Source organism: Lygodium microphyllum, chromosome 24, assembly GCF_053477565.2.
Source record: "Lygodium microphyllum isolate KBCC chromosome 24, Lygodium_microphyllum_v1.1.10, whole genome shotgun sequence".
Lineage (NCBI taxonomy): Eukaryota > Viridiplantae > Streptophyta > Polypodiopsida > Schizaeales > Lygodiaceae > Lygodium > Lygodium microphyllum.
In genome coordinates, this window is record NC_141158.1 from 121,080,793 (window position 1) to 121,152,881 (window position 72,089).

The window sequence follows — 72,089 nt, forward strand, 5'->3', positions numbered from 1 at the left end:
GTGTGTGGATAGAAGGCTGCTTCATTGCAAATGCACTGATTGATAGAGGTTCATCAGTAAACATTATGACGGATGTGACAATGAAGGACCTAGGCTTACAAGGTGTGCAACCAACCCAATGTCTCATCAGACTGGCGGATCAGAGTAGAATCAAGCCTTTGGGCATTCTCCCATATGTGAAGACTACAGTGGCTGGAAAGGATTATTGGCTAACCTATTTGGTGGTGAAGCCAAACTCTTATGGTACATCCTATCCCCTGTTACTGGGCAGACCATGGCTTTTTGAAGCCCGAGCAAGGACGGATTGGTTTAAAGGAACTTTGACCTTGGGTAGAGGACCCAATAAAGTGGTGCTGAAACTGTATGGTTCTCAAAAAGGACATGGATCCACCTCCTTGGAATTATCTTCTGATTCCCCTAACGAGGCTACAAATGGAACATCAGCAGACGAAGATGCTGTCAAACAGATCCTTCCCAAGAAAACAATGGCACATTCCTTAACAGTGGATACTGTAAGCCGACTTCCAAAAGATGCAAAGCCATTATCAATGGGTGAATACTTCCTGCCTGAACCAGAAATGACTTCTGAAATCACTTCTGACAGTGAGATAGAAGCATGGATGTACTGCTCTCCCTGTTACATGGTCACAGCAGGAACAGAAGCAGAAGCAAAGACAGAGGCAGAAGAGGAAACAGAGAATCTATTCTTCTGTTACAGAGCTCCTACAGAGACAGAAGTAGCAACAGGAACAGAAGCAGAAGCAGGAACAGAAGCAGAAGCAGAAGCAGAGACAGAAGAGGTTGGATATGATATGGACGAAGAGAATGATGAAAGTGAGCCAGAAGAATCTATCCCACCTAAAGAGGATATATTTGAGGAAGAAGTTCCAGAAGCATCAGAAGCCGACGAGCTCATGCTATGGGACAGAATGGCGATGGTACCATTTGGTCTGGTAAATGGATCTTCTCATATGCAAAATCTTTATAAGAAATGGATTAAGAAGAACAGGCCATCTTTCAAGAGTGGTTCTTGCCGTCCTAACCTATCCTTGCCAAAGAAAGATGATGATGATGCACCGTGCCAACAAACACCAGTCCCACAAACCCAACAGGCATCAGAGGGTCCCTGTTATGTGACGTTCTTGGATGTGTCATCTTCAGAAGAGGAGTCTTCAAGCCAAGAGGTAATTAGTTTTGAAACCAAACCCGAAACAGCTCTAATCCCATTCCAACGTCTTAAAGAGCAACCTAAGTCTCCACCAAAAGAAGAAATCGGTTCTAGTGGGACATCAGACGAGGACACCACTCCCTTGAAGGAGTCGGATCTGTACCCAGAAGCAGTCCGTGGGATCTTCATTCGTGAAGTAGAAGGTGAAAGGCAGTTAACCTTTGTGGATTCAGAAGGCACTAAACGCCACTTGAAGGTGGGTAGCAGCCTCCCAGAAGAGGAGTTGTCAACCTTGTACAACTTGTTGAAAGAAAATTTGGACGTGTTTGCATGGTCTTACAAAGACCTAAAGGGGATTGATCCCACAATATGTCAACATCATATTGACTTGGAGCCTGATGCCAAGCCAGTACGGCAACGACAGAGGCGAATGAACCCGAATTATTCCACATTGGTGAAAGCGAAGCTGCTCAAGCTTCTGGAAGCCGAGTTCATCTATCCAATGGCAAATAGTGAATGGGTTTCACCCATCGTGGTTGTACCCAAGAAAAATGGCAAATTGCAAATATGTGTGGATTTCCGAAAGCTTAATTCCAAAACGAAGAAGGATCATTTTCCTATCCCTTTCACAGACCAACTGTTGGACACAGTGGCAGGACATGAGCTTTATTCTCTTTTGGATGGATTCAGCGGATACAACCAAGTCCAAATCGCAGAAGAAGACCAATCCAAAACAACCTTCACCACAGAATGGGGGACCTATGCTTACCGAGTGATGCCATTTGGGCTCTGCAATGCCCCTGCTACTTTCCAACGAGTCATGATGGCTGCATTTCAACATCATCTACACGACTTTATCGAAGTATATTTGGATGACTTCTGTGTCTATAGTTTGATCAGTGAACACTGAGGACATTTGGAACAATGCTTTGGCCGATGCCGGGAGTATGGGATTTCCCTCAACCCCGATAAATGCATCTTTGGGGTCTCTTCTGAAGTCCTGTTGGGCCACATTGTCTCTGCACAAGGGATATCAACAGACCCTGTAAAGATCAAAAAGATCGCAGCTCTGACAGCACCCACCAACCTCAAACAGTTGAGGGGATTCCTAGGCCATGTGGGTTACTACAGAAGGTTCATAGCCCATTTTGCGACAAAGGCAACTTCCTTGCACAAGCTCCTGAGGAAAGATGCAGAGTTTACTTGAACGGAAGAATGTGACAAAGCCTTCCACACTCTGAAGCAGTGTCTGATAGAGGCACCCATTCTGCAACCTCCTGATTGGACGAAAGAGTTCCATGTACACACGGATGCATCTATTGAAGGGTTAGGCGCAGTCCTCTGCCAAAAGGGCTCCTCGAAGTTGGATCAACCGATCTATTACGCAAGCCGAAAAGTCACTGATAGGGAACGGAACTATACAGTGACCGAGCTGGAGTGCTTGGCAATGGTGTTTGCCCTGGAAAAGTTTCGCCATTACCTCCTATCTACCCACTTTAAATTTTATGTGGATCATGAGGCCCTGTCCTTCTTGATGAACAAAGCAGATGTGAAAGGACGAATGATGAGATGGCTCCTTTTATTCCAGGAGTTCGACTTTGAGGTGATTACTAAGCCTGGTCGTTCCTATGTTCTGGCTGATCATCTGTCGCGTATCCCACAAACTGCAGATGAGGAGCAAGATGATCCAAACCTCCCTGATGCTTCCTTGTTCTTGGTAGAAACTGTAACTCCCTGGTATGCAGACATTGCCAATCTGCTGGCAACCCAACAGTACCCTCCTGGTATTTCTAGTCGGGAAAGGAAGAAGCTCATGCTAGAATCAGCCCCATACACCCTGCTAGGCGGTGCACTGTACAAGAAAGGCAAAGATGAAGTACTCAGAAGATGTGTTGCAGGAGATGAGATTGGGATTGTTCTGAAGGCTTGCCACGACGAGCCATGTGGAGGTCACTTTGCAGGAGAAGCTACAGCCAGGAAGGCTCTGCTAGCAGGTTATTGGTGGCCTACCATTCATAAAGATTCCTATGATTACTGTAAAAGATATGATGCTTGTCAAAGAATGGGGAAACCCACGAAGACAAGTGCCATGCCATTGCAACCTATCCTTCCATTGAAGCCGTTTGAGAAGTGGGGCATTGACTTCGTAGGTCCGATCGACCCTCCCACCAAAAGGAAACAGAACAGATACATCCTCGTATGTACGGATTATGTCACAAATTGGTGTGAAGCTAAAGCCCTAAAGCGGGACGATGGTAATAGCGTGGCCCTGTTCATGTACGAGAATATCATCACCCGTTTTGGCAGTCCCTTAGAGCTGGTAAGTGACAGAGGTACTCATTTCCTTAACAAAGTCATGGAAAAGTTGACAGAGTTGTATAAGATCCGCCATCGCAAGTCCACTCCCTATTACCCCAGAGCCAACGGCCAAGTCGAAGTCACCAATCGTATCCTCTGCTCGATTCTGACAAGAACAATTGCTGCACATCGTCGTGATTGGGACGATCGACTTACAGAGGCCCTCTGGGCATACAGAACCTCCCATAAAGCAGCAACGGGACAGACACCCTTCCAGTTGGTGTATGGTACAGAAGCTGTTTTTCCTGTTGAGCTAGAATTGCCCTCTTTGAGAGTGGCTATCAAGGAGCGTTTGGGGGACGATTCACTGCAACGCCGTCTCCTGCACTTGGAATGTTTGGATGAAATTCGCAGGATGGCTCTCCAGTGCATGGAAGCCACGCAAGCTCGACGCAAGGCTTACCATGATAGCTTCATCAAGCACAAGGCGTTCAAAGAAGGTGATTTGGTCCTAGGCTATGATTCATGATTTGGCAAGTTTCCTGGCAAGCTCCAGCAACGGTGGATGGGCCCCTATAAAGTACTTGCCGTCAACCCTAATGGTTCTGTTCAAGTGCAGACCGTTGATGCCTCTGATAATCCCTTTCTGATCAATGGATATCGCCTGAAGAAGTACTTCCCTCCTTGGGGATCTTGACAATTACGGACACTTGATCCTTTCCCTCGTTGGCGCGGCACTGTACTTCTTATGATGTTACTTCTGATAGCCGTTCTTTAGTCACTCCTGATGAAGTGGACGCAACCCTCTGTCCCCTCAAACCCCCCTTCCAGCCTTGATCTCTTATCCTCTATTTTCCACCAACGACAGTACAGAGGTTGGTCTTGACACATGGTCTTTCTACCATTCCCTTGCTCAATTTGGAAAAAAAAAAACAAAACAAAACAAAACAAAACATATCGGTTATGGGAGAAAAGGACTTAGGTCCCTGTCATGCCGACCTATTCTTCGAGAAAAGGTGGAAACACCCTCGGGAATAGGGGCAAATTTAATAAGAGAAAAAAAAAACAAAGAAGAAAAAAAAAAACAAAACAAATCTATTATGAGAGAAAAGGAAGCAATTCCCTGTCATAGCAGGCCTCGTTCCAAGAAAAGGTGGTAAACACCCTTGGGCGAGAAGCTGGCTGTGGAAAAGGTGGCAACACCCAGCAGTCCAGAAAGTGGATTCATTAATTGATATCCCTAGGGTTCAATTCCGAAGCTACCTCCCTTGGTACGCTGTGTCATGGGTCTCTCTGCAAAGCGTCTAACTGTCCTCTAGCAGACAACACGTTCCTATCCAATACAATAATCGATTTGATGGCTACCTCCCTGGGTACGCCTCTTCAACAACTGATGACGCGATCTTCATCGACAACCCCTTGAGTGATGTGAGCTTTCATCCTAACCGGATGGGGAAGTGAGTACGGTTGCCCTCTGTATCTATCAACAGAGCGTGAGACAGAGGGTGGGGCGAGAGACCAGTCTTTTCCCTTCAAATCGAATGAGAGGTGAGAAGTGTGAATGAAGTGTTGCACGCACGGGATGGGCCTCTCAATGCACAAAGCACAATTTGTTTCTGTGCACTACACCATAAGGCTCCCTTGCCTTCCTTCTCGCACCGTATGCCGGCACAGGGTGGGATGCACAGTTGCACCATCAAATGCGCACAAGGCATACAACCTTTGCACAAGCGACCGTGAGGATTACATCAATGGGTTTTAGGAAAAGGCTGTCCTTCTGTATCTATCAACAGAGAGTGAGACAGAGGGTGGGTTGAGTGTGACTGGAGTTTCTTCAATCAATTACCGAGAGGTGAGATTGAGGGACGTTACGACACTTGGAGTCAGGTATGTTCCACTTTCCCTATGCACCCACGGGATGGGTCTTTGTCGTCCTCACAAGACACATCACCCTGTTCTGTACACTGCACTGTAAGGCTCCCTTGCCTTCCTCCTTGCACTTATGCCAGACGGGTTAGACGCACTAATGCATCATCAACTGTGCACCCTGGCATACTCCCTTTGCACCATTTCCCCCTTGTTGATTCCTCAACCGGGTATGAGATATGGGTTTTAATCATTCTTCCGCGAGTGATATTAGTCATGGGGCGAGTGACTGCTCTTTCATTCCAATTGAGTGATTGTGAGTTGAGTGTAGTATCCCTCATCATCGACGAATTTCCTGCGATTCCTTCCATCAGCTACCTCCTTGGGTACTGTCGCGTGGTCCCTGCCATGACGAACATGCGCTGTAAAGATGCCTTGGTCCCTCCAGCGCCGACAACCACACTGGACGTGCCATCAATACTCAACCTTGATTCTTGACGAAACGGGCCAAGTTTTTCTAAACCTACACTTTGGTTTCTTCGTGCCGGTCATGTTTTCAGTGTGGGGAATTTAGTGGATGGTCTGTGGCGTGGTCCTAGGTCCCTGTTGTTCGGTTAATCCTATCCGTTAAGGTCTTAAGTGTGGGGACGCGTCCCTGCGCGTCTATGTTGCATACCCCTCTGCATTATGCCTTATCTTGCTCATGCATGAATGCGATGACTTGCTTTTACCCTCCTGGGGTCCCTTCCACCCATCCGGTTATGTTCCACCCACTCTTGGGGCTGTTCCCTTGCAGTTTTCCTTCAATCCCTGATTTTGAGGTTTTTCCATGTGAATGTATCCTACGTTTACCAAAATCCAAATCCAACCTTATAGCCCTGATCCCCCCATTGAACTGACCATTTTTCCTTTTTACCTACCCCTGTTCCGGTGCACGGTTTTTGCGTTATTAATTTTTGAAGTATTTTGCGTAATTTAGCCGGTTTTCCATGTGAACGCGCTTTTCTTGTTTCGAAACTAGGATCTGACATCCTAGCCCTACCAACACTTTTCCCCTGACATTTTTCCTTTTTATTCCGCATCATTCCGATACACGGTTTGTCCATTATTAATTTTCCGGTTTTTTAAGACTTTTTTCGTGTGTATTTTTGACATTTTTCCATGTGAACCTACCCTATTTGTATCGGAATTCCAATTTGATTTGACAGCCGTGTCCCCTGTGCCTTCCCCTACCTTTTTCCTTTTTCCTCCACCCTTTTTCGACTTCCGGATTTTTATTATTAAATTTTAAATGAGTTTTCGGGAGTATTTTTGGCGTTTTTCGCATGTGAACCCTTCCTACTTCCACCGGAACTGCGGTTTAACATGATAACCCTGTGCCACCCCTTCCTGCGGACATTTTTCCTTCTTACTGCATGTCATTCCGGTGAATGGGTTGTCCGATATTAATTTCCGATCCCATTTTCGGGTTTGTTTTTTGGGTTTTTCCCATGTGAACACGTCTTATCTCCGTCGGAATTATGTTTTGATGTGATAGGATTGTCGGGCACATCTTTCTGCACAGTTTTCCTTTTTTCTGCACCTCATTCCGATGCACGGATTTTTCGCTATTAATTTTTAATTGCGTTTTTTGGTTCGTTTTTTGTGTTTTTTGCACGTGACCGCCCTTTACCCCTCCCGGAGCCTCTGTCATATATTTTTCTTGTTTTCCCCCTGTCGTCCTGCCCACTTTTTGTTTTTACACTATGTCGTTTTGACGTCCCGATTGGGAGTTATTAATTTTTCTTTATTTTTACGTTTTTTTTCGCGCCCGTTTTGCGCGTGACCGCGCCCTTTTTCGATTTTACGAATCTCCACGCGCCCCGGTCATGTCCGCATAACCCGTACCGTCTTCCCAGTGTCATTTCAATCCCGTCACGGCAAATTTTTTTACCCCGCCCCGCGCACGAGCGCGGGACGGGGGTACGCGCCCTTGTCCCTACCCACCCCTTACCCTCTTGCCCCCTACCCTTTCCCCCACCTGCCCAACCCATGGCCCCCCCATGGGCCCCCCACCCCTTTCCCCTAACTACCCACCCCTTCCCCCCAACCGCCCATCTCTCTCTCTCTGTGCGTCTCTCTCTCTCTCTCCCTCTCTCTCTCTCTGTGCGTCTCTCTCTCTCTCTCCCTCTCCTCCTTCCCCTTCTCTTCCGCCGACCGCCTCCCCTCCTCCTCCCTCTCCTCCTCCATTCGCCTGCCCTCTCCTCCTCCCTTCGCCTGCCCTCTCCTCCTCCATTCGACCCCCCCCGTCCTGCCCCCCCCGCCGTCCTTCTGCTTCCCCCCCCGCCCTTCTTCTTCCCTCCTCCCCCCAGCGCTCCGACCCCCCCCCGCCCTTCTTCTCCCCTCCTCCCGCCAGCGCCGCCCCCCGCCCTTCTTCTCCCTCCTCCCCCCAGCGCTCCGACCCCCCCCCCCCCCCCGCCCTTCTTCTCCCGACCTCCCGCCAGCGCCGCCCCCCGTCCCTCTCTCCCTCCTCTACGCCTCTGGCCCCGCCCTGTATCCTCCAGCCCGCCGTTGCCCCAGAAACGCGCCAGAAACGCCAACGTCGCCGCCACCGCCGACCTCGCCTGCGTCCGCCGCCCCTCCTTCCCTCTCTTCTTCCTCCTCCTCCTCTTCCACCCCCTTAACTGCAGGTTAGTTAGTTTTTTTTTTTTCATTTAATTAATCTTAATTAATTCCCCTAACCTCAGTTAAACTAACTTCACCTTAGGTTAGTTAAACCTAACCTAGTTAACTAACCCCACCCCCTAGCTAGTTAACCCTAACCTAGTTAACCCTAACTAGGTTAGTTACTACCCCCCAACCCTAACCTAACCCCAACTTAACCTCGTTGACTAACCTAACCTAGTTGACTAACCTAGCCTAGTTGACTAACCTAGCCTAGTTGACTAACTTAACCTAGTTGACCAACCTAACTTAGTTGACTAACCTAGCCTAGTTGACTAACCTAAGCAACCTTGACTAACCTGACTTGACTTGGGCAGACTAACATGACTTACCCCCACTAACCAGACTTAACTGACTTATGCCTAACTGACTTGTCTAATTAATGTGATTTAGGTGATTTAATTAATCACTACATTAATTTTTCCTAAAAAATTCAGAAAAATTTCTAAAAATTCATTTTGCTTTTTGCCAATTTTTGTGGGAGTTTTTCCGCTGGAAATTACTCACCCTAAAATTTCTGAAAATTAAATATTTCCTAATTAATCCCCTAAATTGCCAATAACTGTAGAAAATTCATTTACAAATAGTAAAAAATTCTCAAAAAATTCTTCAAAATTCTAAACAATTCCCCTCACCTCCCTTGCTCATTTTCCATTTATTCAACCATAAATAATCACAACTTAACACAAAAAAAAACAATAATAATAATAAATAAATAAATTACTACTAACAACTAATAAAAATAAAAATAACAACCAAAATCAAAAACCAACCACAATCAAATCCACACATCCGCTAAGGTGTTGTGTTTGTTGTTTCATCAGTGGTCTTTCCTTTTCCTTTACTGGATTCACTTCTTTTGGGAGACTCTCCTGTGCGCATTTCTGCATTACATACACACCCCTTCCAGGTATTTATTTTATGTGCTTTATTTATTTTCATTTTCCCCCTTAATCACAAATTAATTGTTAAAATGAACCCTTTAATTCACCCACAGTTTCCACGCGTATTCGCGCTAAACACACATACTTTTTAATTAAAATAAACCAGCCGTTCACTTAGCACGCGCTACGTGCGCTAAAGAGGCACTTTAATTTTTTAATAAAATGAACCAGCCGTCACATGAGCACGCGCTGGCAAAAAAAGCGCTCCACATCACCTTAATTTGTAATCAATGAATTGCATTTAGAGACCCAGTCAGGAATCGAAGTCCGGGAATCGAATAACTGCACCGCTTCACCTAATAATTGGTAATTTAATTTATAATAAGGAACCGCCGTTTTCTTGCTAAGGTTTATCACCTAATAAAAATTCACCCATTTTTAATAATTAATTAAAATCAACCCTTCATTCAATTAATTCCCCCCTCACTGCACTTAATTCCCTTTTTTAATGAACCGTTTCGTGGGATGGGTATGCGCCGTCATTAACGTTATTTTCCATGGTCCAGTCTTGGTTTATCACAGATATAGTCTTGATATGTGTCGGATATGACTCAAGAGAAGACTAGAGTGAAGTGACAGTAGTGAGCTGTGAAGAGACACTGTAGTGGCTCTGGTGACCCTTCATATCAGACATACCTCTTGGGAGGGGTATCCACGACCTAAGAGTGATTATTGAGAGTAATTTTGAGAGATTGTAGTGAGGATATGAATATTGATGGAGTGAGATAGAGAGAGAGTCAGAGACAGCCAATTCTACTCAAACAGAGTGATTGTATATGAGAGATTGAGAGAAAAGACTATGAAGATATTGAAGATGAATACTATGTGATGTATTTCCATTCTAAGATGGTGTATTCCTTTGCTTTCTTTGTATGGATTTTGTGAAGATGTTGAAGAATATGGTTGATTCTATTAAAATCCGTGGGAGATCTACATGATGCTGCATGAAGATTTGTTGTGCCTGGTGTTCTTTTCTTCATTGTGATCATATGAAACATGATAAACAAGCTTGTTGATGTTACAAGATAGATTTTCTTGCAAGAGAATTCCCTTTTCCTTGGTGTTCCTCTCGGGGCTCCATCCTAAACTTGTCTTATTGTTTCAGAATTTGGTTGTGTGTATAATAAGGATGACTAAAAGAAGGATTTCTCTAGAGGGAATGGAGGAAGAGGATCTAGAGGATACATGTGATGGGAAGCTCTTTGATTTCCTCCATACAATTGGAAATTCATGCAGATTCATTTACATCAGAGATATGCTCAATATTCCCTTTGATTTGCAAGAGCTCTTGAAGGATCTTGAAGATAAATTGAAGGATTATAGGGAATCTTGTGATAGACATGTACAGGGCCTAAAGATTGAGGGATTTGTCCATTACAGTGATGTAGTCGAAGCTACCAATGCTAATAGAACAACTTTGCTAATAAGGTTTAGCCTCATTGATGAGGAATTCAAGAAGTGGGAAGCAAATTGTCGTTTTCATCAAGATCAGCAGCAATGTCTTCTTGTCCACAAGGATGTTGGATTTCTTGTATATCTTCAGCATATGGACAGTTGTTCTTTAGATACGATACAAGAGAAGAAGACAACGAATATTGCAAGTAAAGATAAAGAGGTTGAAGACAAGGATGAAATGTTTCATGAGGATGTTGAGAACCAACTTGTGCAAGGATTTGATATTGATTTGTTTAAAAGTGAGAATATTTCAAAAGTGGAAGAAAAGAAAGAGTTAAATGCAAAGATTGAAAAAGTCCTCTTGATTGTGTCCCAACATTTCCCAGTTACCTCAACAACAAAAAGAGATATGTATTGCTAAATTATATTCAACACATTTTTTATCTCAAAGAATATTACTGCTTAGCAATCCTTGTAACATGGGGCCAAAATGATAAGAATTTTATAAGTCACAAACATGAATTGCTAGCAAGTCTTGATGTTGAGGGAGAGAATTTCAAGACAGCTTTGTAGCCTTACATTTAGGTATTAATTAGATCATGAAATATGAAAAGAATGGGCTACCTACAAAGAAATTCTTATAAATTCAATATAAGACTTGGTATTGATAACATGGGGTAAAGAGAAACTGAAGTGTCCATCAAAGGAGAAACCAAAAGGTTTAATAAATATTTATGATGATAGCCTTCTTTAAGAAGATGAAAACCCTAAGGTATGGAAGATAATTTTAAGATATCCATTGTAGTTTATATTAGAGTTTGTCATGCATTATAGGCAAATATCATTGGATATTTATCTATTGATATCTTACACTATTATGGTTTATTGTGCAGATAGAAATTGAAGATGCAAACAACTTTCTTGGAAGAGCCCAAGGTTCAAGGCCATTGAAGCTTGGCAAAAGTCAAGGCCTTGGTTATTATATTGGAAGCTTAAATAATCAAACAGTTGCAATTCATCACAGCAGGTTGTTAAGCTCTTCAAGCCTGTCATGGCTTTGAAAGTTATCTCCAAGGTAATTGGATCCCAAGTTTTCAATAGATGATCAAATAAGATAATTTTGGTGGAGAAGGAAGAAGTTATAAGATTTTTTGGCTTCATGTCTGAATATAGTGGTTCTAGGGTAGAATACTTTGGAGTTTTAGCTCCTATTTGCTCTCCCATGTAGAAGATGCCAAGAATTTGAAGCTCCTTCCAAGCTTTAGGAAACAAGAGTTCTTGAAATATAAAGGTCTCATTGAGTGGGATGAAATAAAAGATTCCTCTAAAGGCCCTAGTGAGTTGCTTGAAACTAGAGACTCTTTTGCACAACAGAGTTGGACTAAAAGATATCAAAGGTTTCTTGAAACCCATGTTTTTCCATCTCTTGTCTAGTTTACAACCATTCTGAAAATCTTTGCTTTGCACAAGAATTTAAATATCCTTCTTTTCTACTTTCAATAACAGTTTGTCTAGTCCTTGCCAAAGATGATGCACTACATGATGTAGTTGTGTCTTTGAGCTTGAATTTGTGCCAAATTTGTCTATAGAACCATTGGAAGACCTTTAATATTTATTTTTTTTGTACCTTCCACCTACATGTCTTATGTATCTAAAGTATTTTTTCCTTACTTGATAATGTGATTTTTTCATATATTGGGTTGACCAAATAGATAGAAATTCATACTTCTTGATAAAATATGAAGCATGGTTTTATAAAATATATTGCATAGTTAACAAATAAAGAAAGTTAATAAAAACAAAAACTTATATGAGTCAAACAATGAAGAGACATACATATGCAAACTTTCTATCATATAGTGAGTGAAGTGTTGATCACACCAAGCTTCTGTCATTGCCTTTTTATAAAAGTTCAATTGGTTTTTAAAGTCTTTGAGATCATCATCATTCCATTCAGTTAAGGTAATGCAAACCCTCTCTAATTTTGTGCATTTCAAAATCTCAATTTCATCAAGTTTAACCACAAATCTAGCCACTTCTTGTGCCTCTTCTAATGACAAGTCATAGAATCTGATCATTAAACATTGTAGGATAGGCAAGTCAAGGAAAATATTATTAAATTCATTGAATACAACTTCATTTTTCCTATGCTTGAAGGTAGCCTTAATATGGAAAGGCTTACCCAGAATCTCCATCACTTTGTTATTCACTCTCTATTTGATAGTTCTCACTACATATGGCCTTGAAAGTATATAATTATGTACTTATCCTTGCTTCACATTTGATTGTAAAAGCTGAAAAAGTTGCATATAAACATCTCACTTGATACCAATACTATCTAGTGTCTTTTGCACTAACTCAGTATCCAAAGAATGATCCTTTATATATGACTCCAAGCACTGTTTCTTTGCCTTTTTAAATTTCTTCTTCTCCAAAATATCTTTCGAAACTATTGAAAGCATAAGACCATAATAAAACTAAGATGTTTTTAAAGAATCTCTTTTACTTGCATTTCATTGAAAAAGAGACTTGAATAAAATTAACATCACAAATCAATACAATTAATTATAAGCATAGCTATATTTAATATTTTTAAAGTAAAAAAATATGTACCTTGTTGCTTGGATTCTTTTACTACAACCATCTCGTTTGAGACAATCAATATTTTTAAGAGCCCTTTGTCAGTTTTGAATGCCTAAAATAGTTTGCTTTCGTTGATAAGATTTGATGCATTTTTCAACAAATAAGTCCTCTATTGACATCCCTTTAGCTTCTACAATAACTCATTGCTATGTTTTGATAAAAGATAGTTCTCCGATCTAAGAGCATCCTTTTCTACAACCAAGTTAAATGTATAACCTAGAAACCCATTATAACCATCACCAATGAACCTTATCAATCAATAACTATTATAGAAAGGCAGAGTGCTATTTTTGCTAGGATCTTTGGGATACATGCCATCTAACCAAAGATCAAGATTCTTCTTTTCTTTAAACCTAAGCATATGTTTCATAAACTCTGTAATAGTAATGGGTTTTGTTCTCTTCCTTATTGGTTCATACTCACTATCCAACTCAATATGAAGATGATAGAGAGATCTTTTTAGAGCTAGAAAAATCATTGGATGGCTAATCCATAGGTAAACATGTGATTAGAATATTGGATTGAAAAACTATGTGAATTAAAAACAATAAGGAAAAGAAAGAAGAAACTAATAAGGAGGAAAAAGAAACAAGTGAGTGAGAATGAAAAAAAGTAATCAAACATCGAACAAAATTTAAATTGAATATTAGTTTTCATCATAATGAAAATGAGTAAGATTTTCATTGTGACAACCTTTGTCACCTTTATGACGGCCTAGATTTCTAGGTTTAATATGACCACGAGAATATTACGACAATGACTTATTAACGATTTTTCATGTATATACTTACCAAAATATATAAGTTTTTAAACATCTAAAAAACTATTTTATTTTCTAAAATATTCTCTCTCTAGGATTGCTTACAATGCATTTTCAAGATCTCAAAACTCTCCTCATGTTATGTAACATTAATTAATATACATAATGTTAATGATTTTAATAACAATATGTAACCTTAATGTAATACCAACATTGAATATGACACATTATGAGAGTATTTTGTGCACGTGTGTGTGTGTTGTGTGTGTGTGTGTGTGTGTGTGTGTGTGTGTGTGTGTGTGTGTGTGTAAACATCCTTTTAAACACCAAAAATCCACATAAGACAAAGAAATACAATGCAAAGTTTTTAATTACACTTCCAAGATCCATTGGCACAAAAGGAAACCCATGCCAAGATGCCATTTGCACCAAAAAAAAACCAACTCTAAAGTTGTCAAATATACTAACACATCATGACCCAATGTTTAGGCTTTCTGAACTCCCATTTGATGACTTTACCACCTTAATTAACTTCCCATTTTTCCTAAAAATAACTTGGATCTTAAGCTTTTGAACTCCTCTATTATGACTTTCCCAACTCAACAAACTACTCACTTAGCCTCCTTTCTACGAAAAAGATGGTGTTTATTATACCTTGTTGATTTACCTTCTTTGCTTCAATTTTTATCCATACTTGTTGATCTACCTCCTTCCTTGTTTCAATTTCCTTTTGTACTTCATCCTATAATTTGGTTATGATTTTCTTGACTTGATCTTCAATCATTGTATTGATTATAGCCATTTATGTTGCTAGCTTCCGCTTTAGTTTCACCAAGCGCATAAGCACTTTGGCAAGTGAACCTTTTAAAATCATATTGTCTACTTCTAAGTTATTAACACAGTGATATAAATACTCCTTCCAAGAGCTCAGCTCTCAATTTGGCTTGGGTGATGATGGCAAGACTATTGAGAAAGTCTTTAGGTTCATCTTGTTGTTAGGGCAAGAGCTTCAGCTTATCCCTCACTCCTAGGTGTTGCTTGCACTTTAGCATGGAGGTGATGAAGATTAAAACCCAACCAACTCCATATGGGCATGCCTTTATCTAAAAGACAAAAAAGAATGAATGAATAGAATGAATGAATGAGTGGAGTCCATCAAAACACAAAAAAAAAAAGCATAAAAGCTGAAAACACAACAATAGAACTATTACTACCGAGCTAGTTTGCCAAACTGAGAACACAACTGAAAAGCTAGTTGGCTGGAGTGGAAGAGAGAGAGATGCTCTCTCTCTCTCTCTCTCTCTCTCTCTCTCTCTCTCTCTCTCTCTCATGGGGGTAGAATGGTTAGTGGAATAGTTTCCAAATTTTCAAGTCCATCAAGGGTCAAGTCTTGGATTTGTGGTATATGTCTTTTAAGGCATCTTGGGATTGTCCCTACCACATTAAAGTTACTCTTTTTCCTGTAAAGAACCTTAAATTGAATGAGAATTTTTGTGCCATGCCTTCTAGCCAACCAAAGAAAATATTGTAAGTGAAAAGGTTGCCAAAACACATCGCACAAATATCATGCAAGGGGGACGAGTGCAACAAGTAATATGCGACCATGGAGCAGCCCCTTTTTTTTTGTGAAGAAGCTTAAATTTAACAAGAATTTCTACACCATACTTTCTAGCCAACCAAAGAAAATATCATAAGTGAAAAGGCCACCAAAGCATGGCGTACAAATATCATGTAATATGCGACCATGGAGCAACCTTTTCAACGAGGGCCCAGACAATCGGAATTTTGGGGGAAATTTGCCATAACAATATTCTTCGAATGCAGGCCACATGGCCACACATACCCAAAGCCTTTTATTTAAAACCTCTCTCTCTCTCTCTCAAGTCGGCTAAGTTCTCAAATGGAGTCAACCAAGTTACACCCACATGCGTGCGCATGCGCTCTCTCTCTCTCTCTCTCTCTCTCTCTCTCTGTGGATTGGGCGATATTCATATCAAAATCAAAACCATTTTTGACCCAAAAAGACAACCTTGCACAAGAGTATCCGTAACATTAAATATCTATCGATGTAATTTGAGAGTTGTATGTCCATGTCCTTTATTGTGCATGCTATCCTAGCTCTCTCAGAATCTGCTATCTTTGTGCCGAAAGAATCAAAGAATTCAGTAGAATGCTTCTATGCTGAGAGGAGCACCATCTTTTTCCAGGTCCCCAACAAGCTCAGCTCAGTCCCCCAATCAAATGGCCTTCGCGCTGAGCTGAGCTCAGCCTCTGCCTCCCCTTATCCCCAGCCTTAAAGAAAATTAGCTCAGTTCCCCTAACAACATTGGCTTAAACAAGAACTCGGCTTAGCCTCCCCTTATCTCACTCCAATATGCGTAGTCTTCTGCACATACCAGTGTGGAACTAGGTGAACATTCCTCGGCATGATCAGAGCTGGTGTGGAAATGGGTAATCATCTTCAGCGTGATCTCAGGGCCTACTCATAAACCAACCCATCTTGCCCAGGTGAAGTATTTTGCTAATTTGGTTGGCAGTGAGTAGTCTTTCACAACTGCAAGCTCACGTCTCGCTGTTGTTGGCTTTGTCCAAACATACGTGCCTCTCTCATGCTGACTTCCTGGAACAGTATTGTCGAGAACAAACGCCACTAGAAATGCAGTGGCCATGTTCATGGACAGGGTTGTGTTGAGGAAAAAGTCGAGCTGCAGGAGGACAAACAACTGTTAGATTTCTGTCCCGGTGATCATTAGATCTTTTCATTGTCTTCTCCCTTTTCCCATTCTTTTTCCTCCTTGCTACCCCTGTCCCCACACTCTCTTCTTTTCCACCTCCCCTCCCTCACACCTAGTCACTCTTGCAAGTGCACCTGCACACAATGATCACACATACACCACACGTGCAGTGCACACCACAACCCACACCCGCAACTGCCCATGCCTGTAAAATGCACGTGCACAAAATCAATGAGAATAAACCCTTGCTGATAGAACAAAGAAAATTTCAACACTAGCTAGCCTTTTATTCTTGCGATGGATTACTTACCCCTTCGAAACCTGTTCGAACTGGACCATGTGCAGCGACCGTGTATGGTTGTAAATAGCTCGCTAAAATTGCAGACCTTGGACCCGTGGCATAATGCTGAAAGTATGCAGGAATAGACAAAGACAGAAAAAGAGAGGACCCCACGATGATAACATTCCGTGAGCTTCCAGTTTCACTGTATCGCAAGTTGGATAAACCAAGGGCTGTAAGTATTGTCCACATGACACATAGCAGGGCAGCAACTAGCACTTGAGGTATCGTTGCAATGAATGCACCAATTTTACCTGCCCACAACATAAGACATGTCTCATACAACTTCTACCAGACTAAATGAGAAATAAGATGATCTCAAGCCATATTGAAATAGCACAACAGACAATAGTTAATCCAAAAGTGAATGGGTACCTGTTTTTAAAGAACTGTTTGTGCATTTTGAAAGATCTTAGGACAAATGTTACAGAAGTACACATTGTACACATGCAGGTTAGTATCATGGTACACAGGCTAGTATCGGGCACTTGTCTTGATGGCTTGCACTTATTCAAGAGTGGGAAAGAAGCCCGTAGGATCTCAACCTATGTTGCCAAAACAAATCAATATACTGCCTCTGTCATACCACTGCCTGCTTCAGCAGCTGCCTCCACTACTGCCGTCTCTACCCAGTCCTCACTGCTGCTGCTGCTCCATCCCCCTGCAAAACTGCCTGCCTGCCCCACAAGCAACCTCCCCATTACACCCGCCTGCCACTGCCACAGTCCCCTTTTTGGCCCTTTCTTACTGCTACTTCACCCCTGCTGCCTCTCTGCCACCCTTCAGCCAGCTGTGCACCTGTGGTATCACCTTGCCACACTACTGTACCTCACACCTTGCCACCCCTCTGCCGAGCTGTATTTGTGCTGCTCTCTCCCTCTGTAACAACCTGAAACTCCACATTTTTGCCATTTCACAGTTTCCACTCCTGTTTCTATGACTCATTGCATTTCCAGTCCACCTTTCTCATTCCTATAGTTACTGGAAACTCCAAAAACTCCAATTTTTTGTCGTCCCCGTTCCCATTTCTGTCTCCGTTCCTCTTTTCATTCCCCCATTTCTATAATCCAGGCATTCCCTTGCTACACCTAGCTTTTTCCATAGGAATTCTACTGTTGATGTTCATGAGAGTTGTGCCTGATGGGGCTTCTTCAATCAGAGTTCTACCATTGTGGACCTTGGTCCTACATCAGAGTTACTGAGTAATATCGTTCTAGGCCTTGCTTGTACATGAGAAATGCAGCTCATTCGTAGTTCCCACTTCCATTGGAGGTGGAAATATTCACAATTACAACCTTTAACCAACCTTTTCTATATCACTTGTTACCAAGATATATTGGCTCAATTATTCAAATTAATTCAATGCTCATGTACTTTGAAAGGCAATTTGTATTATTTGAGTGTTTCAAAATACGATGTTGGCCAATGACTAGAATGCCCTATAATTATACTTGGGTTGTCATTGACGAGATGCCCACGAGAAATTAAAAGTTTAGCCGAGCGGTTAGATTAACTAGAAAGCTCAGATAACTAAGACTTTTATACTCTGGTAGTCACATTGACTAGAATCCCATAATAGGTGGTTTCAAAAAGTGAAACCAAATACTCATGATCAAAGAAACAAACCATGAACCAGTGTACCTGTATAATGAAGCTCTCCAAGCCAACTAACATTGCATGTTGCTACTTGGAGTGACATCCTACTACATGAAGGACTACATTTCACTCTTTTCACCACTCCCCACAAGTTGCTGCCCTTCCTTTCAAGGCCTTTGCCCTAGAGGACTCTACAGAGATGATGGTGCACTTCATAAGTCAAAACAACATAGTGATCTTCCTCTCTCCTCCTTCCACACATGTAGCTGCCCATCTTCACAATTAAGCTTCAAGAGAGTACAATCATCTTGAGCCCCTTTAGTATCATGACTCCTTGGCTGTAGAGTGACTAGTCTTTCTGTGCACTAACTTGGGCATGATGAGGGTCATGCCTAGTATGGGTAGTCCTAAGTAGGTAAACACTTATCCATAGATGATAAGTCAACTTGTTGTTTTCAACTTCATGCTTTACAATTTAGTACTTGCAATCTTTACATGCATTATGTAGATGAATGTTGAAGTCTTTGAGTTGACAAGCGACAATATTGCAAGTGTATATCAAAAGGTTAATGAGGAGTTAATCTTTGCAAAGCTCTATCAAGAGCTAATGGCGACTAACACTCGCGGTTACCATGCTCATCGATAAGGAGTTCAAGTAGATAGCAGCAAGGGCTTGGTCATTCGATGCACCTCATACAATGCCAAGGGGTGGTTCGAACGGTTTGCAAATATATGTGAGGAAAAGCTCTAGTAGCTCTAATCCCATGCCTCATAATGACATTCCCCTCTTGCCTAGACAGCCATTACTTAGGGGCTTTTGATGATGATGGTAAACCTCATCAATGAGGACGGGTATGAGAGTATCTCACCATCCGATTCCGAGAAGTCATCTTCAAACTCTCTTGATGAGCACTCTTATGATGATGATGATGATACCTCATCTTGGGCCTCTCTCTTTTTTGTATCTACTCCTATTTTATATCCATGTAAAAAGTATGTGCATTTGGTTGAGTTTTCTTAAAATAACATTGGTACTCATCTACAAGAAATACACCTTTTGGAGTTGTTTATGCTTAAGTAGTTTCTCCCACCTTTTCGAGAAGAAAATATGAAACCTTTGTTGCTTGTCAAAGATCACACTAGCATTTGAGAAGATTAAGCAAGATATTGCTAGAACACAAGAAAAGTAAAAGAAACAACCGGACAATCATGGGCACCAAACAAAGCTGAAAAATGGTGATTGGGTGTGAGTAAAGTCTGAGAAGGCTGGACTCAAGATGCATTCTCAAAAAGAAAAGTAACATCACAAGAATAATGTGTGAGAGTGCGCAACGGAAGAAGAAACACGAACACAGAGGGGGAGAGAGAGAGAGAGAGAGAGAGAGAGAGAGAGAGAGAGCAGAAAATGAAGGAAGAAAATCTGCACTGACTGTAATGAATGCTGAATACAAAATTGTGGACTGATCAATCCCTGCACACAGCCCGAAGCGTCAGTGAGGACACCAGATCAGGCTGATGATGACGGCAGCACCGAAGACGGAGGAAGATGACGGAGTTGGAGTGTGCACCTGCCAAGGAATGAGGGAAGATGATAATACAACTAACTACCAAGTGGGAAATGGCTATAAATAGCCAAAAAACCCAAAAACTGGCCAACCTGAAATTTGAGGCCATAAATATGTCCGACCAACATTTAATGCTGGTAAAAATGCCAAGAATGCTCAGAAAAATCCCGAAAAGGGTGGACAATGTCCGCAGGTGAGGCAAGCTGAAGAATGCAGAAACTGCCCCGGGAAATGCACATAAAATCCCGACTGGAGGAGAAAATGCACTGAAATGCAATAAACTGAGTGCTCTAGAATGAGCTACCTCCTCCGTCAAAACAAGTGATAGACAAGTCAGAGCTCCTAAAGTCCTCGTCTGACTCAAACTGAGGCTCACAGGCAGGAGATGACAAGGCATGACAAACATGACTGCTAACAAGGGAGAAACGGATCCTGGGGTGGCAAGGGGAATGCCAAGGTCGATGAAGTCTGTCGATGAAGATTGCCGATAAAGAAACTCCTCGCGATCCTGGGAAGCCCCCTCTAAAACAATAGGAGCCAAGAAATCCACAGCCGCATCACCGAGATCGTCCCCCTCAGAAAGGGATGGGGGATACAAGGGAACCACCGGAGGAGAGAGTGGGGGATGGGAAGGAACCTGTGGAAAAGAGGGTGCACAAGTGGAAACGGTTGTAGCAATAGACAACTGCCTCGGAGGTCCTTGCATAAGAGAAGGGGAATGGAGCCTATAAAGCCCACTCTCCTGCCAACCTGCCGCAATAACAACCCCTGTAGAAGAATCCTCAATACAAACGGCCTGCTCAGTGAAGACAACCGGGGTACCAAGCCTAGTAAGGCCATAGACTGAGAGGAGTGGAAAGCCCAAGTCAGGAACATAAAGAGCCTGGGAAAGGGAGCTCGACGCGCGGTCGGGAAATAAAGGCAAAGTGCCAACACCACAAATAGGCACCGAAACAATGTCACCAACAATGACTAAACCCTCAGAAGGGCATAGATCCTGCAACAAATCACCTCGCAGAGTCATATGACTAGAAGCTCCACTATCAGCCAACCAAGGCCTCTCAGAAGATGAGGCAACCATTGAAGAAGGCTCCTCCAAGTCAACAATATGAAGGAACACTAACTCGTGGGTAACCGCTGGAGTAGAGGTAAAAGGCTCAAATGCTTTAGCTCCATCCTTCACGCCTGGACGAAGGTGAGGGTACTTCTTCCAACATTTCTCCTCTGGATGTGTCCCCTTCCCATAGTATGGGCATTTAGGCTTCTCCGAGTCGGAGTCAAAACCTGAAGAACTCTCCTATCTTTTAGCCTGTGACATTCCTTTCTTCTATGTCCCCCCTCTTGAACCTGCAACAAAAGCTTTGATGGAGGTGGATCTACTGGCTACCTCTTTGGCGCGCTCGTCGTGCTCCAAAACAAGCGGGGCAAGCTCCTCCCATAGAAGCTTCTCACAGGTCCTCGATGTAAGAAGGCTGGTGTAGAAGACATCAAAACGGGGAGATGGCAGCTGACTCAAAAGAATCATGGCCATATCCTCGGAAGAGATCATCCTGTCAAGGGACACAAGCTCATTCCTCATGTCCTCCAACCTGTTGATATGATCCTTCATGGAAGAAGAATCATCAACAACAAGCATCCGTAATTTCTTCTCGAGAGTAATCCGATGGGCTTTCTTCTAATGGTACAAAGAAGCAAGCTTTGTCCACACTTCCGCTGCTTTCCGCAACCTGCGCACATGCACTAGGACAGAATCCTGTAAGCTCATAAAGAGGAAAGATCGAGCTCGTGAGTTAAGCCGATCCCATAAGGCCGCACGATCCATCGATGATCCAACGGTGGGATCCTCCACTGGACGGGAAATAGGGTGGATAACAAACTCCCAAAGATCGAAGGTATCAAGGATACACTCCACCTTACACGACCAAAGCGAATAGTTGGAACCATCAAGCCGGTCTTCTTTGGGCAAAGAAGGGAGTACGAGCACCTGTATAGAGAGTGCCATGGAAGGCATATGAAGGCCAGCAAAACGAGCCTTCTGTGAAACATGGAGAGAACGGGGAATAGAGGGATCTCGGTCAAATGGGCTAGGTGACCTCCGGTCGTCACGTGAACTAGTACGAAAGTCTCTCCGTCTCTCAAAGGAAGGAATAGAGACCTCATTCTCTGAATCAACAAAGAACTGGTGATAAGACATCTTCGTATATATCTGCAATCACCAAACAATCTGCAACCAACAGACAGTCAAGATGGAACCGCCTATGTCAGAAAAGACCCAAAAGATGTTGTCGCCTGCAAGAGGAGAGAAATAATGCTGCCGCCTCAAGAAAAAAAAAACTGTCGCCTATCCTCCATATGATGACGCCTTCTCCTCTGCTGATGTTGACCACCTCCTGTTGGCTGCGTTTAATGCAAACCCAGGCTGCAAACACCTAGAAAACTGTCGCCTACTCCTCCTGATGCTGCAAAACAACAAAATGCAGGTATGGAAGGCTGTGTTTCAGCCTGGACAGCGCCGCCAAGGGCTGGAAAGGAGGGAAGAAAGGCTGCACTTGATGGTGTCCTCCTCTGCAATGGAAGCTCTCCTCTGTGCTCTCAGTTAGGCGATGATACCATGTGAGAGTGCGCAACGGAAGAAGACGAACACAGAGGGGGAGAGAGAGAGAGAGAGAAAGCAGAAAATGAAGGAAGAAAATCTGCACTGACTGTAATGAATGCTGAATACAAAACTGTGGACTAATCAGTCCCTGCACGCAGCCCGAAGCGTTAGTGAGAGCACCAGATCAGGCTGGTGATGACGGCAGCACCGAAGACGGAGGAAGATGACGGAGTCGGAGTGTGCACCTGCCAAGGAATGAGGGAAGATGATAATACAACTAACTGCCAAGTGGGAAATGGCTATAAATAGCCAAAAAACCCAAGAACTGGCCGACCTGAAATTTGAGGCCATAAATATGTCCGACCAGCATTTAATGCTGATCCGACCAGCATTTAATGCTGGTAAAAATGCCAGAAATGCTCAAAAAAATCCCGGAAAGGGTGGACAATGTCCGACAGGTGAGGCAGGTTGAAGAATGCAAAAAACTGCCCCGGAAAATGCACATAAAATCCCGACTGGAGGAGAAAATGCACTGAAATGCAATAAACTGAGTGCTCTAGAATGAGCTACCTCCTCCGTCAAAACAAGTGATAGACAAGTCAGAGCTCCTAAAGTCCTCGTCTGACTCAAACTGAGGCTCACAGGTAGGAGATGACAAGGCATGACAAACATGACTGCTAACATAATGGACCTTTTTAGATAATTGATAGGATCCATGATAATGCTTTCTGTATGGATCTGTTGAAACCTTCAAGGATACGCCTCTGATTGAGCCAAGTCCACCTGAGGTGAAAGAGCTTGAAGAGATTTTGCAGCCAGATAATCTTGGCATGCACAAAAATTCCAAAGGATTTTGTTGAAACCTTTAAGGGTACACCTCCGAATGAGCGAATGAGATCAACTTGAGCCTTGGGGTCAAAGAGATTGCAGCCAGAGAGAATTTTGGTGACAAAAAAAGAACCTGCATAGTGGATGTATCACTTGCAGATGGTCAAGTTTTGAGATGGATTATCTTGATGTATTGCAGCCATCTTAAATCCCTTTGTGGTGTTGCTAGTCTACTCATGTATGATCTGTAACAAGTCACAAGATGCATTCTCAAAGAGTTGCCTATGCCAAAATACCCATGAACTCCTCACTGTACTTGCACTCTTGTGCTTGTGTGACTTTCATTTTTAGTTTATATGCACTTGCTAGTTTTTCTTTTGAGACTATTTTTGATAACTCGATACTTAGGGCTGGCCCCTCAAAGGAGCTAGTTCAGGTGTATGATGCATTAATATAACGAGTTAGTGTCATGTACTGGCATAAAGTAATTCGTGTCATTGATATGACTCAGAATGTGAATGCAAAACTCATCTAATCACTAGATGATAGCTTTCAAGACCAGCGGGTGGGGAAGTTAGCAGGCAATATCCTGTACATACACAGATTGAAACACTCAGCGTAAAAGATAAAACACATGGGGAAACCTGGCAGAGACTGGCAAGCCAGGGATTGTTCCCAGTGGCAGAACATGCATGCTGCCTGTGCTTTTGTTGTCAATCTGCATGAGACAGAAAGCTGTCAAGCTGCAGACCTTATGTAGCTACGGAATTGTCAAAACTATAGAAAGCTGTCTCCTGTCTGTACATGTAGAAACACTTTCCTAATCCTCAATTTAACCAGTATCTCCTTTATTAAATTTCTACACCCCAGACCTCTTCAACCATGACATAGATAATGACAACCACCAAAGTGGCAAATAAGAAATAAATCAAACGAATTTGCTTACCAACAACAGACATCATAATAAGTACACAGGCACCAAACTCAATAGCTCGACGACTTCCCATCTTTGTGACTGCAATAGTGTGGACGTTTTCTGTCAGAGTAGTTGCACCTGTGCCAATACCCCAAAGACCAGCCAAAATACTGGTCAAACCCTCCAGCCCAATAGCTCTGCTAACAATCCCTGGAGTTGGAGGCCTGGCAGCCACAAGTAATGATGAAGCATGATATGTGCCAACCTAGGATCCACAAATGTTTGGTAATATTAAAGCTCCAGCCATTATTAGATTGATAAAGACAACGAGAATCATTTAAACAGTAAGAAAATAACAGGATCCAAACTATACCGAGTCTATAGATGCTACAACTGATGCAACCACCATCACAGCCACAGTCTTCCAATGAAAGGTTGGAATACCCCATTGGAATGGGTAAGGAAACCTGAACCATGCTGCTGTTCTAAATGCATCCGACATGTCTGTGCGGCAATGTATCATGGTGAGAACATGTTTCCTGCAGCTTTCTGATATGATATTGGAGCTGGGCACATTGGCATTGCAACCTTTGTAATTATAAGCACCAGCTGCTGTGAGAAGAAAAGCATATGCCCAAACAATAGCTAGACCAAGAGGTACCTGAAAAGTTTAGCTAATATCAGCACACAAGCCGAGTTTCCCCATAAGACGACAGCCAAAGGGAAAAGAGCTTTTTGAACAAATGTTTAAAACGTCATCACAAAAAGCAAGTTATATAATCCACCAAAAATGTTCTTAAGCATACAAAAAAAGTGGGTACTATACCAATTATAGTCTGTATAAAGGCTACAACAAACTGAACACCTTTCAAATTAACATATTAGTTGAATTCTCAAACCACTACCTTTTTTGACCATGAGTGAAGCCTTTAAATAATTTTCTGACCCTATGACTTGAGCTAAGTTATATAAGTAAAAGCATCCAGCTTAAAAGACGTGCGAGAATCTGTCATAACACAACAAAAACAGAATTTGTATCCTTTCTACTATTTCGCATATTTAATTGTTTATTTAATTTGTTTCCTTTGCACTTCCTTGATATAAAGAAAAGTACATTAGAGCTGTGTGAGAAAACAGGATCAGCAATGGTGGAGATAGAAACGAGACATTGACACTGAGTGAGCTGAAGCAAGAGAGTAGAGTGTACTTGCTGAACTGAAAGATAGAGTGAAAGTACAACCCTAGTTTAGGTCTAACTAGCCTTCCACCAACTAACTAGAGTTAGGCTTACTCTAGTTCCTAGTTGAAATACATTGGGCACTGCCCAAAATTACCAAATTCTAACACCCCTCTACAATGCCAATGTCATGAAGTACAAGGATGATTGATCACCAAAGGCTAATAAAATCAAGGACTTTCGAAAAGCCTCAAACTTCTCACATGGTAATACTTTGGTGAGAATGTATGCAACACTTTTGTGCATGGGTGCATACATCAAGTTGATCTCTCCTGCATAGCATCTCTCTCTGACATAATGGTAATGCACCTCAATGTGTTTCATCCGAGAAACATAAGATTTCATGCTACTGCAATAGCACTTTGATTGTCAGAAAGAATGGGTGTAGGACCCTCCAATGGTAAATGTAGATCAGCCAACGATCTGCACAACCTACACATTCTACTATTGGTGTGAAGGCTGCCTTGTACTCAGCCTCACAAGACAAGGTAGCCACTATAAGCAATTTCTTGCTTAGCCATAAAATGCATAAACAGCCCAACAAGAAACAATGTCCACTAATAGACTACCCAGTGTCTACATCACTAGCCCAATCTAAATCATTGTAAGCCTATAAGTGCAAGTCTCTCCCCGAGAAATAATAATACATTTGACTGAATATCTTGCAAGTATTTGAAGATCCGCTTAACAACTTAACAATGTAAGGTCCGAGGGCTATGCATATATCCGCTCACATAAGATACTACATACTAAATGTCAGGACGTGTTGCAAAGGTAAATAAGACAAATGGCTGTAAATTGCGACATCATGCATCTCTTCACTATCATGCATAGACAAATTTAAGCCTAGCTCCATAGGAGTGGACATAGGTTTGCAATCTTGCATATTAAACCTATGTAACAGCTTATCCACATACTGTGGCTCTAGCATGATGATACCATGCTGATTTTGGGTGAATTGAATCTCCAAATAACAATATAGACAACCCATATCTCACATAGCAAATGCATGTTTTAATTTAGCCTTTAAATCTGCAATTTTTCCCTCTCTAGGTCCAATGAGTAGCATGTCATCCAGATAAAGAATGATAATCAACAAGTCCCCCCCTCCCCCCTCATTCTTAATGTATAGAGTGGAAACAGTTAAACTATTTTCGCACCCTTTGATGGCCAAATATACATTAATTTTGAGTATCACACATGAGGAGCTTGTTTAAAACCATAAAGAGCTTTACGCAGCTTGCATACCATGTGCTCTTTCCCTTTAATCACAAATCCTAGAGGTTGCAACACATAAACATCCTCATGCAAATCCCCATTCAAGAATGTTGTCTTAATGTCCAACCGATACACTTTCCAGCCATAATTTGCAGCCATAGCAATCACAAATCTCATCATATGCATACGGGATGTAGGCGCAAAAGTTTCCTCATAATCTATGCCCTTCTTTTGCATATAGCCTTTTGCTGTCAACCGTGCCTTATACTTATCAATTGCACCATCAGCCTTACGCTTCAGTTTATAAACCCATTTTGTGCCAATGGCCTTTTTGCTAGGTAGTAAATCCACACACGTATTGCATGTCCAACAGCCCCTCTAGTGCATTGAGGTAAAGGAGCAGCCATTTTACTCTCTTGGAGGGTTTGTATCAACCATCTCAAGACTACTTTGGTTGCATTCACAGCAGCCCTTTCATGTTGTATTGTTGCCTCCACTGCATGTGGCAAACCATCATCAATATTCTACTATTCGGGAGCCATATTTGCCATGAGTTTCGAAAACAACGAAACAAAATTCCATTTTGAAGTCACAAAATAGAGTTTTAGCCCCAATCCAAAACAATTAGACAAAAATCCATATATATATATATATATATATATATATATATATATATATATGCACACACACATGAAAATGGCGAAACAAAATTCCATTTTTAAGTCACAAAATAGAGTTTTGGTCCCAATCCAAAACAATTAGATGGAAAATTTTATATATATATATATATATATATATATATATATATATATATATATATATATATATATATATATATATATATATATATATAAAAGTCATAAATATATGAAGTAACACCACTTATTAGATTAATCTCTACATCAAAATACTTAAATTCCTCAATACCATAACATTAGAACTTAGAAGAGACTTGAGATTTGACAAGTTTAAAGAATACATGAATCATGATTCAATTTAATACAATAAACTATAACTTGTCATAGACCATAAACTCAAGATTGAAGGCTCAAAAGTGAGCAATCATACACTCAAATTATGTTGTATAGACTCCAAAAAGAAAATACTTGTGAGTCGTAACTCAATAAACAATGTGTTTAAAAAAATACAACTATGATGTATGATGTATTTGATGTATGGTGTATCACAATATCTCATGAGTCATGAGTCATCCAAATGCCACAGAACCATAAACATGAATCACGATAATCAACTAACAGCAAGTCTGCTAAGTATAGGTCATGAATCATCATATCATGATCCGTCATGAATCATCATATCATGATCCGTCATCTAATGACTCATAAGAGTCACTTAGCACCATCCAAAGCCATCTTTGTTTTGGCCTCCTCAGGGCTACTAGTAGGAGCACTAATACTACTACTAGAGGAAGAGAAGGCATCATCATCATCATCATCATCATCTACCACTAGCGCTCTAGAGGTAGAAGTAGCTTCACATCGAAGTCGAGATCCTCTCGCTCTAGCTAATGTATGCTTGGACTATGTCCGATACGCAAGTGCAAATATCTCCTCATATAGCATATTGTAAATGTCCCTCACCTTCTCTATGTCAATCTTACCTACATTTATGTACTTCGGCTCAAGTGTATAACTTGATTTCTCAATCAAGCATAAGTTACAATGGCAAAAATCCAATGTCTCAAGCTGAATTGTCTTCAACTTATTTCTCTTTTTGGTGTGAGACAATGCCCAAGTACTCAAATTTCTCTTAGCATAACCACTACCACAATCTTGCGAGAGAACATGGATAGCCATCCTTTTCTACTAGATTCCAATAAAAGAATAAGAAGAAATTCAGCACACTTATTTATGTCACAACTTACATATATCATTGTATGATATATCATGTAACATGTTTATTGTTTGAACTTTACTCACCAATATCAAAGCACAATTTTCATACTTCTCCCACCAAGACACAAGCTGGAGTTGTCTTTTATATAACCCTGTTGTGAAAATATGATCATGAAACTTGAGGAGATCATCCTCAAGTCACATCATGATGGAAACATCTCCATCAATCCACTTACTAAAATAATCTTATAGCCCCTCTTCAAGCTCCTCACTTGCATATTGATCCTCACTATACCAAAGAGGATCCAAGCAATGTGCAACAACATGGATTGGTTTGTGAAACCATGCTTATAGATTCGTACATATGACTAAAAAACTAAAATTAAAACGAATGGTCATTGATTCACTTACTTAGCTCAATACAAGAAGATGTTTCTATCGAGCATCTCTCCAATCTAATCCATGTACTCGTACAAAAGGCCTAGAGTATTAATAGGCCTCATCCATGACATTTATAATAAATGTCAAAGCCTTAGGCTACTCCCTCTCATCCCATGCAACCCACTCTCAAGAGACAACCATCCTCAAGAGGCCCTGGCAAACTCTTACAAGTCCCTCCATAACAATAAACATGTAAGCAAAGCAAGTGGCCAATGGCTTCAAAGGATCCAAATCATTGATAGCCCTAAAATGACATGCACTCTAAGCCTCTTTGTTACAAACTTTACCATGTTTCTATCTCTCTTGCAGAGGTCCTCTATCCATCCAAGCTTTTCCAAATCATCCATAAGTAGATCCAAACAATGTAATGCACATGGAGTCCACGTGATCTTAGAGAACTCGCTCTCTAACAAAGCATCCATAGCCACACACTTATTGCCATTGTCAATGATGACCTACACTACATTCTCTACACCAATCTCCAAAATGGCAACCATGATGTGCCTATAGATGTACTCACATATATAACTCTCTACTCTGTCAATGCATCTATGACATGCAAGAACATGGCCCCTTTGTAAGAGGACAACAAGATGTTATACACACTCCTCCTCACATCTATCCATCCATCACACAAAATAGTACAACCATACTTCTACCAGGTAGTCTTCAAATGTTGCATCTCTAGCTCTATAGCTTGTTTCTCTTTAACAAGCTCATGTGTGCGCAAAGCTTGATCAAAGGGACCCTCCCACTCACATCCAATCCGACTGATGGCCCTAACAGTCCTTTTCCACCTATTTGTACATGCAACATGGAAAGGGATGGCGCATTTTGAACAGGTCATAAATACTATGAGTTTTTAGTTACACCTTTTGGTCTGATTAACATGCCCTAGGGTCCTTCTTTTAGTGTCCATTGGCTGATATAAAGCAAACAAGCAAATAGTATTTCTATTAAATCACATGTATAAACAATGTCGTGATCTCACGTGTAGCCTATGCCTTTGCTTCCTTTTGAACAATTGTTATAATACTTGCCCTTTCCAATGATCATCTTCTTGCAGCTCTTGTTGCCCCAGCAGTACGTGCACTTACCCACGAACTACTACCACCCTACATGTAAAGAAAATACCCTTACACAGAAGAATAAACAAAAACCGTACAACAAAGCACAAACTGATAAAAGAACACAATTAGGGTTAGGTTTAGGGTAACTCAGAGACAATGACACAGTTAATAAATGAAATGATATGACTACTAATAATACGATGCTCATGCAGCAAACACACTATATAGTGAATGAATACTGAACCTCAAACTCCTGTATCTCAAGGATCAGGGCAAGTGTAATGAGCACGAGAGTGTGTCGCACTCCGAACGGATCCCAAATCGCAGCAAGGCAGCCTCCAGATGTCAAACACCAGCAAATGCAACAGTGAGAAGCTGGATCTGACGCAAACAGCAGTGAGGAGAGAGAAAGACTAAAAACGCAGGCAGGACAGCCTGCAAGAGAGAGAAATACTAAAAACGCAAGCAGGACAGCTTGCAAGAGAGAGAAACACTAAAAACGCAGGCAACAAGTGAGAGAGACTAAAAACGCACGCAGGACTGCCTGCAGGAGAGAGAAAAACTGCAACGACTGCAGCAGGAGAGAGAAAACTGGGGCGGCACCTAGGGCCTACAAAAGCAGCAGTTTGCTGACATGGCAGGCTATACGACAGCAATGCAAATAATCAGTAGTCAGTCGCCAGGAAGAAACAGCAGCAGTCAGCGTATGGAGGACTGGAAACAGGCGCCAAACTGTAGGGAACAGTGATGGACAGCAAGGGCTGGGATGTCCTCTGCGAACGGGGTATGTGTAGCAAGCTCATAACACCTAAAACCTGCAAAAACGAGATTTAGGGAAGAGTGGAGGGCTAGCTGCCAATTTATGGAAAATAACGATTCTAGATCCTCTCCCGCTTAACTCTCTCGATCCACTCCTTGTTTTAGGGTTTTGGCTAAAATAAGCCTAAAATAAGCATGTTTCGGGGTTCTTTAAGTGGCTAAGAGCAATTCTTAGCACAACACCCCTCTCAAGCCCAAAAAAGGGCGAGAAAAGTAGGCTAACCTAAATTTTGATTTACCCCAAGGCGTCCCACCCCAAAGCAGCCAGGGCATCGGACAAAGGGTGCATGTCGGCTGCCTAATGGCCTACCAAGACTACAAAGGCAATGGTTATCTTACGAAGGGAGCCCAAGTGATCACCCCAGAGAGGCCAGGGCATCGGACCAAGGGTGCTCGGCAGTTGGGGCCTACCAAGTCCTACAAAGGCGGATGGAATCAATAGACCTTTTTTTTTTTGGGAAATGTTTTGAAAATACATAAGTAATATAGGGGCAACGGTCGATTAAGTGACTAATAGAAAAAGATAAAGAGAGTTTTAAACCCAAGTCAAGCACAAAACTAGCAAACCAATCCCTCGCACTGACTAGGATAAGTGCCTAAGGATGAGAATAAGTGTGCGTATGTGCCAATCATGTGATGAATATGTGAAAAGGCAAAAAAAAGGATGGTGGGCTTAGCAAGACAAGCAAGACAAGCAAAACAAGCAAGCAAGCAAGGGTAGGGAAACTACCGTTAGGAGAACTGCCATGTGTTATGCTACGAATATGGTGGATCCTAGAGTCGATCACTCCAAAAGACCGAAAAGGGATAAATGCGCACAGATGCATGTTTACATGAACAAAATGCCAATGCATGGAGTAATGCAAGAGAGATGCAAGATGTCATGCTCATGCAAAATGTTATGCAACGGTGCCACTGCGACAGTGCCCTCGCAGGGAAATTGTTCACTTGTCCAAGTACCCTTTTACAATCAGGTCATCCTAACGGTGCGGATAAAGTTACAAATGCCCATAATACAATATAAAAAAATAAGTGAATGTAATGTCCAAAAATTGTAAGCATCATCATTGCCACCATCAATAGTAGAAGCCGCCCCCTCTCAAACTGAAGGGGAAAGCAAGAGGGAAGCACCCTCTTCCCATCAAGCTGAAGAAGTAGGGGAGGGTATATCCAAGCCGATCTTGGGTAGCAAGGACTGAAAAACCGGCCGTGACCGCTTTGGTCAAGATATCTGCAAAATTATCTAATGAAGGCACAAACTCTAGGCGAATAGTGCCTAGCTCAACCTGCTCTCTAGAAAAGTGAAGGTGGACTCCCACATGCCGTGTCCGTGGTGTGATGATTGGATTGTCCGCAAGGGCAATGGCACTCCAGTTGTTGCAATGGGAGAGTCACATGGAAAATGAAGCACCACCAATAAACTCCTCAAATAGATGGCCTCAGTGCTGTCATCGAAGAGAGCCCGATACTCAGCCTTGGCCGTGGAAGTCGCCACCGTCTCTTGCTTATGGCTGGACCAAGAAATAGGAGCCGTACCTAAGGTAAAAAGGTAGCCGCCATGGGAACGCTGAGTGTCATGATCTCCTACCCAATCATAATCAATGTACCTCTGCAAACATAAACCAGAACCATATGTCAAGCCATAATAAAAAGTACACCGCAAATAACACAATACACGAAGACATGCAATACAATGTGACATCCTAGGTGCTGTGAAATACTGATTGAGTATGCTAACTGAGTAAGCTAAATCTGGCCTAGTGTGAATTGACCAAAGAAGTTTTCCTGCAATAGAACGATAGGTGTGTGCACCGAAGGGCTGTCTTAGGATACCCTTCGACAAGTGGACAATAGGATCAAGAGGCGTGGCCACTGGCCGTGTCTGATCCGAAGTGATAAGCTTACCTATCTTGTCATCAGGTGCGTGTGTGTGTGTGTACGCACGATACCCGAAGACTCCAAAATGGGAAATAACAAGCCGAGAGCCAAAAAATGCCTTATACGAGGTCGTTTGAGGAAGAGCCGCAGTGGACACCGGTTGAAAATGAACACTGAAGTATTAAAAGCCTCGACCCAAAGGCGCTCAAGAAGCTCTGCTGCGAACAACATAAAACCTGTCATTTCCATGACTGTGCGGTTCCTACACTCTACGACTCCATTCTGAGAGGGGGAGTTGGTAGAGGTGAACTGGCGAGAAATGCCATGCTTTCGTAGAAACTCGAAAAACTCGTGGGAGATAAAGTCACCACCACTATTTCTCCTCATGCACCCGACACGATGACCAGTCTGGTTATGAACTAGCATCACCCAAGCAAAAAAATGTATGAAAGCATCTAACTTATGCTTGAGGAAGTACACCCACATGTATCGAGAATGATCATCCACTATCAAAAAGAAGTACAGCATGCCGTTCAAAGTGACAGTGGATGTCGGCTTGCAAAGATCAACGTGAATCAATCTAAGAGGCTCCTCAGCTCTATGTATAGACTGCTAAGGAAATGGAGTACGGTGCTGCTTCCTGAGCTGACAGGCTTTACAGACATCTCGAGCTAGCTTCAGGCGTGGAAGGCCCTCAACCAACTCGCGGCGTGACAACTCATAAAGTGAGTCATAACCAAGATATCCTAAGCGAAAATACCAAAGACGCTCATTGTGCGTAGGCTCCCGAGATTTAGCTAAGGCTTGGAAGCTATGGAACAAGAAGCCCTCAGCAGTTGGCTCGGTGAGAAAATGAGTCATGTGCTATAGGCCATTAGGATGTGCCTCACCGCGAGCAATCACTAAACTAGTCTGAGAGTCAAGGACCTCGATTGTGGTCGCTATAAAGAAAACTGGTCGCTGTAAAGAAAACTGCTCGCCCCAACCGGCAAAGCTGCTGAACAAATAACAAGTTCACCCCAAACTGAGAGACATGATATAAATTGTCCAGCAAAGCCAAATCCAAACCCTTGTCAGTGGCAAAACTGATGCAACCTTGAGTCTGAATCTTGACCGAGGAGTTATTTCCTACACAAACCCGCCCGGCTACAGGGACTCGGGTACGGAAAATGTCCTCTATAGGAGTCATGTAATGTGTAGCTCCATTGTCCACAATCCAAACTAGAGCTGAAGTGCTCAACTGTGACGAGTAGGCCTTTGCAGTAACCTCATCAGGAGGCAACTCACAGATGTGAACGAGACTCGCATCAGATGTCTCTACAGAGACGATGTGGGCCTCTACAGACCAGTCAGACAAGCCCTCTGGAGTTGAGAACGTTGTCAACTGAGATGGTTGTGCGGTGGCAGTGTGAGTCTGACCTTTAAACTGCCCCTTGCAATCACTTTGTCTCCCCTACTCAAGGTTGCCCGATTGAGGGACGAGGGTCTGAGACTTAGATTTTGGTGTTGTGTCTCATGCCTTTGATCGATACTTGTCGTCAAAATGGCCAACCTTTTGACAATGTTAACAATACCTATTCTTTTTAGATACATTCTGCCACCTTGGTTTAAGTTGTGACTGGGAGTTTCCTTGAGAATCCCCAAATTGATTTAGCTTTTGAGTTTGATTTTGACTTAGAGTGGAGGTTTGGTTTGGTTTGCCCTTCTCTTGTTGCCCTTTCGGAGAAAAGAGCAAGAAGAGCCCGCTCTGAAGAGCAATTCATATGAAACTGATCAAACAACCGTGCGTAACACAACAGCTTCAGGAACAATGTGACCTGATCGTCAGAGGACTTGGGAGTCCCTATAGTGGAAAATTCAGCGAGGAGACACCTATACTCAACCAACTTGACTTTCAAGTCATCCTGATCAATGATTTTGAAAATTTGAAGCTCATGGTCAAGATTAATACGACGGGTCCTATCCCAAGCCACATAGCGGTCAATCAAGTGTGCCCATCGCCCTGACACTAAGTCAAAATGCTGAAGCTGAGAATGAAACTCAATCAATAAGCCCTTGCATCGGCTCAATAATAGCGGAGACATTCCTAGCTTTCCATGAGCGAATGACCTCATATAAAACCAATGTGAGATCGCATTGGGGTTCCAACCCATGCACAAGATCCCATAAGTTCTGTGAGTCAAGGGCATGTCTCATCAAATTCGACCAAGTAATAAAGTTTGACCCGTTAAAACGAGTCTTGTCATTAAATGCATTCTTGGCAGAAGATGAGCTAAAACCATGAGGTGTCGGGTAGGTGGTGTAAAATGATGGTAGAAAAGATGGTGGAGGTGGATGTGTCTGATAAGAGAAAGAGGGAGGGGGAAGAGATGGGTAGGCAGAAGTAGGCTGTGAGTGTCCAATGAGTGTCAATTGATGCAGACACTGAAACATGAATGTTTCCATAAGGTGCCGGTGTAGGTGGAGGCACTGGGACACGATAGCCTTATCCAAAGTGAGGCTGGGACATAGCAGTATGACTAGAAGGTCTACTAGGCCATGCCAGGGAGGCAAACTGTTGAGGCAAATGATCCACACTTCAAAGAGACTGAGTGGAATCCCAGGCTTCAATGATCCCAAAAGTGTGTATGAGGTAGGTGAAACACCACCCAGCTGAGAGAAGGATGGGGTTCTAAAGGATATGTCTATGTTTCCATAAACTCCCGGTGTGATGTGCGGTGCGACATGAGGTGTCTTAAATGAAAATGTAAATGGTGTAAATGGAAGTGGTGAAGGAGCAAAAGAATGTGGTGGGATGGGTGGGTTTTAAAAGTGAGGTGTATGAAGTGCAGATTCTTTTTGTTCATTTTTATCATTGAAAGATTGAAAATGAAACTTTGAAGATAATGATGCACCATGTAATGAAGTGAAAGGAACATCAAATTCATTCTAATTATGTGAAGTAGACGGAAAAGAAGGAAGGGCAGAGGAGTTACCTAGCTTTTTCTTATAATCCCCTCAACGTGTGTTAACATACAAAAATTTGTCCTCAAGAAGACATTTTCCGTAGTCAACAGACTTAACTATTTCTTCCACATAATCTCTACCAGTATATTACAAAACAGAAGAGGTAAAAGAAGAAGGCACAAAAGACGAATCAAAAGTACATTGCACCGAAGAGAACGAAAGAGTCTGAAAAAATAGAAAATGCTCCGGATCTTGCTCTCCAAGAGGAGGGTCCATTCCTAATGGAGGTCTCGACGGCCCTGCAACATTATCAGACTTATGCGTAACATCTGAAGAGTAAAAATCATGCATATCTTCATTCAGAAGCTTTTCTTGAAGGGCAATCCTTCCATCGAGCTCCTCAATCTTCTTTCGTCGATAGACTATGATCAGTTTATATTCTTCAGAGGTCAGCTTTCCTATCTTTTTTTCCATGTACTCAAATATGTCTATCACCATGTCAAAACCTTGTGGAGCAAGTTGATCGGCCCACTCTCGCTTGGTTCTAGGCATAGGCTATTCTGGAGACAAAATCGGTCTTGATGTGTTCGAAGTCATTTGAACCTACTGTTGTTATTGCTTCTTGCGAAGAGCTCTCAAATCAAAGCCCTAGGTTTCTCAAAGAGTATTAGGCTCTGATACCATGTAAAAAAAAATACCCTAACACAGAAGCATAAACGAAAACTGTACAACAAAGCACAGACTGATAAAAGAACATAATTAGGGTTAGGGTTAGGGTAACTCAAAGACAATGAGCACAGTTAATAAATGAAATGATATGACAACTAATAATACGATGCTCATGCAATAAACACACTATGCAGTGAATGAATACTAAACCTTAAACTCTTGTATCTCAAGGATCAAGGCAGGGATAATGAGCAAAAGAGTGTCATACTCTGAACGAATCTTGAATCGCAGCAAGGCAACCTCCACATGTCGAACACCAGCAAACACAACAGTGAGAAGCTAGATCTGATGTAGACAGCAGTGATGAGAGAGAGAGAGACTAAAAACGCAAGCAACTGGTGAGAGAGACTTAAAACGCAAGCAAAACAGCCTGCAAGAGAGAGAAACACTAAAAATGCAGACAAGATAGCCTACAGGTGAGAGAAAGACTAAAAACGCAGGCAAGACAACCTGCAAGAGAGAAAAACTGCAGCGACTGCAGCAAGAGAGAAAACTGTCGGGGCGGCAACTAGGGCCTGCAAACGCAGCAGTTTAATGACGTGGCAGTCTGTACGACAGCAGTGCAGATGATCAACAGTCAGTCGCCAAGTAGAAATAGCAAAAATCAATGTGTGAAAGGCTAGAAACAAGCGCCAGACTATAGGGAAGAGTGATGGACAGCAAGGGCTGAGATGTTTTCCACGAACGGGGTGTGGGTAGCAAGCTCATAACACCTGAAACCTACAAAAACGAGATTGAGGGAAGAGTGGAGGATTGGCTACCAATTTATAGAAAATTAGGGTTCTAGATCCTCTCCCACTTAACTCTCTCGATCCACTCCCCGTTTTAGGGTTTTGATTAAAATAAGCCTAAAATAAACATGTTTTGGGACTGTTTAAGTGGCTAAGAGCAATTCCTAGCACAACATACACACCCCCAAGATGTGGCAAAGGGGTCCGTGAAGCAATTGGACCCTCAACAAAAGTACCTGCACTTTACTAAGTGGCCTCTATATTTGTATCCATAGAGACGTTGACACTAGCAAAAGCATTGCCACAAACATCCATGCACACTCTACTCCTCTTTGAGACACTACCACCCACAAGACGAGATGGAACCGTAGGACGTACACTTTGCCATGGATATCATCCTCATGGGGTGTACTAACCACAAGGCGTTGCTACCTCCAACACTCTAAACTAGCATACACATCATCAGGCACATCATGGCAATTATCAATATCCTTACCACTAACATGAGGAAGATGATCATTCACTCATGTAATCCTCCCCGTGCATATGATATGGAAGCACTTGCATTCCCACCGCTACCTCCATAGTTGCTAACGATGCACGTGTGGCTCCAAAATGTGTCCATCATGGTTGTATCTTGCTGAAAACAAGGGAAACCAGCAACAAGACTAGAAAAAACTTTCTCAAACCAGTGTGCACAGTGAAGCACGAAGCGAGGGGAGGGATTGCTCACCGGAAACAATAAAAATCAGTTCCAAATTTGAGGGAAAACAACTAGAAATAGTATGTATAGAAAAGGAAAGGGATTGGGCAATTGAAGGATCAAGAAAGTGGGGTTTTACGGCTGGGATGTGAAGCAAAGAACGGGTAGGGAGAGTGATTGGCTGAGAAAGAGGGTGGACAGCAAGGGAAAGAAGGTAGAATGCTCATGCAAGAAGCTGTAGGAAGGTGAAATGTCGTTTGCGACCTGAAACTTCATAAAACCCCTATCCACCGAAACATCTACCTTAAAACATGTTTCAGACCTGAGACTTTCTATTTCGCACAGCCTGAAACATTGTTTCGAGCAACTATGTCAAGAGCATATGGTGCAGCAACAGCTTGCTATAATAAGTCTATCTTGCCATTCACAGTAGAAAGCACGGACTCCAAAGAAAGTGATCAAAGGCCCTCAAAGACATCACCAATGTCATAGATGGCTAGCATTTAAAATTGGTCATGTGAAAATGCTGTATTTTCAACAAATATAACATCCCTACTAACAAAAACCTTCTTCGTACATGGGTCATACATGCAATAACCCTTGCTTTCAAATTGTAGCCAATAAAAATGCATTTTACAATCTTATCATCAAGCTTCCCATGAAGCTCTTTCGGAACATGTGCGAAGGCTATGCAACCAAACACCCAAAAGTAATCAACTTTGGGTTTCTTACTATGCCAAGCTTCAAACGGTGTGATCGTCTTCAAAGCCTTAGTAGATACACGATTCAATACATGATTTACAAACTGAACACCTTCTAACCAAAATTTAAGAGGCAGCCCCTTGCTTTTCAACATACGACGACTCATTTCTAAGAGTGAGATTCTTTCTTTCAGCAACTCTCTTTTGCTGAGGGATCGTTCTAACAGTGGCTTGACGTGTAATGCCACAATCCAACAAATATGTCTCAAGTCCATGAGACATATACTCCCCCCCTCTATCTATGCGAAGTGTCTACACTTTTAAACCAATTTCAGCCTCAAGCTTTGCCACAAGATGTTTAAAATGCATAAATACATCAAATTTGGCCTTCAGCCTATACACCCTTGCATACCATGAGTAGTCACCAATAAATGTAACAAAGTAAAGATGAGCCACAAGTGCACATGTCCTCGTAGGACCACAAACATTAGAGTGAATAAGTTGCATTTTTTGGACAACACGCACTACACCATTCTTTTTTATAGCAAACCTATGAATCTTGCCCAAAATACATCTCACATGCATGAGGAGGTGGAGTCTCTACTGAACGCAATACGTCTACCATATGATATCTCTAAAGGATCATCAAACTCTCAAAACTCATATGTCCATAGCGGGCATACCAAAACTCCACATTCTCCATCGCGGGCATAAGACTAGTGATTGCAAGAGCATCATGAGACAGTCTATCATAAGTATCTAACAAGAATAAACCCTTGTATAGGGTGCCAAACAACCTCACTGCATAATCCATCTCTCTGTCTCTGATAATGCATTTGTCATCCTCAAAGATGACCTAAAAGCCATGCTTACTTAAGACACAATAGACAATAGGCTCTTTGTAATGCTAGGAATAAATAAGACATCTAGAAGCATGAAATAGAAACCATCTATAGCAGTAATAGTGACTGTCCCAATGCCACAAACATCATAACTACTGTTATTTGCACACGTGACACACTTCCCAACAGAGGCTAGATGCAAAGAAGTAAACAAGCACTTCTTGGAAGTGATGTGCTTTGATGCACATGTCACGAGGACGTGTATTTTTGAAAACCTCACGTAACATGTGGATTAATTTTTAATCTGATGATTAAGTAAACGTTGCACATGTGAGGTGCAACTAGGGTTAGAGTAAATTTACAAGCCCCGGACCCGAGAAAATCACGGGATATCAAAGGCAAAAGTTGCTATAAGTTACGTTTCACAGGTACTTGGTGATATCTAGTATCAATTGTTGGCCTAGGTTATTCATTTGGCCATAAGTGTCAGTTGGTGACACTAGAGATGTGGCATTTAATAGTACCTAACACCGATCTAATGGTCAAAGATGGCACAGACACACTCGAGAGTGGAAGATGCCTAGCCAATTTAATTATTGGTGAAACCGATATATGACTCACATAAAGCGATAGACCCTTCAATTAATACATGGTCTTTTTATATGCACACACAAACAGAGACCTCACTCCCTCACTCCACCAGATTGGCCCCGAAAACCAGCGCCCCTTTCGGTACTTCTTTATCAATTAAAAGATGAAAGGTTACAAAAAAAAAAATGAAATGTTCCAAAGTACAAAATCTGTGAACAGTTGGCTTTCATCTTTTCTGAGCAAATCTCAGTTGCATAAGAACAGTACAGCATATCCAGAACAACATCCCAAGTAGAAAAACACTTTCTATGACCATAAGTCAATAATTCAAGTGCAGAATTGCAGTCTGCAGAACTCTGTACTTATTGTTTTTACTGTCCAACATATCCAAAACAACATCCCAAGTAGGAAAACACTTTCTATGACCATAACTCAATAATGTAAGTGCAGAATTGCAGTCTGCATAACTCAATATTTACTGTTTTTACCTGTTTCTTGACCTATTCTCAGCTTTATTCCATTCCAGAGTTGTTCCAAACCAGTTGTACTACAAACCCTTTGACCCTGGCATCATTCCAACAGTAAAACAGTCCCACAAACAGCATTAAATCAGAGCTGAAATACCTATTTTTGTGTGACGTTGTCATCACTTTCTTTAGTTCCTACATTGGAGAAGCAATCGGTTGCTCTTGAACCTAGACTGTGAGGCTCTTGCCTTAGCAAAAGTGCAAAGAAAATACAAAATTGTACATTCGATGGAATCAGCCCATCATGCAGAGCATTTCCTCTAAGTCGAAAGAGAGTTGACCAAAGGGAGCAAGCTCTACCTCCATACATAAGTCAGAGATGCAGAAGTACTCTCCATAGCTAATGTACTCACAGCAATCTACCCTCACTCCCTAAAAAACTTCACTCTCAAATCTGCCCCTCCTACCTATTACATTTTTTTTAATGCTCTCTCTCTCTTTTGGAAATTTGTGCCCAAATTGTGACACATGGCATACATGTAACAATTTTGCTGTTTAAACCTTCTGGTCTAAAATTCTCCATGATCGGTGCAAAATTTTACCTCGGCACAAACCAGAGAATTAATCCTTATGCAAAAACGAAGATAATATCGCGAACAAATTCTAGGATCCAAAAATAGTAACTCTCTAAATTTTAGGAATGGTAACCCTTGCATTCCTCAAGTTGTTCTGAGCAACTTTTATCTAGCTCAATTATGGTGACTTTTATTCCGTGAGCATTCTCATATGTGCATCGTCTATCTTGGCCAGGCTCATTCCTTTGCACCATCTCCAATGGCTAAGCATACAATCCCAAACCACTAGCATTCTATTCTTCAGTGCCCATTCAATGTGGAACCGATCCCAAGACTCAAACAAACCATTAGTTCAATTTATCCCAATGGCTGCCTCTTCTGGCCATACAAAGATCCCACCTTAATCCAAGAGAACTCTCGAGGTAAAAAGCAATAGCAACTAAAGAAAAGAAAAATAAAATTTTTATATAAGTAAATAAGAAAAGCAACTGCAAAAAGTATCACCACTTGGTTATAATTGGCCAATCAAATTATTTTTCTAGGCACCGAAATAATTATTAGATTAATTTTCAGTAATTAAAGAATGAAATTTAATATTTAATTATAGATAATGTTGGAAAAACCATTTGGAAAGGCTGCCACTTTGCAAACTTGCCCATACAAGCTAGTAAAAGGCTGAAGAAGAGAAAAAACGAGATCATTGTTACTGTAGCAAATGTGGAAGAGTTGCGAGTAACCATGGCCAGCCTATTTTCAGCCATTGCAGCCAACCACAAGTGAGTTTTGAGGAGGCGATTGCAGATTTGAACTCTCCATAGCTGGGCGATTGCATCCAAGTACAAGGTGACAGCTGATTTGGATGTCTCGACTGTAGGCAACAGCATTTAATGTTGTTGTGGTAAGGCAGCAGCTGCATTTGACTGATTTCAATCATTCCTTGTGACAAAACTCAAAAGTTTCTCTCTCTACAGCTTTCTCTCTCATCTCCCAGCCATTTCACAGCCTTGCTCCAAAAATCTTAGCATTTGGAGCCTTGGAGGATGAGAAATTGCAAATTTCTCTACTATAAGCCCTAATTTACAGTAGAAATTAGGGTTTAGTAACAGCCTCGAGAAGCGTGCCAAAAATTGGAAGCTCCAAGACTTGGATTTTTCAAGGCTAAAGGTGAATTTCAACTAAATTCAGGTGAAAGACTAGCCAGCCATTAAATTTGAGGCATTTCCATCATCTATGAAATGGGTGAAGGCCAATTAAGTGCCTAAATCAAGGGGCAAATCAGATTGAAGACTTGCTGGTCACTTTGAACAGCAAGGGGAGTTTGGATTGCGAAGGGGATCAAGAGAATCCCATTGTAAATCAACTTCTTCTTCAATAAAGCTAAAGAAATACCGAAAAATGTACCAATTTTGGACCAATCGAGTGTGCATTACCCAAGATCAGTAGGTAAATTTGTATTTTCAGATTTGCATTTATTGTTTGCTACTATAATTAAGTTGTAATCAGGGATATACCACCCATCCATGGAAGGAAGGCTGGTTTCAACACCTCTGTCAAAATACCATATTTGCTAAAATTTAGCAACATTAAATGCTGAATCAACCATAGAGGAATCATAATTGCATGTGAGAAATGCATAATCCTTTTCTATCAAGTTGGCGAAAGTATCACTATTTGCTGATTTGCTCGCTCATGCCTCTTGGACAGCCAAAACGGCAATCTTTCTTCTTCTCCTTGGCCAATCTCTTTCTACATTCATCAATATATTGACTCAGCTTCTTGCAATAATGGTATTTTCCTTTCTTTTTAGACTTTTCTACATCTTGGAGCCTTGTTTGATGTCTATCCAACATCATCACCCTTTTGCTAATTTTTTGCATTTTGCCTGATTTTACCCTTGCCTTTAAACTTGGAAAGCATAGCCACATCACCTAAACACAATGCAGCATTCTTCTAAGTCTGTTCCTCAACACAAGAGGCCTTCCAACTCCACAAATGTAAGGGGCTACTGCTGCCCCCCCTCAATGACAACACCAAAGAGATATGGAAACCAAGATATGACTCTAGAAGAGAGTTTTTAGTGTGATGTTCACCAATTCGGCTTCCTAAATAATCTCATCAACATTGAGCAACTACTCACACAAACCCTATAAATAAGTAAGGTGATATGTCATGCTATCATCCTCATCCATGTTTACATTGGCCAACTCTCTGCGAAAATAGGAGATCTTGGCCTCATTTTGGGCTGCAAACATACGCTCAAGTATGTCCCATGCTGAATTTGAGGTCTTACAAGACCCAATATGCAAAATAATGGCCTTTTTTACTGACAGTGGAATCAAATAAAGTGCATAAGCATCCTTCAAATCCCATTTTCTCTGATCCTCCGTAGGAGGAAGAGGATGGGCAGCAACAGCAGCACCAACAACCTATCCTTAATCATGGTGCTGAGATGTCTACGGTGTGAGACCTCTTGGTCGTTGCAAGTCACCTGTAACATAGTCTTACAAGTCCTTTGCAACAACAAGATTGCAAACCATAATACTCCACAACGAGTAGTTGAAGCCATCAAGTTTATCCTCCAAAATGATGACTCCAAAAACGTTGCTTTGATCATTATTCCCCTAACGTGCCATGCTGTCAATAATGGACAAAAATCTGCAGCCAAATACTTCAATGCTGGAGTATAGAGTGTGTACTCCTCAAAGCACCAAAAATCCCCATGAGATTATAAAACAAATACAGAATTGTCACACAAATACCAAAGTGTGCACAATGTCACCCAAATCAATACTCAACCAAAAAATAACAGCAATGCACTATTGTACACTACTGTATCACACTTGCCTTGTAATGTGTGCCCACAAATGTACAAATTTCAGCAAGTTAATGCCGATTCTCACCAAAATTTCTGAATTTTCCCTAATTTTTCTACTCAATCTGACTATAGCAACACTTAAATGCTGTTATACCGCTTATTTCCTACCTTGGAGTGCATGCAAGGCACAAGCCCCAAATTTCTTCCTGAAATTTCAAAGAAATTGAAGAAATTATTACCTTACAACACAAATTTCTGCAAAACGTCACCTCAGGATGCATGTTGATAGGGAAGAACAACTAGAATCTACCTCAAGATGTGTGTTGAAGCCTCTAGGCCAAAAAGCCCCAAATTTCTTGCTCAAATCATGAAGAAATTATACAATGTCAACGTTGTCGAAGAGATTTTCACATGAGAACTCAGATTGAGCAAAAGCCCCAAATTTTTGGCAACACGAGTTGAGATTGGGACTAAGATTCCATAAGATGTCAAGCAAGAGGCTAAGCAAAGGCAACTGAGGAACAATAGCGGTGGCAGCAACAACAAATGTGCCTACAAGAGACAGTGCAGCCAAGCAAAGGTGGCAAGGGTGCAAGCGGCGACTCTACAGGTGGTGGCGCAAGCAAGGTGGCAAAAGAGACAGGGTAGGCTACGACAGCAACCAAGGCAAGTAGTGGCCAGTCAAGCGTTGGGAACACCAAACAGGCGGAGGCAAACCAAACACCTTGCAAATGGCAAAGAATCAGTGGAGATGGCGACTGCAAGTGGAGCCAGATAGGCGCAATGGCAAGCGGTGAAAACGAACAAGGTGGGGGAAGCGCAACTCTGCTCAACGGTGTTGGGCACAAGGCAAAGTGGCATAGGATATGCGTAGCTGGTGGGCAAGCTGGTAACAATGGCAGCAATGCCTAGTTGCTAGCAAGTATTGGATAAGACCTAGCAAAGAGCTTGAGCTGGCAAGTGCTAGACAAGATCTGGTAGAGAGCTTGAGTCGGTTGTCACAAGGTGGCCCAATTGGCTGCACACTAGTGGACAAAAGGCGGACTAAGCCCCCAGCTAGCGGCTCCTCTAGGCGGAAATGGCAACTCAATAGTGAAAGACTGTGCACTGTAGGATAGCTGCAGTAGCTATTCTCTTCCTTGTACGAGCAAATAAAGCTAGTGGCAAGACCTTGAGTGGAGCGGCATGGACAATGGAAAAGAGAGAAACGAGACAATGACAATGAGTGAGTTGAAGCAAGAGAGTAGAGTGTACTTGTTGAATTGAAAGATAGAGTGAAAGTACAACCCTAGTTTAGGTCATTGGTTGACCTAACCAACCTTCCACCACCTAACTAAAGTTAGGCTAACTTACTCTAGTTCTAGTGTCACTACTTTAATGTCTAAAGGCACTAGGTATACACACTACATTGATACTTTAATAAGTGTCCACACCACATGAAATACATTAGGCACTATCAAAAATTACCAAATTCTAACAAGCTTGCCACTGATGAGTGGTCACAAGTTATGGTGGACCCACGCAATTGGTTAAAGAGAGGATAGTACACACTTCCACATGTATGACCTAATCGGGCATCTATGACCAGAACTCATGCATATCAGGCTTAGAATTGCACACAAAAAGGATTAATGCCTTGAAGTGTCAATTAGATCTACCAAAACAAATAATTACAATCAACAAGATAGCATGATCATGAATGTTTATACAATGTGCATGTGTAAGCTGAAAACTTAAAATACACATATATTTGCAAAGGAAACTTGTATAAAGATTTCAACATTGTTTTTATAACATACTCATAAAGAGCTTTCATCACATGACACGCATATTGGGGATACCTAAAATTTAGGGGGTCCCTCAATTTAAGGAGCCTCAGATTGACCTAAAAATACTAGCCCTCAAAAATAGGATGATATTCTAAAAATAGTAAGTTTTGTGTTTTGGCAATGCTTACTAAATTTGCATATTTCTATTACTAACAATATTCAACCAAAAAGGAAGGCCATAGAGAAGAGACAGGTATCATGATACATGTCACACAAGCTTCCAAGTGTCCTACCACTTGTCACACCTAGTGCCATGTGGCTAGACACTTGTCTTATACTACTCCACTTTTTCATTTTACACTAGCTCTCCCCTTTCTCCTATATAGAGAGCTCAGTTTTCTTTGTTCTATATCATTTTTCTTCATTGTAAACTCTTATACAACAATTGAAGATAGCCTAAAGTTGGCCCTATCCATCTCCATAATCATCCTCCACTCCTCCATCATTGAATACCTCCCCATATTTCCTCTTCTTTCATTGTTATTTTACAACACAACAAACCTATAAATTCCCTTCTTGAGATTTTCTTCCATTCCAAAAACAACAAGAAAGCCATACAAATGCATCATTATTCATTAATGGAGAAAGGTTGATTTTTTCCCTTTCTACTATTGTTCTATTAAAAAATCACTTATTTTTGTTACAAAGTAAGTGATGCATGAGTGCATGTACAACTTTACATGATCTTGTGAGAGTGAAAACTACTTCTCTTCGGACTCCAGTTAATTGTAACTGAGCTTTTCCCTAAAGGACTTGGGTTGAGTAAAAATACATTTCTTCGAGGCAAGGCATCGAGGGGAGGGAGGGCCATCTTCAACCCTCAATCTTATCTCCATTACTTCTACATTTTCATGGCTGTAATTTTCTAAATAATTGACATATTCAACTTCAAGAATTTGTGTTTTTCATTTCTCAAAATATTAAGTCTCAAAAACAAACAAATATTATAAGAGCTATATGTTCGAGACATTTATAGAGTCCAAAGGCAAAAAAGATCCTCCTACTCATGTACAACACCACTGAGAGAGAGAGAGAGAGAGAGAGAATGCAAAGTCAAAAATGATCCTCCTAATTATATGTATACAAGGTAATTTGGCATGCCTTGCCAACATCACATTCAAACTCAATGCAATCTAGCCACTCACAAACCGACACATTCTCACTCTCTATCCACTACATACATCTATTCTTCTATCCTATCAAGGGCAAACCTCCATTCAGCCATAAATACTCATCTGTGCAAAACCCAATGCCTAAATTCATACCATCCCAACATGTATGAATGTCCAAAATGCATGTCTTGCACTTATCCAAGGACTAGGCAACTATAAGACCTCAAAACTATATCATTTATGTGATATCATTAGTTGGATAACACAAAGAGGCATCTACACTAAGTGGAAACTACCCAATTAGCTCAACAATTGTGCATCTTGCTGAGATTTGCTCTAAATAGACATCCCAAGGCACACCCCAATTCATGGTTGTCTCTTCCACTAGTCTAATGGAAACCCTCTAAAGAGCCATAAACAACATTCATATCCACCACGAGGTGCAAATTTCATATGTCATACCAGTATGTATATAGCTTTCCACCCACCTCTTCATTCCTATGCAAAGGACACATTGTGACCAAAGGTTGCACTTCGCTATGGCTCCTCTCGAAGTAACAGAAACTCTTGGTCCCACCTCTTGACCAAAAATGAAAATTTTAAACATGGAAATTTATGACTCTATTGCATTGTCCTTCTCACAACCAAATACTTAAGGTCAATGTCGCTTCATTGAATTTACTTGACTGTCCATCAACACCACCTTTCACGGAACTTCTACCAAAATATCCTCCTTACTCAAGCATAGGAGAAGCTGCAAGACACATGTCTCCAAAGAAAAATAAGCAAAAGTAGCAACAAGGATGGATGTATAGGTCCAACATTCATGTATAACTTTGAAGATGGCCTAAATACAATATTCCCAACTTTCTTCATATCCTCTATAATCAAGAATTGTATTCAGCCTGCCATCTTCCACCTTGATGTTCACAATAGACCAGCCAAAATTATATTGTTTCAAAATTTCTTAAATACACAAGTGTGCCAAAGCTCTGGGGATCCCTTATTCTTAATTTCAGCATTCCACCATTGATCCATCTAGGGGGCCAATGCCTTGGTCTCTTCAGGGTGGGACCTTTTGGGTGCATGATTGCCCCCTTGGGCATCCTTTTGGACCAAAGAGGGGGTGTTGAGCAAGTTGAAATAGCAGCTTAATTTCACATAAATTAGCATACAATGGGGCCTAATATAAGTCTCTATTTAATAAAAACACATTTTACTTAGTTTAGTGGTAGAACACTCACCCAAAAATCTCCTATAAAAGGGCATTTGGCATGTTGTGAGCATTCCCTCTCATCCTTCATCGCTGTTATTGCTCTCCCAGCTCATTGCCCTCTTCCTCCATCCTCCACCACCAAAAACTCATCACCATACTCCAACCCTCGCAAATGACCATCACCATCATCATACCCTGCTACATTTACTCCCTGCCCTTCTCCAACTGCCATCGTCAACGGGCCATGTCATCATCCCCCCAATGTACCACTAAAACTCCTGCTATCCAAATTGCAACATGTCATATAAGGCAAGCTAACACCCCCTCTCAAATCCTAGGAGGGTTTGAAGACCTAACAATCGCATGTGATAAAGCAAAGAAGCCAAGGGAGAAAGCATAACTTGTAATGGATCGTCTCGAATCCACGTCACCTGCCCAATCCGAGTCACTCCATCCAGAAAGAGTGACCCCCCTCTCATACATGATCTTGTAGGATCGAGTCCCTTGCAAATACCGAAGAACACGCAAGGCTGCCCGCCGATGATCTTGTGTACTGGAGATGTACCTGTACTGGGAAATAAAAATGCCATGTGCCATCTGATAAATCTCCAATCCAAGAAAGGAGTGAAGGATCCCAAGATCCGTCGTGTCAAACTCTTGCCGCAAAATAGCCCAAGTGTGATCCACCTCCTAAGCGTTGCTCCTTGTAATGATAAGATCATCAATATACAAAATCACCAAAATACATCGGCTACCCTCAACCTTGAAGTATAGGTTGGGGTCATGATCGGAGCGATGGAAACCACTCTCCACAAAGAAGCGGTCAATCCTCTCGTACCAAGCTCGAGGAGCCTGCTTCAGGCTGTAAAGGGCCTTTCACAATCTATAGACATGGTCCTCCTTCCCCTACACAAGAAAACCGGGAGGTGGGGAAACATAGACCTCCTCTGCAAGGACACCATTCAAGAAGGCTAACTTGGCGTCCATTTGATAAACAAGCCAACAATAGTGGGCTGCAAGAGCCAAAATGACCCAAATAGTAGACATCCGAGCCATAGGTGCAACTATACATAGCCAGCAAAAAGAGAGTGAGAGAAGAATGACTAGGGGTCAACTATACATAGCCAGCAAAACTAGCCAACTGGACTCCAAAAACAGGCCGGCCTGCACAAACACGCCATAAAAGTGCTACTGGCCACCCAAGAAGGAAATGCAGCCAAACACACATCCTAAGTAAACTGATAGAGCTCCTCTGTCTCCTGCCAGACTTTGACAGGAGCTCACAACCAAGAGATGACAGACTGACATGCTAAATAAGGCAAGCTAACACCCCCTCTCAGATCCTAGGAGGGTTTGAAGACCTAACAATCGCATGTGATAAAGCAAAGAAGCCAAGGGAGAAAGCATAACTTGTAATGGATCGTCTCGAATCCACGTCACCTGCCCAATCCGAGTCACTCCATCCAGAAAGAGTGACCCCCCTCTCCATACATGATCTTGTAGGATCGAGTCCCTTGCAAATACCGAAGAACACGCAAGGCTGCCCGCCAATGATCTTGTGTAGGAGTCGTCATGAAAGAAGACAACAAAGCCACCACAAAAGAAATAACCGGCCGAGTGTGGACAAGCCAAATAAGAGAGCCAACAAGGCACCTGTAATGGGTACCATCTGAAAGGGGAACTCCATCTGCCACAATCTTGGACTCAAGGTCCATGGGGTAGGATACAGGCCGACACTCGGCCATACGAAACTCTGAAAGAAGCTTGGAGATGTACCTGTGCTGGGAAATAAAAATGCCATGTGCCATCTGATAAATCTCCAATCCAAGAAAGGAGTGAAGGATCCCAAAATCCGTCGTGTCAAACTCTTGCCGCAAAATAGCCCAAGTGTGATCCACCTCCTAAGCGTTGCTCCTTGTAATGATAAGATCATCAATATACAAAATCACCAAAATACATCGGCTACCCTCAACCTTGAAGTATAGGTTGGGGTCATGATCGGAGCGATGGAAACCACTCTCCACAAAGAAGCGGTCAATCCTCTCGTACCAAGATCGAGGAGCCTGCTTCAGGCTGTAAAGGGCCTTTCACAATCTATAGACATGGTCCTCCTTCCCCTACACAAGACACAATCTATAGACATGGTCCTCCTTCCCCTACACAAGAAAACCGGGAGGCTGGGAAACATAGACCTCCTCTGCAAGGACACCATTCAAGAAGGCTAACTTCGGGTCCATTTGATAAACAGACCAACAATGGTGGGCTGCAAGAGCCAAAATGACCCAAATAGTAGACATCCGAGCCATAGGTGCAAAAGTCTCAAAATAGTCTAAACCTACTCTCTGTGCAAAACCCTTGGCAACAAGCCTAGCTTTGTGCTTGTCCAAGGAACCATCTGCAAGATACTTGGTCTTATAAAACCACTTCACACCAATCACCTTCTGCTACTTGGGACGTGGGACAAGCTCCCAAGTCCGATTTCGCTCAATGGAATCGAGTTCATCCTGCATAGCCTAACTCCAAACATCCTATGCAAGAGCCTCCTCAACCATAGAAGACTCGGAATCCCAAAGAATTTGTGACATAAGAGCATAGTTCACACAGAGTGAACTATACTACTGGGCTTGTAATCGGGTTGATCTATGTAACCAAATAGACTCCTCCTGCTGCAAGGGAGACCAAATAGCCTTCGAAACGTGCAAAGCACTTGTTTGTGTAAGGGACTACCCCTCACTAAGGGAAGGTTCCTCATCTGAAGAAGGCACTCCCTCTGTTGGTTAAGTGTCCTTAGAAGACTCCTAAAGGGAGGCAGAAGGGATAAAAGAACTCGACGAAGTAGTCGCATCTGCCCAAGGTGGAAGAAAAGGCGGAGTAGAGGGCAGGGAAGGAGGAGGGAGAGGAGCCGAGAACAAAGAAGGGATGCTAAGAGACAACCTAAAGGACGAAGAGGAACAGAAGGCGGAGGAGGGTCAATCAATGATGAAGTATCACCTGTAAGAGAACCATCAATTGGATCCTTAGAAGCCACAACCTCTTCTTGTCCACATAGACAAGTGCATCACATCCAAAGATGCCAATTGAGACACGGAAGGCTTCGTCCCAAAGAAAGCCTCATAGGGAGTCATGTCTTGTAATGCCGAAGTTGGAGAGCAGTTGCAGATGTGAACCGCAGCATCCACCGCAGGAAGACTCCTATACTCCAACATTAATCAGGCCATCTCCAACATGGTCCTATTCGCACGCTCCACCACACCATTCTCTGATGGTGTGTTCGAATGGGAATACTCCATCCAAATGCCGTGATCCCTGCAAAACTAAAAAAAGAGGGGAGAAGTAAACTCGCCACCGTCATCCATTCGTACACCACGGACTTTGGAAGTAGTTTGTGTTTTCACAAACACCTTCTACTCACAAAATCGGGAATATGCCTCGCTCCTGTAATTCAGAGGTGAGGCCACAAATAGTGACTGAAGTCATCCACAATCACCATCAAATACTTGGCCTTCCAAAGGGAGGCCGTGCCCATAGGTCCGCAAAGATCGGTATGTACCAACTCCAGCCGCATAGAAGCCCTCCTAGTGGCAACCTAGAAATGTAATTGTCAATACTGCTTACCTCGCAAGCAACTAGGGCACAAAGTGTGAATAGGAGGGAAATCTGGAAGTCCCTCCACCACCTCTTGTTGAGAAGCCAACCAAAGACACATCCTGAATAAACTGACGAAGCTCCTCTTTCTCCTGTCAGACTCTGACAAGAGCTCACAACCAAGAGATGATAAACTAACATGCTAAATAAGGCGGACTAACAAAATTATGGTTTGCAGTAACCCTAAATTATCTTGCATTAATCCCTAATTATATCTCATTTACCAAAACTCCAAAAGGCCATTAATACTTATCAAAAATAAATGGCTTTATTTTTGAACAATAGACTTAAAACAATTAAATTAGGATTTGCACTAATCCTAAATTATTCTGCATGAATCTCTAATTATGACTCCTTAAAACAGCTCCAAAAAGCAACTAATGTCAATTAACAAAAATAAATGGCTTTATTTTGAGCAATAGAACAAATGAACCTAAATCCTCTACAAATAGAGTCAATTGTGGCCATCCCATTCTGATCATTCAATAGCCCTTAGCCATCTGCCTTCTACCCTCACACCGTTGCCCACACCCCGTCAAGGACTGCTATTGGATATAGAGCTCGCATGCGTAACCAACAGACTATGGAAAATGAAACTCCATGGAGGTGTGAAACCAACCTTCCTTCCGTGGATGGGTGGTAATTCCCTAATTATAACTTAGTTATAGCAATAACATTTATTACAAACTGAGAAATGCAAATTAAATTATAATCTTGGACAATGGACACCCTGTTGGCCCCAAAACTGCCGCCTCTTTCGGTATTTATTTAACTTAATTGAAGAAGAAGTTGATATACAATGGGATTCTCCCAATCCCTTTTGGTATTTCAACTCCCCTTGTTGTCCAAAATGACCAACAAGTCTTCAATCTGATTTGCCCCTTGATTTGGACAATCAATTAGCCTTCACCCGCTTTGAATGAGATGGAAAATGCCCCAAATTCATTGATTTGCTAGTCTCTCCACTTGAATTTGACTAAAAACAGCTTCAACCCTATTGAATCCAAGTCTTGGGCCTTTCAATTTTTGGCACGCTTTCCGAGGCTACTACTAAATCCTAATTTTTACTATGTAGATTAGGATTTACAGCAGAGAAATCTGAAATTTCTCAACCTTTGGTGATCTCAATGATGTAATCTTCGAAGCAATGCTATAGAAAGGCTAGGAGATGAGAGATAATGCTTACAAGAGAGAAAATTCAAACTTTTTTTGCAAAAAACTGAAGAAAATCTGTCATTTACTGCTATTGCCCTATCTCAACAGCTTGTAAATACAAAGAACTGAAGAAAATCAGTCATTTACTACTGCTTACCTATCTCAACAATCTGTAGATGCTATCAGCTCCTATTGATTGGTCTTCTCCTACCCTTCACAACCTCAAAAGATCCTCCAATGGCTGCAAATCAAACCAACAACATCTCCTTCCTCTCTCTTACAGGCTAAATACACTAAAATGCCTCTGTCCACCCTCTAAAGACGTTTTTCAACCTTGCATGGGCATTTTTGGCAAGTGGCAGCCTTCCCAAATGGTTTTTTCAATATTATCCATAATTAAATATTAATTTTTAATCTTTAAATACTAAAAATTAATCTAATAATTATTTTAGTGTCCTAAAAAATAATCTGACTAGTCAATAATTATATTGGCAAGCAACTTTTATTCCTGAGTGTCTCTGCACCATCTTTGACCATCAAATTGGCATTAGATATCATTAAACGCCACTTCTCTAGTGTCATCAACTGACACTTATGGACAAATGAATGACCTAAGCCAACAACTGGCACCAGATACCACCAAGTACATGTGCGACATAGATTATAACAACTTTTGCCTTTGACACCTCGTGATTTCCTCGAGTCTTGGACTCATAAATTTACTCTAATCCCAATTGCACCTCACATGTGCAACATTTACTTAACCATGTGATCAAAAATCAATCCACATGTTAAGCGAGTTTTCAAAAATACATGTCCTCATGACAGGCCTCCCCCTTAAAATCCTTGCAATCGTCCTCACTTACACTTTCAAATGCATGAAAAGCAAAATAGTAAATTGAAATTTCCACAAGGCGTCATAGTTAATACAACATTACGCACTATTTCTCAACCATTCCATATGCCCAACACATGCTGAAAATTAACAATCAATCATAACATAACATAAGACTCACAAAGAATCTTAAAAACATTGCCAGATTATCATGTGACATGTCTGTTTCTCATGCACTCAACTCATTTGGCAAAACCAAACCATAGCATAGCATAACCAAGCAATAACCATGGCTAAAACATCACTGGCATCATAACATATGCTATTGTCCATGGAAAAAAATGTAAACCATTAAAATTTGAGCATAATCTAATCATAAATCTATCACTTGTTGATCTAAGAACTGATCACAAACTACCGCAAATGTGACCCCAAATTGATTATAAACTCATTTCAAAAAATGACCAACAATCAATGCAAAAACTGATGTAAAACTAATCCCAAAAGTGACCATAAACAGTTCTCAAGTTGATCAAAAACTGAGCTAAAATTGATCAAAATTTTTGTCTCAAAATTGAAAAAAATTCATGTCAATTTGATCATAAGTTGATGCCAAAGTATAGTTCCAATGCTTGGGTGAAACTCATACTCCTTTGCATATACCTCACAGTGACTAGTACACTACGCAGTGACCTCATTGCAAAATACTGTCAACACGGTATCTTGGATGCATGCTGAATACATTCGAGATCCACTACATACGAGATTTGTCCATAACTGGAGAAGTGAAAGGGCTATTGTTCCCTTGAGCATCAGGCAATACTCTAAACCCTTGCTCTACTGAACCCAATGGAGCCCGAACTAAAGTCAGCTCTAGCTAAAAGGCATCTAGGTAAAGCTCCAACATATGAGAATGGTCTGCACTCATTGGATGAAACTAGCAATTGGCCCACCTTCGAAAAGTTAGTATGCTTTGAAAAGCTTTAAGCAAGTTTGTACTTCATAAACTTTTCAGTCAATTGACATTGAACAAGAGTTTTTGGGATGATTGAAAAGCTCTTCATGATTGATAGTCTTGGTCTTTAAAACTCTATTAATGTATTATCCTATGATCCCCCAATTAAAGATATTAATAAATGGTCCAGATCCATGTTATTTGGGTCTCTACCTATCCTACAAGCATGTAGTTGAGAACATTTGTAATTTTTTCAAGAGAGGGCTATGTTACAACCATGAGTAATTTTGGCAAACTAACTACTATACATTGTCTTTGTATATAAACCCTAACCCTAATTTCTCAAAGTAAAACCCTAGCATGTATGAATGGTGCAATAATGAGATCAGAACCTTGTGTTGATAGTGCATTTGACAATTTTGGTCAAAGATGAACTTGAAGAATCAACAATTCTGGCAGCATAAATGAAATTTTATGTATCATTCCATGCCTAAAAATAGCATTCCAAACAAGTCATTTGATTGTTGTAAAAAGACCATGTTCATACAACATGGCATATCATAAATGATTATGATGACATAGCATTACACCTAATGACAACAAATTTTTGACATGGTGAAATCAAAGAAGAGCTTGCTTGAATGACTTGCCATCCTAAAAGTATTACAATACCACAATCTCTTACCTCTATTGATCTAGCCTACTAATAGCAAATTGAGGCACAAATTCCATCAAGTTGCACGGTTTGGCATTTATTAGAGAACTCTAGTTTGGGTCCCAAGGCTTACAAAGGCAGCGCTTGTCTAGGGGATCCCAAAGGGGACCAAGCAACTCCCTTTGGGAGGGTTCAGAGGCAACATGCCTAACCCAATGATAAAGAGAATATTCCCTAGAACATTCCTTGGTCACATAGTAACATGGGATGTGTTTTGAGAATGGGAACAAGAACAAGGATGGAGGCAAGAATTGGCATCCCTTGTCACCATTAGAGAGGAATCTAACACGGGGATGGGCGTAGGACAATATAGGGATGGGATGGAACTGGACAAGAAGCTAGAAAATGGCCATCCCATGTTACTATGCTTGGTCAACCAACAAAGGTTCATACTATGGTAGGTCGGTCAAGCCAACTTGACGGCCTTCACGGGCTATAAAAAACAAACCCCCTCGAAGTCATGATTATCTATCTTCAGTCCAATTAGAGTTCTTTCAACTAGCCTTAAACTATCCACCTAGATTCTATCTAGATCACCATCTAAGCTTCACAATTGAAGTACACTAGTGGATAAAGCTATCTTGTATTAGTCTTTTTGGAATTAAAGAATTTTTTTTCTCCTCCATTCTATTAGATGCTTAGATTCTATATGCTACGTCATAATTTTTACAATACATAGATGTGTCCATGGACACATAAAATCTAGAATGACAATAGGTTGTTCTCTCCAATAAATTAGCACAAATTTACATTGTTTTTGTTGGCAAGAGATACAATGCTACATGAATACTACTAAGTAACATATAGCAAGAGATTTATTGTTACACACTACTTGTTGGATCTACACAAGCTGCTAGCTTGTATATATGTGTCTTTGTTTGGGGCTATTATATAGAGATCTAGGATTGTCCAAGTCTTGTGCAAGTGTTCAATAGCTAGCAATAAAGGAGTTCTAAAGAGATTTCTAAGTTTTGATTCTTAAACTATTTTTGGATAACAAGTTGCAATCTAGATCTATGTGCTACAAAGGAAAATAACTATTGGGCACCCTTCTAAGAGATTGGCTATTTGTGATGTAAGCATCAAAAGTGTATTACAATCATCTAATGTACTTGATTCTCTCTCCTAAAAGAGGCACCAAGATTTGGGGCCAATCTGTAATTGGCATTTCAGTGAAATTGTACTTTTGTGAAGGGTGTTGAGTTTGTTGCAACAAAGAGATGCTAAAGAGATTCCTCTATTTTAGATTGTTTTGGGGCAACAAGGTGCGCCCTAGAATGTCCATGCCAAAGGGAGGGAAGAATTATTGGGCCCCCCAATTAGGTAATGCAATAATCAAAGAGTGTATTATAATTGACTAGTGTATTTGATTAACTCTCTAACAAATAAAAGAAATACGGCAAGGGACACCAAGGTTTGGCACTAATCAGATGTTTGGAATATTGCTATGAAGTATCACATTTATCTATGCTCTCTCCTAGCTTAAGGCTTATAGTTGAAGTCACTACATCCAAAGATTCGTTTTTTGGTGAATACTACTATGCCAATTAGGGCTTTAAGATCAATAACTCAGCCTTTTGTAATTTGGAACGTAAGTGAGTCTTTGTAATACCATAATGACAAAAGTTGCAATCACCAAATCGTTTCCTAGTTTACAGAATCTGAGAAAATCTTCAGGCCCTAAATCAAGAAGCTGAAAGTGTAAACATACCGCATAAACTTGGAATATGCGATGCCCTAAAATTGAAATTTTGCGCAAGTACTGCAGAACAACAGTGAAGAAAGTAGCACAGTAAGAACTACAAAAATAGATAGATCCATATCCTTCCAACCTTTAGAAATCAAAACAGCTGCCATTGAAGATGAATGTGATGCAGCATACCAGCGCAAACAAAATTACTACAAAAATTTGTGGTATGCCTATCTCAGCACAGGAACCAACAACTGGGAATCCATATGTAAAAAAGGCCAACCCAACTGCAGCCAGTGTTGGAGTCACCACCACAGGGTTTATCAACCTGCAAAGCATATTGGAATACATGAACCAAAAAGGCAAATTTCCATCACAAATTGTAACTTCTGCTGAATGTTGTCAGGGAAAATGGAATCTCTGCAAAGTTGACTCTCAAGCAGCACAGTTGATAACAATATACCTTTCAAGAGCATCAAGTAAATCTTTTTCTCAAAAACAATGAACTATAGAAGAGTTTGAACTCAAGCAATTACTAGCAATGAGTTAGGCCTGAACACCTGAGCAGTATTGACATCAGCCCACTGTATCCCAAAAAGACTTGCAACACAGATGCAGCGATAACAGCACCTTGGAGTTCCCTCATAGTGTGCTTGAACCTCTGAATATCATATACAATTCAGGCAAGCAATCTTTGAAAAATATACAGCTTGACAGCATCAATTCTATAGTACAAGATTGAGTTTGAAAGGACAACGTACATCAGTGCTTATGCTCAAAAATTCTTTGGAGTTTATTATTGTAAGTGCAGGAGCAAGATATACAAAAGAGGCTCCTTGAATTAATGGCAACCTTGACCCAAAGAAAGTGTGCATCAAGGTTGCCAGACCAGTCACCATAAGCACGGTAGAGACCACTTGGGCTGTTTCTTCCTGGAGAAGTTTCCAGAGTAAGAAATACGTGCTGCCTGTCAAAATACACTTGAATTTTTGACAGCATTTGAAAAAAGGGACTTACATCACTTCCACCCATGGCAGGCACTATAATTAAAGGAATAAGGACAATAGAGCCAGCAATTGAAAGGTAATGTTGAAGCCCATAAAGAATCATCGGAACTGCAATATCATCAAAATGAATAAAAGGGAATATATTAGGGGCAGACTTGTTGCAGTGACAATTTGACCACGACCAACAGAATAAGCAGTTTGATTCTAGTGCATGTAGGGGGGTAGCTTGATACAGATGGGGGCGTGTTCTGCTGATGCTCAAAATTTGCTGGATATCAAAAGCCACTCACCAATACCAGGATTATCTCGGATCTCATACTTCATATGTGAATGTTTGGCCAAGAACGCATCATCCGGGTCTTGCGACTGAGAAATCATATCCGTCTCAGATTCCTTTGATCCCCTGAAAGGCTCTGGCCTTATTTGTGGTGCAGCAACCCGATGATTTGAATTCAAAGCCTTCTTCTCTGTAGCGATTGCAGGAGCTGCAGGATGTGGAGCACCCGTGTTGGAAACTTTCGGCTTCTGAGTTTCTGTAGTCTCATTGGTCTGTGATGCAATGTTAGTTCGATGGTCTTTTCGGCCCCGATCCAAGGCATCAAGTTCCTTGGAAGAAGTTCTACTGATCTCTGCATCACTTTTGGAAGCTGTAGTCTCACCAGAGACTGTGCTCTTGTAGCCAGTTCTACGGGCCCATGATTTCAGAATCTCAACGTTATGGCCATGACCCGGAGGCAAGGACTCCATCCTAGGAGGCCAGGGGCCAGGTCTTTTTCCGTGCGATGGTGCTTCCCGAGCAACATCCTGGGCTTGCACAGACTGAGAAGGCAGTGGGCCCAGAGTTGGAAGTCTTGGAGGAGGCTGCATTCTGCCAAAAGGAAAGGCAGAATCCAGAAGAGGCTGCTTGCCCAAAGCTCCAGCTTCTGCTACTGAGGCAGTGGCCTGCCAATGCTCCTTCTTCTGATCATGTTAGGGCGTTCACATGTCCGATAGGGAGTTCCAAAACTTGCCACAATCCAGTTTAGCTGTCAAAGGGGCAGATAAATCAACACCATGGACCAGAGCCTTGAAACCACTGGTCGGACGATTCGAGCTATCAGATCAGTATCCATTCATCTTAGAAACTCATTTCTTCAATGAATTCGATGTCCACCGTTCTAGGAGGAAACCTCTTTGTCAAAGTCTTATGTGAACCTTCTAAAGCTAGACTGAGGAAACTTGGATGACTAGAACCTTTTCATCCGAACCTGCTCAAGCCATGGGCCTGAGAACTTAAAGCAGCCACCATGTCATCACAGTTCCATGACATGCCAAGAACTCTTCCAGCTGAATGAATTTAGTGTTTGGCTGTAGGGTACTCCTTCTCTGTCAGTCTGAAGTTAACTCGTTGAAGAGGATACGAGTGAGAGAGAGATTGAACCGGCACAGAACATGAGCGAGAAGTACCTCTGTTCTAAGGTTAACTCATCCAAGAGGATCCCAATGAGAGAAAGGGAGCGAGAACGCTGACAAAGAACATGAGCTCAAGCACTTTGCCTGCGATTCAAGCTAATATGAGCTGAGAGGTAGCTTCAAATACTGCAAAGGCAATGCTTTCTCGAGCTGCTAAGCGATGTGTAACCACCATGATGCGGCTGAGAGAGAGAGAGGGGGAAGGGCGGAGTGCTAGGGGCGGGGAAGCAAACCCGAAGCAAAAGAGTGAGCAAACGAATTTTTAAAATGAGAGAGAAAGAAAGGCTGCCAGAATATGGGAAATGGGGAGTAGTGAGTATCTTTATCCGCTGCAGCCAGAAGAGCTGCAGAACAGGAGACTGCAACTAGGGAAGATGATGCCCTCTCTCATGAGTCACAGAGAGAGAGAGAGAGAGAGGACTCAGTTGGCAATAAGTCATCCTCACAGTGCTGCAGCTGGAGGGGCGCTTCACACGTGAGCTGTTGTTGGCCAAGCCCAGTCTAACGTCCCATTCACACCAGCGCCATATGAGGCCCGTCACGCACCGCATGTCAACCGATGAGTCCAAACGTGTGCAGTAAGGGAACCAACCAAAGAACACCTAATGCAAAAGATGTGCCTTTTTTTGGTGGGGGACAAGGGAGGGGGAAGGGGAAGGGGAAGGGGAAGGGGAAGGGGAAGGTCACATTTTGTATTCTTTGGTGATCTGAATAGCGTCGAGCTCCAGATGAACCACTTTATGTAGGAACAACAAAGTCGAAGTGGATTTATGTTGCACTTCGTTCATGGAGAATGGAAAACGAGAGGAAAGTGAAGCTCAACCTTTCTGCCCATAAGGCATAGTCCCATTCCGCTTCCCTAAAATAGCATAAATCGAGATTTTAACTCTACTGACCCTAGGTCTTCACAGTCTCGTTATCACGTCTTGTGAGAAAAGTTCCCAGCTAAACGGAACCACCCTTCCGTAGGACGGACCCAAGTCACGTCCACCGCACTTTCCTCGAATTGCTTAGTTATCTAATTACCTACCACATTATGTTTGACATACAAAAGCAACTTCCTTAATTAATCAATTTAAACACAGGTTCCTTCACGTAAGTTAGGCACTAATATTTTTTTTTTAAAACAATGTCAAGCAAGTTCCTTTTCCAAATATTTGACCTTTATTTATCATAGTCTTTGAATACTTCAAGTGTCATGCCCGAAGGCTATCCCAGCAATCAACAGGATTGCTGCTCCAAGTTTTACCCTTGGACTAGTACACGGGCCTCGAGATCCTATCTCGAGTCACGTCGGCCTCTTGTGCGGGATCCGGAGGCAAGGAATTTATAGCTAGAGCCTCCCCTGGCACCCAAGCGTCCTCCCGCTCCAAGCAGCACCCATGGAAAGACCTCTCGCGGCGGGTTCGGTCCATGTACCCGGCGCGGCTAACAACCCCCTTAGATAGGGCCAGGCAAGCAGTCGAAGGTAACTAAACCTGCCTCTCCCTCCAGGCTATTAACCTGAAGCATTAAGTGTTTGGCCTTGAATTAGTTCCTTGAGCAAATAAGTTCAAACAATATACCTAAGTGTACAATCATGATCATTTCTGTGGTCGTTCGTACGACCAACTGCTAAGGTGTGATTTTTTTTTCCCAAATACTCCCAGCATTCGATCCTAGATCGTTCGCGACTTTACAAGATTCCAAGGGCTTAGCAAGCTAGGTTGCTTGTTTCCCCTTTTTCTTTGGGTTAGGGTTTGTACCCTACCAACCCCAATTATCCTTACCTTAGATCTCCTTGTAAAATAGACCATGGACAACCCTGTCGTCCTCAGTTGGTCAATTTGCTTCTTGGCAATTCACAATTTCCCTAAGTTTGACAAATCGATCCCCAAGAGAGAGAGAGTTGTAGTAGGGCGACTACTCGACCTCTTAACGAATCTAGCTTGTAGTTAGATCTCGCCTCCCTTGCCCTAAAATGTAGTAGTAGTATCGTATGGTTTAGTTGCAATAGCATTTGACCTTGCAGACTAGTTGTTCGAGATAGGTAGCAGTGCCTATCTTGAGGAATTACATCCCTTTGTCTGTCGATATTACTAGTATTCATATCCTAAGGCCTAGTACCCTCTCTCACTCGCAGCAGCATAGAATGATCTAAGTACGAGATCGTTGGATTAACTCTGCAAGCGCCTATCTTTTCATATTGAATGTAACTATCACTTCATTCGTATTGCATCCTATATGCTTTTCACCGACTAAAATATAACCCTTTTTCCTTTTATACATGCAAGTTGCTTATGCATGCAAGTTATGCTACGTAAATTTATAATGCTATAAAAACATAATATTTCCTCTTCCCATGCAAGTCACGCGATTAAGAATGCAATTGCTTATGCGAATTCTAAATAAAATATAACTCTTTTACTCCTCTCCATAGCAACTATCTAACCTTTAGTTAAAAATCCCTCTATGAGTTAACCTATTTACGGTTGTTACAAGGGATTCTTATTGCACAAATGCATTGTGTACACATAATTCATTCTTTCCAACGTAAATTGCCCAATGAAATCCATCCAACGCACAAGAACATTGCAATTTATATTTAACCTACATGCGAGATGCAACTAGGACCTTATTGCATAAGTGCATCTTTTAACCCCTGAATCCATATATTTAAAAATGCAACAACCTTTCATCATGATGGTGCGAGAAATATAAGTACCTTGTCATGCAATTTAAAAACTTTTCCGAACATTCCTATGATCTTTTTAAAACAAAGCACTCTAATAATGCAATTTAAGTTTTCCTTATGCGAATTTGTACTTAATGCACCCATATCATGCAGAAACGAAAGGGTGAATTTGATAGAACCTGAACATTTGCAGGAGGGGTATTATCGCTTCTTGCGCTTCAAGTGGGGACTCCTACATGTGCTCCTCTTACTCCCGTGTGTGCTCCTCTTGTGTGGCGCTTTGGGGCCATCGCAATCGGGACTTGGGAATAAGTCGGGCAGGTGGAGGGTGTGCAAAAAATTTCTATAAGTTGGCATCCTCCCTTCCCGCAAGGAAACTCCCTTCATAGGCAACTGTGTCCCTTACGCGATTCCATAGGTGAAGCACCCTTAAGAAGGCTCTTTGTGGAAGCTCCCTAAGAAGCTTCTTTAGCCTTTTTTTCTTCTGTCAGGTGAGCCTGACATAATCTCCTCCTCCTCATTCACGTTATGATGGCAAAAATGATGGTGGCGAGGGTATGGCGGCCTGGCGGAGTGTTGGCGGAGCATGGGGGGCATGGCACGTAGGCGGAGCAAGGAAGGGGCTGGCGGCATTGCTTATCACGGGGGGAGGGGGGGGTGCTAAAGATCAGCGGGGGAGGGGGGGCGCTGCCTGAGACCACGAGGGGCGGGGGTCCCCTTTTATAGTGGGGAGGGGGTGGTTTATGGGGGGAGGGAGACGGCTGTTTATCGGCCGCCACCCCTCCACCTGGGGGTGCATGCCCCCCCTCTCTCTCTCTCTCTCTCTCTCTCTCTCCGACATGCTATCGGCGGGGAGAGAGAGAGAGAGAGGTAAAAAATTTAAGTTAATTTTTAAAAAATTTTAAAGGGGGGGCATCCTTATGCATGGGGGGGGTGCTATAGTAGGATAAAGGGCCCAATAGAGTGTCATCTAACGCTCCCCCATTATACTGTTATTTTTTCAAAGTCAATTCTATAAATTATTTTATAGCAGAATTATATACATCATATGGCACAAATTAAAAAATTTGATGTATTTTGATACTTTTCTTACAGAGATGTAATTACAAATAAGGGGTTCATGAAAGAGTGACAACAAGGGGCCAATAAAGCGATACTCAAGGACATGTTATTTTGCACTTTTACATGACCTAAAATATAAGAAAGTTACATGGCTCTATTGTTCTATTGTTTGGCTTACATTGAGCTTGTTTATAATATAAAAATAGAAATTTGTATCATAGCTTTAAGTGGCCTCTTAAAATGTATGCTCTATGCAAAACTATCACTACATTGGTGGTGCATTTAGTTTTTGGGGGTGTCATTGTATTGGTCCACTTACCTCAATAGGGGCAAGTTCAAATCTATTGCTTTATCCTACCACACCCTATGACAAAACATGCCAAACCAGGAAAGAGAAAAGTGGAGTAAATGAAAACTCACTCGCACTAGCTATAGTGGGGGAGTAAAGAAAGATAGTGAGGCACTAGGATTATTTGCAGTCACTTAAGGTTTAGTAATAATTGCTAGATGCACATTAAATGGTGATTGTTTAAGGTTTCCCACAATGGCATCATTTTATAGGTCCCATTGGTTGTGTTGATATTGTATCTTTGCTCATACGATAACAATGGGTTAATAAGGCTTATACATGTTTCAACAAACCCAGTCCCTCCATCCCTCTTCATGCAAGCATGTGGGAGTGGAGTTAAACCACCATGTTATCCCCATTACAAGCAAACAAGACATCAAAGAATGAATTGAGTCAATTAAGTTCTCCTTAGCTCATTGTTTTTTACTAATCATGTAAGCTTTGAGTTCATTCTAGTACTACACAAAAGATAATGCATGAAGATTGAAGAAGACATTGCTCTTCTTCATGGCTTTTGTTTACCACAGCACAGAGGAACGGAAAATGGAGCAGAAGTGCAGAAAAAATGGAAGCCTGGAAATTTGAATGATTTAAATGATGGTGTCGCCTCGAAAAAAGAAAAGAGTAAAAGCGCGCCATTAGATATGAAGGCGCTCTCGAATCTTTGTAAAAAGAGTATCGAGGTCACTCCTGTGCAAATTGTATGCATTAGTAGGAACGGGATGAGTTGGAACGGTGGGAAATAGGAAAAGAGGGCCTAGGCTAATGGCCGACCATGTAAAAAAAGTGTGGATGACCACCCAAAAGGTAGGGCATGTATATAAAGTTCAAACGTGAATGAGAAGCTCATTCTTGGGTGTGGCTAAAGCTTCTTTTTCCTCTTCTCTTGCCTCTTACCTTCTTGCTTATGCTTGAGTGAGGGATTGAGGGAGTGTGAGGGAGTGAGGGAGTAATTGTGTGAGAGTGAGGGATCGTGGAGAAGAAGCTCCCCATCTTCTCTCTTCATCTTTCCTTCCCTTATTCTCTTCTCTCGTCTCGCACAGCTATGGAGGATGGAGCTTGACGGAGAGGGCTTGAGGTTGCTTGAACTTGCCACAAGGATCGTGGAGCTACTAGAGTGTGAGAGAGAGGAGAAAACTCAATTGAGCATCAAGGTAAGCTCACTACACCCGCAAGGTAGGTATTGCGCGTCGGCTATGTGAGAGGTAGCCATGGCCGCTCGGCTTGGAACGCTTGATCAATAAGCGGTCCGTAGATCTCGGGGTAGAGCTTCATAGCTCCCCTGCATTTTGGTTCTATTGCTGAGACCGACGGAATCGAGCTTTGAGCGCCACGTGCATCAGATCGAGCATGGCAGTAGGGTTTGCAGCTTGAACCGGTGCTCGAGATAGTTAGGAGGATTAGGAGGTTTTAATCCCTGGAGCAAGTAAGTATTTTGATTTGCTGCTGAATGTTAGAGTAGGGCCATCTGTCTTTATTTCTGTTTTTGATTTTTGTTGCAATAGGTTAAGGGTAGGATAGGAAAAAGAAGGGAACAGAAGGGTTCTGCTGCTACTAGAGATAGGGAAGTTGGGGCGCAAATTCAGACATCTGGCTGGTGGAGTGTATGAGATTAATCTCTGAGTCTACAGTAGATTGAGGGAGGTAATAAGGGGCCCAGGAGACCAGGGGAGTCCACATTTGACACCTTGCCTTCTGAGAAGACTGTGAGCCTGAGAGCTTGGGAGAGAGCGAGAGAGGGAGAGAGGGAGAGAGCTACGAGAGATCGTGAAGTGTTGACCGATCGAGCGCCCCATCGCTTCGAGATATGCCAGACGTTTCCCTCTGTTGCTCGCATTTATTTGGAAAGCGCGGCACGATTTGATAGAGTAGGCATTGACCTAAAGGCGTTGTGCACAACTTGCGGGCCGTCGGTCGCACTGTCAGACCAGTCCACCCGTCTGATTCCCAGAATCGGACCGTCCGATTTCGAGAGTCGAACAGTCCGACTCCCATAATTGAACCAGCCGAAAGAGAATCGGATCGTTGGTCCGATCCTACTCTTATAATCGGACCAGCCCATCAAGTCAGGCCACGTGTCCTAGTCCCGGACTTGAGCCACTCGACCCATTGCAGTGGTCGGACCATCCTCGACTAAAGGAAGTCAGACCTGAGTAAGACTGGACCCGCCCGTCCGATTCCCAGAATCGGACCAGTCCATCAGAGCTTGAATAGAAGGCTATTCACTTAGGCCACAGTCCTGGGTACCTTGGTCACATCTCTAATCCACCAAGGAACCCAGTTTAATCTTGGAAGCTAGAGACCAAACAAGGTGACCGAAGATTCACCCCGAATAGCTAGACACCGGGCGGACATAATTTGGAATTGGACGTGACGTTCGGCGACCAGCCAACCAACTAACCAACCCTGAAGCAGAATAGGGAATGCAGCAGGGTCTTTCTGTAAGACTTTAGATTGGCCAGGACCTGCGCCTAGAGCCACATCAGGCTACAAACATAGGCAGTAGGGTGGAGTCTGCATTAGGCATTTAGTGCATCCTCACCTCACCTTTTGATTTCATCACCTAGGGTGCACTACAAGGAAAGGAAAAGCCTGCTTCCACATTGAGCACTAGAAAGCACGAAGCACAAGTTGTGAATAAGATTAACGACGGTTTCTAGTAACAAGGAGCTCAACAGGAAACATAATAACATCAAGGAACCCACTACTAGGAGAGGATCCCAAAGCATAGCTGGCTACTAGAGAACCCCATCTGTAGGGCCCTAAGAGGACACAAAGATCCGGAAGACAGCAACATAGAGAACCGAACCCTGCCAGAGTTACTCAAGTTGATCGACGACCTGGTGAAACTAGAAGTGGAAGAAATGTCAAGATCTCAAGGTAGACAAGGAGAGGACCGACTGGACTTGGGGGAATTCCCAGTCATGGTGTAGGAGTTAGTCAACGAGTATGACTTGCTAGCTAGGACGGTAGTTTAGGGTAGGCCAGTGGAGGAAGTGGTAGCAACCCTAGAAGAGGAAAGAAAGGCGATCAGAAGGGCGCTAGAGAGCATGATCGCCTATAACCATGAGCAAAAGGCTAGGAAACTCCAACAAGACGTGGATATGTACGAGGCCCGCTAGCCCTGGCTGGAGCAGCAAAAGCAAGACCAAATGCGGAGAGAGAGCGGGTAGTGGAGGCTAACTTATCATTAAGTGAACTTGTAGCCAGACGGCTCATGGACAACACGTCCGCTGATGAGCAGGGCCCAGCAGCCTTAGCCACAGCCTTACTCTCAGGATTAGGGGTCACACAAGGGGCAAAGGGCCAATCTAGGATCCCTATAGTGGTGAAATAACTGGACAAGTATGAACCTAGCAACGACCCATATAGCTTTGTGGAATTGTGAAGCAAGCGGCCTCACAGACCCTGCACAACGCTCCCAAGCTTTTGGGTTGTGCTTAAGCGATAAGGGGAGGGTGTGGTACACTAGTCTGGATACAGACGAGTGTGGGAACTTTGCCAATCTTAAAGGCCACTTTATCAAGAGGTTCTCTGAGGGAGGATACTTCGACAACCTCATCGTTCGCTTGACGAATGTCAATCAGAGGGAAAAGGAGGATGTGAGAGACTACGTCACGCATGTACGTAGCCTCTTCATTAGGATCTCAGCCACAATGAGTGACCTAACAAGAAGGCTGTGTCTACAGTGTTCATAAATGGAATCCGTAGCGAGGAACTCTACAAGGCCTTGGCTAGTAACTCCACCCTACACAGAGATGTGCTAGCTAGGGTTTTTTATGAAGCAATAAGGGTGGACGACCAGCTTAGGGAGTGAAGCATGAGGAACACCATTCGGGACGGTACAGGCTAGAGGGCTTCAGAGCGGTCAACGACATCCAGTGAGAGAGAGAGCTCTACCGCACGGGATAAGGGAAAGGGAGTTGACGAAGGCCAGGACCTGGCTGAGGTGAGGATGGAGCTTGCACGTTTGCAAAAACAAATAAGGAAGCCTATGCGAGCTCACGTGCAGTGTATACACTGTGGCAGAAACCACCTTCCAGCCAAGTGTCAAGATCCTAGATCTAGGCCGTGTTCGAACTGTGGTAGGTTCGGACATTCCGTGTTGCACTGCAGATTGCCCAGGAGGTTTTCATATGCGCAGCAATACAACCCTCTCTACTACCTAGGCAACAGGCCATCTAACTTCCTTGGTAGGGGAGCCCAGCTGGGCACTTTCAGCACCAAACGACACGAGACCAGCCATCCCGAGGCTAGAGATGAACCCAACAGCCATACTCAGACCACCAGGACCCTACGTAACCCAACCACCGAGTGACACTCATGTTCACTATGTGGAGGAACCTAGTGAAGAAGAGAGCTATATAAACCCATACATCTCCTATGACAAGGAAGGCAATCCAGTCCTGATGGATTATCGACCAGTGCCGGTGATGGCACTGGGCAGAGGAAGAGGTAGAGGATTTGGAGGACCAAGCCAGGACCCAATCTCATGCTGGACCTGCGGTCATCCAGGCCATATCTCATCACACTGCCCAGAAAGGGAACAAGCAAACCAGGACAAGGTTGACCTTCGATGCGCTGAATGTGGGATCACACACCTGTTTCATGACTGCCCTAGGCGGAAACCATCAGCCAGTCCAGCCAACGTGCCCTCTGTGCCCTTGGGGCTATTTGGGGTGGAGACCTTTGGCAGGGAGGACACACCCATACCACTGCATGTCATGATGCGAGCACAAATAAGATGAACATGCATCTCACTGCCTGGGCCAAATAACCTGGATGCAGCCTCGCTGGGAAAGAAAAGCCAGTGGAGAAGGAGGAAGAGAACAGACACAAGGATCACTCTTAAGACTTAGGAAGCTACAACCTTAGTGGTGGGAAAGGGGGTCACAGATGCCGAGATAGAGACCTCAGCCCCCAAGACGGCGGAACTAGGTAGTGCTAAGGTGGGGGAATACCCTCATCCCAGACGACAACTCGAGGCTATCGCCAAGGTAAAGGAGTGGGTCAAGGATGCCCAAGAACACCTTAAAGATGTAGAACCCATATTGGAGGATCCGATGGAGGACCTTTCTAGTGCAAGCACACCTGATTCGCCATCACGACCTCAATTGGGGAATGCGCTAACGCCACGAGAGATGCCACAAAGGCAAGACCAGGGAGAAGCTTGTCAACAAGCTAGCCACGACATGTGGCCGAAGAGTGGTGACCAAGGAGGAAGCCAACTACCCAGCAACCTCCTCACCACCTTAGTAACCACCCCAGTGACCGTGAGCTTGGGAGACCTACTGCGGGGCAACACCCTCCATTGTGGCAAGAATTGAGGCACTGGGTGGAGGGGAAGGGGGAGCATGTTGCCACTAACTTGCACGAGCAGGACACAATCATGCAAATTCCAAGCCTAACGCTGCACTCAGCTCCAAGGTCACTGCACATTAACGCTTTCTGGGAAGGCACAGAGATGCATGCAGTCCTCCCTGTTTTAGCCTTGGGGGACGCAACACAGAAAGGAATTGTAGACACTGGTGCTGGGGTCAGTGTCTTGAGCCATGCAGTTCTACAGGCTTGGGGAAAACCACATGTGGAATCAGATAGGTTTAATGTTACATTGGCCAACGGAATGAAGGTCAGGCCATTCGGGGTCTTAAAAAACTGGCCAGTGAAGATCGCAGGAGTGCAGTTTTTCGTAAATTTCATTGTCATGAAGGGGATGGACTATGACATACTGCTAGGCCGGCCATGGATGAGGAATGCACGAGTGATTGAAGACTGGGGAAACAACCTCATATTCTTGGGGAATAGGATGGAAGCAGTAAGGGTTGAGATGGACACATGGAAGACTACCCCAGCCAACCTCGATGCTATCTCGACCATGCTAAAAGGTGATGCCCAGGCACGCAAGCCCTATGGGACACTGACCAAGTACATCTCCTGCCCTGAGGACGAGAGGGATTGGATGCATGTCTTGGCAACCGTTGACCTACCATTCTTAGATGAGGAAGAGTTGTATAAGCAAGCTGCTAAGCCACCAAGCATGCCAGCAAAGGAGCCCACTGTGCCACTCTGCATGATGGCAGGGAGCTCATGGGATCCAGGGAGACCGGTCTCGTTCCACACCCCCACTAACAAGTTCGAGCTTCAGGGAATCATAGGGTACCTAGCCACTAAACTGAAAGGCAACAAGGCGGATACTCTAAAACCCCTAAGCGATCTCTTGGCTCGGCTTGAATGGGAATGGACCAAAGTGCACAATCTCAACCTATTATACAATTGGGCTTTAATCACTGACGAAGAGGAGATCAGAGAGGAAAACCTAGGGGATGATGAGTAGTCAGAGGGGCAAGATTCCAGTGATGAGAAGTACAAGCACTGTTGCTCTGAGACGAACGAGAGCAAGTAAGAGTTTAACATGATAGATTATGACACTGAAGGGAGAGCAATCGAACAGATCGAGGCAGACTCTAGGCCAAAACAGGAAAGGGCAGGCAGGAATGGAAAAGGAGTCATGTGAATGGAATGCGATAGGACCTGGCTGGAGCAGGTGGGAGCTATGGACTATGAGCAGGCAGGGGTGGCACAATTGTTGGCAGTCCCAATACTGAAGACGGATTCACCTATTGAACTACTACCCCTAGGCGAAACCCCTTCCTCAAGCGAGGGATGTGAGTTTAACTCAGAGTCTGAAGTCAATACAGAGAGTGATCCCGAAATACCCCAACCCTCTAAGGTCAGACCCACTAAAGGGGACTTGCCAGTCCACTTAAGGCGTAGACGGATCAAGGAGGGAGCCAGGAAGCAAACTAGAGACTCAAAAGGAGAGAGGCAAAAGAAACCACAGGACCTCCCCAAACGCTTCATGAAGTTTAAGAAGGGTGATAGAGTGGTGGTTTTGCTAGGAGCAAAGAGACAAGGGCAAGCTAGTGAACCAATTGAGGGACCCGTTAGGGTCAAGGAAGTCGACGTGGCAGGGGAAGGCAAGAAACCTCGACCCATGTTCGTTGCTGACGACCTGACCAAGGAGGAGGAGGCTAGACTGGTTGCTCTCCTGCGAGAGTATGTCGATGTGTTCGCCTGGTCCTTGGAGGAATTGAGAGGAGTCGATCCTAGGGTTGTGACCCATAACATTCCAATGGTCCCAGAAGCGGTGCCAACGAAGCAGTGACCTTACCCTATGAATCCCAAACATGCTCATGCGGTGAATGAAGAGATCGATAAGCTCATCAAGGCGAGATTTATATATGAGATCAAGCACACAGATTGGGTATCGCCTATAGTGATCGTTATGAAAAAGAACGGCAAGATTCGAGCGTGTGTGAATTACAAGAAGGTGAATGCCGCTACGAAGAGAGATAACTATCCCTTGCCATATACCAAGCACATGCTGGAGAGAGTAGCAGGCAAAGAAGCTTACAGCTTTCTAGATGATTTCTCTAGCTATAATCAAGTGCAAGTGCATCCTGACGACAGGCACAAGACTGCCTTCGCCATGGAGTGGGGTGTCTTTGCCTACATCATTATGCCCTTTGGGCTAATGAATGCTCCTGCAATCTTCTAACGATTAATGTGCATGATCTTCAAGGATATGCTGCGACACGAGTTGGAGGTGTTCATAGACGACTTATGCATACACTCTAGTTGGACCAAACACTTAGAGAGGCCGGGAGCTGTCTTCGAACGATGTCAGTTATACAAACTCTCGCTGAACCCCTTGAAGTGCCAGTTCTGGGTGAAGCACGAATGCATCCTAGGGCATGTAGTGTCACGGAATGGTATTGCCACTGATTTTTCAAAAGTCAGAGCCATTGCTGACCTCCCACCGCCCACCAACTATAAGGGCATCTAGTGTTTCTTAGGCCACACAGGATACTACCGACGCTTTGTATTGAGCTACGCGCTGATTGCTAGACCATTGTACGAGCTGCTGATTGTATTCGAATGGACTGAGGAATGCCAACGCGCATATGAACAGTTAGGCTCTCACCATTGCACCAATCTTGCGAGCGCCAGACTGGAGTGTAGCATTCCATGTACACATAGATGCCTCCAAGTTTGCTATCGGAGCCGTTCTATGCCAGCCTGGTGAACATCTTCTTGATTATCCTGTGAGCTTCGCCAGCAGGCAGCTCACCAAAACAGAAATGAACTACTCCACTACAGAAAGGGAAGGGCTAGCCATGGTGTTTGCCGTAAAGAAATTTAGGGATTACCTATTGGCCACACCTTTCGTCTTTTTCGTGGACCATCAAGCCTTGCTATGTCTTGTGAACAAGCCATGCGCCACAAGTCGCATAGCAAGGTGGTTACTTATCCTACTAGAGTTTGATTTCTCAGTGATTATGCATAAAGGAAAGCAGCACTACATGGCGGATCACATGTCCTGCATGCCCACAGGGGAAGCTGCTGGCCAAGGCATCCCTG

General features: G+C 42.7%; 1 protein-coding gene across 3 annotated transcripts; it reads right to left on the bottom strand.

Annotated features, from left to right (window-relative positions):
• Positions 1-14,129: 14,129 nt before the first annotated feature.
• Positions 14,130-59,993, bottom strand: LOC148015589 (nucleobase-ascorbate transporter 12-like). Of its 3 annotated transcripts, XR_015688425.1 has the most exons (11): positions 58,422-59,992; positions 58,142-58,239; positions 57,886-58,056; positions 57,685-57,785; positions 57,317-57,452; positions 57,146-57,196; positions 24,727-25,014; positions 24,384-24,618; positions 16,823-17,106; positions 16,174-16,482; positions 14,130-14,880 (listed from the first exon to the last, which is right to left on the bottom strand). XR_015688425.1 is itself a non-coding variant. In XM_087665816.1 (10 exons), the coding sequence occupies exons 1-10, from the start codon at positions 58,996-58,998 to the stop codon at positions 16,261-16,263; spliced, it is 2,163 nt and encodes a 720-aa protein (XP_087521942.1). In that variant the 5' UTR covers positions 58,999-59,992; the 3' UTR covers positions 15,769-16,260. The 3 variants fall into 3 exon arrangements, 2 of the variants coding, with proteins under 2 accessions (XP_087521942.1, XP_087521943.1); XM_087665816.1 differs by lacking the exon at positions 14,130-14,880 and having other exon boundaries at positions 15,769-16,482; XM_087665817.1 differs by lacking the exon at positions 14,130-14,880 and having other exon boundaries at positions 16,341-16,717; positions 58,422-59,993.
• Between the last annotated feature and the right edge of the window lie 12,096 nt (positions 59,994-72,089).

What these genes read in the sequence shown, in the direction of transcription:
- LOC148015589 (XM_087665816.1), bottom strand. Translation starts at nt 58,998, where the DNA reads ATGCAGCCTCCTCCAAGACTTCCAACTCTGGGCCCACTGCCTTCTCAG. An exon ending in TTTTGAGCATAAGCACTGAT is followed by an intron (nt 57,786 to 57,885) that starts GTACGTTGTCCT and finishes TATGATATTCAG; the next exon opens with AGGTTCAAGCACACTATGAG. An exon ending in GCATATTCCAAGTTTATGCG is followed by an intron (nt 25,015 to 57,145) that starts GTATGTTTACAC and finishes TAAACTTTTCAG; the next exon opens with GTACCTCTTGGTCTAGCTAT.